Source organism: Cryptotermes secundus, unplaced genomic scaffold (assembly GCF_002891405.2).
Source record: "Cryptotermes secundus unplaced genomic scaffold, Csec_1.0 scaffold181, whole genome shotgun sequence".
NCBI lineage: Eukaryota > Metazoa > Arthropoda > Insecta > Blattodea > Kalotermitidae > Cryptotermes > Cryptotermes secundus.
This window is the reverse complement of record NW_019723906.1, coordinates 1969264-2041352: the sequence shown is the minus strand read 5'-3', so window position 1 is coordinate 2041352 and position 72089 is coordinate 1969264. Positions and strand designations below refer to the sequence as shown.

General features: G+C 41.5%; 1 protein-coding gene across 3 annotated transcripts; it reads left to right on the top strand.

Moving 5' to 3' along the window:
- Positions 1-23977: 23977 nt before the first annotated feature.
- Positions 23978-64540, top strand: LOC111861990 (protein phosphatase 1 regulatory subunit 3B). Of its 3 annotated transcripts, XM_023847001.2 has the most exons (5): positions 23978-24235; positions 24431-24509; positions 48941-49322; positions 50404-51174; positions 60911-64540. In XM_023847001.2, the coding sequence occupies exons 3-4, from the start codon at positions 48963-48965 to the stop codon at positions 51067-51069; spliced, it is 1026 nt and encodes a 341-aa protein (XP_023702769.1). In that variant the 5' UTR covers positions 23978-24235; positions 24431-24509; positions 48941-48962; the 3' UTR covers positions 51070-51174; positions 60911-64540. The 3 variants fall into 3 exon arrangements, with proteins under 3 accessions (XP_023702769.1, XP_023702771.1, XP_023702768.1); XM_023847003.2 differs by lacking the exon at positions 24431-24509 and having other exon boundaries at positions 50404-50981; XM_023847000.2 differs by lacking the exon at positions 24431-24509.
- The last annotated feature ends 7549 nt before the right edge of the window (positions 64541-72089 follow it).

The following is a 72089-nucleotide window of genomic DNA, read 5'->3' as shown; positions in this document are numbered from 1 at the left end:
ACCTCCTGGGATGTGACTCCGTGTTGTCTGATAAATATTTGTGGCGTGTCGGAGGAAGGCGCTTCCCCCATATCCTGGCCCCTGTACTCCTGTTCCCTACTTTCTTATTTATTTCTTCTTTTCTGATCAGCGTATTCAATCCTTAATATTCAGAGAACACTCTCCTTGAAACATCGATAAATGTCTACCTGACTTCTTGAACATCCGATAAAACAGTGATCCTCATCGGTTTTGTTCACTTATTTCATAGACAAATATATATTGCTGGAAACGTACAACAGTACACAGGGTAAACAAAAATATTATGTTCCCTTTATTTACCTAAGCGTTGGTCGTGGTTGTGCCATAGTTCAAGCGGTTAACCGCTGGCTTCCAACCGCGGCGCCCCGGGTTAGATCCCAGGTCAGGTCATGTGGAATTTATGGTGGAGAAAGTAGCACTGGGGCAGGTTTTCTTCTAGTGCTCTGGTTTCCCCTGCCAATCTTCATTCCATCAACTGCTCCACAATCACCCTCACCTATCATCTGGGGCTGGTACAATAGGCCAGAAGTGGCCGCAGTACCAAGTGCACTCAGTCTCACCCCACTAATAATACACATAATAATAATAATAATAATAATAATACCTAAGTGTTCACCTGCCGGTCACGGTAGCCGAGCGGTCTAAGGCATGCACTGTCTTCGCTCGCTCGGAAGCCGGGATCGTGGGTTCGAATCCCACTCAAGGCATTAATGTTTGTGTGCGTTTTTCTGTGTTTGTCTACAGGTAGAGGCCTTGCGACGAGCTGATCACTCGCCCAAGGAGTCCTACCGAATTTGTAAGATCTAGTAAACCGAAGTGAAACGGAGAGTTTCATGGAGGCAGGCCTAGGCCCAAATTGGGGCTGTAGCGTCACAGAAAAAAGTGTTCACCAAGTCGAATTTGCAAGTAGACATCATAGTTTTTAGTAGGATTCATATTTTGTGTTAGAGGGCCCAACCGGGTAAATCATTCATAAATAACAGAAAATATAGCTTTAATAATTTTGCAATACATAAACACACGGCGTTCAGTATTTCGTTCGGATATGTAGTCTTATATTGTACTGAATAGAGGTAAAAAGGGTAAAGTCCCTCTACTTAAGTACTATAATTAAGCACCATAACATGAAGACTTATGGGAGAATAGATATATAGATTCACGTTTTCTTGACCTCGGCACTCTTTGGAGTGGTAAACTTCAGCCCCGGCCGCTTTGCCCCAGGGGAAAGATCCCCCGATACCCATTGGATAGGAAGCTGGGTGGGCCTCAGAGCGGGTCTGGACGACATGGAAAAGAAAAAATTCTTCACCCTACCGGGACCTGAACCCCGACTCTTTGGACTTCCAGCCCGTAGCCATTGGCTCTGCCGACTGCGCCATCTCGACTCCATATATATTGAATTATTATATTAATTAATTATGTAAGCTTATATATTGTGACAGATTGGGCCGTTTCTAGGACACGAATAGGTAAACACTTTGCAAAGCATTGAAGAACAGGCGTCCATTGCTACGCAACAGCTCTAGTACTGTGATCCACTGCACGCAATGTAAATTTAAATGTTAAAACCCGATAACCACAGCAACGAATTCTATGTTGTAGAGTAATGACTTTTTAAAAGAAATATACGCAAAGTGACACCCTTCGGGGCGGTGTCTGTTATCACGGCCGCCTAGCAGTTACGAGTATAACCAGGGACGAGCTGTGGAAGTTATAGTCGTCAGAGAGGATGTTACATATGGGCTCTTACCGGAACAATTCAGTTGGGAAAAAATCTCTGGTTCTGGGCCTCAAGTGGCCTGGCGCCAAGACAACTGATTGGTGGTAAATTGTCAACCGTAAATTAACTTTGACTTTGACGTGGAAGTTATTACCAGAAGTCAGAAGTGAAGTCTTTATTTTATGTGGTGTAGTTACAGTAACCTTTATTGCCATCATTGTTCGTAGTTACGAAGTACCATAATTACAGTAAGAAAGAAAGTGTAGGTCCGCCTGGTGAATGTCAAATAAATCGACTCACTAAGCCAAACCCACGTCTAAAGTCACTAATACATGTGGCACTACATTAATAACTGCTGATTAAGACATCTGTAACTTTAGTAGACGTAATGTAGAAGACTCTCCGTCTTACTGAAACAGATCTGCAATTGAAATTTAGGCCATCAACCAGATCTTCAACATTTCAGTGTAGCAGATACCATTAGCACTAACTTCGCTGACAAGCGACGGTCGCTCAGTCGGTATAGTTCGCTTGAGGACTACAGTCCACGGAGTTTGTTTTTTATACCGGACTGTGGACGATGGTCTTTCTCGTTTGGCCTTGGATGACCTGTAATTTCTCCCGGTAGATAAGAAGAGACGAGATAGCGGGCACGACGACCGAGCTGTCGGAATTCGAGTCCTGGTAGGGTCAAGAATTTTCCGTTGCCCACGTAATCCAGAGCGGCTCTCGGACCCACCTAGCCTCCTATCCAATGAGTACCGGGAGCTCTTCCTCCGGGGATAAAGCGGCCGGGGCGTGAAACTAACCACTCACCTCCAACTAGTGCCGATGTCAAGAAAATGTGGATCTATACATCCACTTTCACATACACCTTCATGGCGTAGTGCTTAATTAGTTAAGCACCTTTTACCTGTAGAGGGGAAGGAACGAAAGCACGAATGTATGGAAGCCGCATTTGTGATCTCTTGTATTTACTGTCATGTTCTTGCTGAACATTCGTTAGAGATTTGTTCGGTTGTACGCAGGTACTCAAAACGCTTTCTCAGGTTCGAAACTAGGTTAGACACTCTCACCATCTCAGACGAAAGAAAACTCTGCTCTTCCCTTAAATTGATAATGTTTTAATTTGTTTTTATATGCGTAATTGTCTTTTCTTTGCATTTTAATTTACAGTGGCCCAATTAATTTCTAAAATCTAAGATTGTTTTAGATATATTTTATATAATGTATTCATTCAGTGACCTTTTCCCCCCTTTTTATAGGAAGCCCGTATTTTTAATAGAGTTTCGAGTTAAACGGTGGTGTAATAGGCCGTTTTAAACCAAACTTGAATTCTCCAGACAAGTTGTAATATATATCCCAGCAGTACCAGATTTCATGAAAACTAGAGATGAAATTCTGTTAGAACATCAGAAACCCAGCCGAAAGTAGACCTAGACACGAAAAATGAGTGGTAGCCGCTGGACCACAACTTTCAGTGTAATAAACCTTACATCAACTTTCAAAAGAAGTTTTACAGAGAAAGTTATGTGAAAGGATCATACACATTCTATGTAGGGAGCACAAGAGAACTCTATGGCACTGAGTTTACTTATATCTCATTCATTGAGCTGAGCCCTTCTTGAGAAGTTGCCAATTGTGCGGCTACTCAAGAACCTACCAACATTCTATGGAACCCGAATGTTCATTAGCGTGTTCACAAGATTCCTCTAAAGGTCCCTATCCTGTGCCATATCAATCCAATCCATACAATTCCATCCTATCTCTCTAAGATCCATTTTTCCAAGTACAAAATCTCATATCCATTTTCTTTCGCTTAAGTTGTTTATCTAAGGAATCCGTCCATGTCCGAGGCTTCTTGTAATCTTTCGTAACAAGCTTATTTTCTATTATGGGGAGTTGTTAGCTCCACGCCCAATCCCCAAGCTGGAGGACCCGCCCCTGTCGGCTGTCCGCGACTGCTTATTCAGTATTTTGGCAGCTGCCTTCCATATCCGGAGGCCGTCTCCTCCATCCACAACCTGAGGCTGCGCCATGCCGTGATGACAAGGGACCTACTTAACATGGTATGTCTGAAGTTAACTATTTAAACTATAGTAGGAAGTTCAGAATGTTAAACATAACTATCATACCAACCACTGGGCCCAATTCTGATGTAATTCGACTACCTCCCCCCCCCTTCCTGTCCTTCCTCCCATAAACAATGACTCCTCAGATTTAAACAGTTCAATGTAAATAGTAATTACTCTACTCCGCGACGGCCTGGGTTTGATTCCAAATCAGATAATATGGAAATTGTGGTGGACAAAATGGCGTTGGGGCAGATTGCCTCCGAATACTTCGATTTCCCCTGCCAATTCTCGTTCCACCGACTGCTCCACGTTCATCCTAATCTCTCATCCGGAGCTGGTACAGGAGGCCAACTAGTGGCCGACGTACCAAGTGGACTCACTCTCACCCCAGCCTAAAAAATAACAAATAAAATGTTCCTGGTATCTCCTTCTGCGTATTAGAAATTGGCGTTTCTCAAAGGTTTCCTAATCAAAATTCTCTTATATTACTCGTCGTTCTATTCCAGGCATATGTGAAATCCATTTTTAGTTTCATTATCCGAACGTTTATAAATCCGTTTGTGGAAACTTACAGTCCTTTTTACTAAATCTTTAATTAAAATCATTATCAGTGCAATATTTCTGAAATGTATGTCTGACGCATGTCCCCGGAAACGGGAATCGTGCTTCAAGGTTGAGCACTAAGCTTTGTGTTGCATGCGGTCGGGGTCTCGGTTGGAAACTTGTAATTTTAAACGAGTAAACCGTTGATCCCAATTAAATCAACACGGCCTCTTTTTCCTACTTGCTCCGCTTGAAAACCGAATACTTGGCCTCCTTTATAAAGGCAGTATTTAAAATTCCTACGCTGTATAGTCTTGATAACAGAACATCTTCAAATAACAAACTAAGAAAATAATATTTTTTAAGACCATATACAAGTAGGCCTACCAGTCATTTATTCATATTTCATCTTGCTCCCTGTATAGCATAGGGCGTCTGTGAAACTCTTCGCTTCACTTCAGCTCCTTAATCCTATTGACAGCCGGTAGAACTCCTTGGATTGGGGATCAGCCCGTCGTAACTTCACGTGTTACTGACTAGACAGGAGTTCTGGATTGGTAATGGGATTTATTGAACACATAAATCATAAAGACAAGTTATTATAACTATCTCAGTAATTCGCGCACTCCACTTCTCATTACAGCACACGCTAAATATTTTATGTTTTCACTAGTCGTTGCCTGGTAACTGATTCTATCACTATCCTCTGGCAACTGTATCGCAAGTAATTAGCTCAACTGTCGACTCTCGGCTAACTCGTGACATCACTAGCCATCCTTAACTATTCACTGGCTCTCACTCTGTCAGCTATCGCATTTGTCTGTATGTCTGTCTGTCTGATAAATTGCTGATGGTCCTCACGAGCACAGTCATTCTCTTCTCAGGTCTCGTCGAGGCTTTTGAATAGGATTTTTTCTCATAGAGATTAAGGTTTTCATTGGCCGTTGCTCGGTAGAGGCTTTCAACGGCGCACATTCCGCTTCCTCTGGGTTCCCGAACTGACCCGGCCTCAGCTGTTAGCTTCTCACAACGCGACTACCTCAGCAGTTCTCTAACTAACTGACTTACTGACTGACTGACTGACTGACTGACTAACTCAGCCACGCAAGGACAAACTCAAATCAACTCAGCTGATTCTACTCCACTGACTCCAGTCGAGTCCAGTAAGTTGCTGCTGGTCCTCGCCAGCACAGTCGTTCTTGATATTGTGCCCCGTCGACACCCATGACGCCCATGACCATATTTTTGTTCTTTCCAGAACTTTTACATGTTTTGAAATGGTGCCTTTTCTTAGAGAAGGGGAGAGGTCTAACTACTGCTTGTCACTCCTCCTGTGCTAGTGAGTGATTCTGTTGGCTCTCACTCTCACTCACGATCTCCCCCCCCCCACTGACTGACTGACTGACTGCTAAATTGATGCTGATCCTCGCCAGCAGAGCGATTCTTTGTTCCGAGTTCCACGGGACTCATTGCCTTTTTTACTGTCTGACGTCTCTGGGAGCCCTCAGACTACCACTGACTGACTGACTGACTGACTGACTGACTGAGCCGTTACCTAGGAAAGGCTCTTGCAGGGTAGCTTATTTCTCGGTCGTTGCCTAGTAACGGGTGTACATGTCACAATATTAATAAATAAAAACGTTAATTTCTTATCGTGAACTCTGTCGGGTCAGTGACTCTCTTTACTGAGGTTTCTTTGCGATTTCATTCAGTCCCTACCAAGCAGATTCCAAGGTAATACCTCAAATTAGGTCACGGCTGCTTCACTTAACATTCTCTCAAATTAATCACGCGCTAATATCTTGCAATTCGATGTTGCATAGTCTGAACTGCTAACAGTATCATTACTCGTAAATAAACCATAAAAATGAGATAGAAAGCTGCCGTAAAAGAAAGGTGTTTAAGTCGTGTTAAATAGATCAGTAAATTGTTGTATATACGTGTAATGTGACACAGAAGATGTACCAGTCCTCGGAGTAACCACCGATGGTTCAACTGGAAAGGCTGCCTTAGGCCTGTGCCTTCAAATTTTGGGCCGTGCCACTACTCAGGTGGCTGGTCGCCGGCTTGCCACCGCGGCAGCCCAGGCTCGATCCCAAGACACTTCATGTGGGATTTGTTGTAAACAATTGACACTGGGACGGACTTTCTCCGGTTACTTCAGTTTCCCCTACCAATTCTCATTCATTAATCATATAATCGGCGCTATACAACCTCAGTACTAACCGAGATGCTAAATAACTTCAAAGGAGTCATAAAATGTTTTAATTTGTAGCTCTCATAATTTCCATACTAGAAATTTGGTTGAGTCTTGACTAATTACATGCCGCTCTTTCGATTGTGGAAGTAATATAACGCCGAATATTATGTTAAAAACATCCCTGGACGGCGGGCCCCATGTCCACCCTTCCTTAGGCCCCAATGAAACGGATGAGACTTGGAAATTCCGGGCGTCAGATACTAAACTGGGTTGCAATATTATCTTTCTTCCAAGGGTCCCACTTACGTCACTGTTTCTGTGTCAATCCTCCCCTTCCCGCGGTAAGGATTTTTAAGTAGGTAGATGCGACATATTTCAAAACATTATCTTGTCATTTACTTGAACATAGAGAGTAAAAAAGGTAAAGCTATCCCTGTAACAGGACGTGAAGGCTCGTAGGTTTGTGAGACTTCGAGGCTCCCACATTTTCTCAGAGCAGAATAACGAAAGGAGTTAATGAGGATAACCCATGACTTGGATGAAGTTCAGTCAGGCATTCCCCAATTACAAGACTTGAGAATTGTTTTCTCAGAGATATGAGATATTGATAACCAGAAATATCCTTGAGAGGACATCATTTTGTATTTCATCAAGAAATTCTATTACCAGAAGGCTACCAGATTAGCACATTTATTTTGAAATATAAATATTATCAATAGTCAATCTGAATAGATTATTTTTTGATCGCACCTTGAACTGTTTACAACTCGTGACATGTTTCTATTCGTCACTGTTATATATCCGTTACTTTTTGCGCCAAAGAAGAAGGTAGTGGGCCTCGAAAACGTCGGGACTTTTTTATTTTTTCGCCAGTATGCACAATACAGAGACTGCAGTGACTATAGAATACTTCAAAAATAATTTGTCATAAAATATTTGTATATATAAGAATTATTTCCATATACTGTTAATTAGATTTATTCCTTCGAATAAACCAAGGGTCTCCAAACTAGGGCCCGCGGGCCATATCCGGCCCGCGATGTGATTTTATCCGGCCCGCGAAAGAATTTTGCAGAAATGCGCCAATTGAACTAATTTTCCAGTGAGTATTGGTCAATGTGATTCCGAGCTTATTGACCTGACATATTATACTGCAGTTCGATGGCTTAGCTGTGGAAAGGTTCTTTCGCGCTTCTTTCAGCTCAGGAATGAAATTGATCTATTTCTTACCGAGAAAAACCACCTCGAACCACTTTTATCAGATACCGAGTGGCTTTGGAAATTAACATTTTTTGCTGATCTGGTGAATCATATGAACCATTTGAATTTAAAGTTGCAGGGTGAAAATAACTTAGTCTGTGATTTATTTGCACTTATCAAGGCATTCAGAGCAAAGTTGATACTTCTGGAAAGCCAAGTGAAAAATTGTAACTTTGTTCATATGCTATACTGTGCAGAGTTGCATAAAAAGGGTGAAGTTGAATTTCGTTCCTCGTGTGCAAATTTAGTCATTTCAGATTTGAAGGAATAATTTCGGAAGTGAATTCCTGATTTGGATTCCAGTGCTCAGGAAATTAGATTGTTTCAAAATCCGTTTGACCGTGATGCTGCAGATGTCCCAAGTCAAATTCAAATGGAAATTATTGAACTTCAGGAAAATTATCATATTAGAGAAAAATACAAGGAAGGAAATTTGATCGAATTTTATAAATTTCTGAACTCTGAGCAATTTCCAAATTTAAAGAAATTTGCTTGTAAATTTATCTCCATTTTTGGGACGACATATCTGTGTGAACAAACTTTTTCCCAGATGAAGTACATCAAGTCGAAATACAGGGCAAATTTATCCGATGAACATTTAAAGTCGCTACTTGTGATTAGCGTTTCAAAATTTGAACCTCAATTTAATCAGATTTTAAGAATGCAAAAAGAGTTCCATCATTCACATTAATTGTTTTATTATAATTTGTGATGAAAATATGAGCATTTGCTGCTACTGCCTGTTGTCATTAATATACGATAATTTATTCTCACGTACTTTGTATTTAGTTTATGAAATTCTGTGCTCTCAGTAAAACTCATTTACCTAGAGTTATTAATTTCTCATTTTATCCGGCCCGTTGAAAGTGCTTAATTACCTAATGTGGCCCGCGGTTCGAAAAGTTTGGAGACCCCTGGAATGAACCAAAAGATATGCTATTCAATATGTTTTTTATTTTCTAACATTTTTATTTCTTAATTATTTATAATTAACTGTTAATTATGTAATGAACTTCGTTGTTTCATATAATTATGCATTGTACCATGTAGCAATTATATTTTTTCCACTTTACCACACGTGACCACTAATCGATCTTTAAGTACCAGTCGATAGAGATCCAAAATATCTCCCATCTTTTTGGATACACGGGGTGCAAAATTAAAATAACAAATATTATACAAATATTGTCCTGGGAGCTTTAAATTTTGCTGTATATATATTTTTGTAGGATCTGAGGTTCTCACAGAGATGGTTAGGATGTGTTATACTTCCTGGGACATTGCGCCATGTATTCCATTCAAAACCAATCATTATCTCAGAGAAACATGTCGCCGCCATTTTCACGTCGAATACTAAGCCAAGCAAGAAACCAGCGAGAAGGAGGGAGCAAGCATGTCTATGTGCTCTTTACTTTCTGCTTCGTGTAACACAAACAAGTATCTATCCTGATGTAGATTGTGGCACAGCTGTGCTTTATACATTGCAGGCTTTTTGTCACTGTGTTCTGTCTGCTCCCGTATGAAGTAACCGGCAGACCAGCGCGAATTTGTCACGTGGCTATCAACCAAGTCCAACAGGATATGCAAATATTAGAAGCACGTAACCTGTCCTCGCCGTTAAGTGCCTTAGTGAGTTCTGTTCACAAACGGACCCTGACTTCAAAACAAGCGGTCAGCGGTCTCTTACTGTGACGCTAGACGGTACGAGTGGGAGAACTCTACCAATTTGCATGTTAGTCCAGCAGTGGGCAACCTTGTTGCTCATGAGACAAATGAAAAGCTAAGAAACCTGCCCGTGAGGTTAACATTGTACCGCGTGTAGACGCGTTGCTAGGTAACGGTCCCGAAACAACGCACGTCTCTAGAGCAGCAGACTCTTTATAAACGGGGTTACGCAATACGTTTCTGCGAAACAGCTAGGTAAACACGTTCTCGCCGCAACGAATACGAATGCAACAATAGAAGAATGGTGTTTTCTGTGAGGTCCACGATGAGAAGTTATAACCAGGACAGTAGCCAATTCAGTTGAGTTCTGCAAGGGAGCCTGAGAAGAGATGGCGCTATAATCGAATTGACAGTTCATTGTGGAGTGTTAAGCAGCGGGCAAGGGTGTGACCGCAGAAGCCGAAGAATCTCCATTGTTAAGGTCCGTTAGCAGGAAGCGACTAGTGAAAGTAGAAGAGGTTTGGATTGCTGAAAGAATTCATTCAGCAATCGAAACCCCTTCTATAGTCACACACACTCATACACGTGACAGTGTTATAATTTGTGTGTTTTAGTGGCTGATTTTCAGGTTACGTTTTCGGTCAACAAATGCATTAGTCTCAAAACAGATGTAAATGTCATCAAAATGTCAAAATTATGATAAGTGATGACAGAGACTACTGTATGTAGTTTCAGCTACCGGAAGAATTAGTTCTTTGTGCAACCAGCGAGTGTAGTGATCTGTCGGCGCACTGTGTTACCATAATATAAAGCAGCATCATTACAGTTTTATTGTACAGAGAGGAATAGGTCAATGGGGAGAATAGCACTGTCGCTTTGCCGATGTATCCTTAATGTCTAGATATATTCTCTATTATTATTTGCCAGCTTTCTTTCCCTACATTAGCCACCATGTCACATTAGAAAGTCTGAGGACCACAAGTTGCTCCCCACTTCGTTATCAGCTATTGTGTAATTTTCTTCAGTTCTTTTCTATTTCATATCTTCTAGAACCAAATGTTTTATCCAGCGCTTTTCCTTTGCTCTCAATTTTTGATCTTTCTTTAGACTGACTGATCAAATTCCAAACACACACATTGAGACACAAGGCACAGTTATGGCATTTGCATTTTCTAATCTTTAACTTTTAAAACAGTACATAGAAAGATAAAATATTGTCAACTAGGAAGTGTTTTCCACATCGAACTCTGCGTTTCGTTTCATCACGAACATAATTTTGATGTAGTGCTGTATTTATCAAATATTTGAACTTAGAATAAATATTCTTATGCGCACAATGCACAGGAATGGCCTACTGATGACGTTCGAGTTCCCCAAATTCATATACACGTACCTGATACAGATCTATTTCATCTTATAGTTAATATATTTTTGAACAAACTATAAATTTGAAGCAAGCCGTCTTTTGGGATGTGGCGCCATGTAGAAATTGTGTTAACCGACGTTTCAGAGGAACGTATCGCTTCCATCTTCAGGGTATAAGACAAGAAGAAAGTTACGAGCGAACCAGCAGAGCAGGTGCAACAGACTGAATCAAGTCGAATAAACACAGCTGTGTAAGACAAGGAGAGAAGGAGTGTGGCTACATAGGGAAATAGTAGTGAGGTGGAGGGGAAGGGTCTGTTGGAATAGCCAGCAGGTAGTGGGCCAGAGCTGGTACAGAGTAGGTGTTAGGGAGAGAGAAAGTTAAATGGAGGGCATTAACCCTGTAGCTCAGGGGCTGCGATGGACCTGAGTGGCCTATAGGATCTGCTATATTTCGGATGTTACTTGAGGGAACAGATGAGAGGCTTCCATGACTTCAGTCTGTAGCATCTGCTCTGCTGGTTCGCTCGCGGATTTCTTCTTGTCTTTTACCCTGAAGATGGAGACGATACGTTCCTCCGAAATGTCGGTTAACACAATTTCTACATGGTGCCACATTCCAGAAGACGGCTTTCTTCATAGTCACCGCCGTGAAAACTTAAAATCTTACAAACTATAAATTTGATTATAACCTATGTTTAATATTCCCTGTCCTGCATGCAAATCTGCCCCATGCTGATATTCTCCGAGATCTTCTTACGAGTGACAATAGATTGTTCAAAGTTTCAAAGAATTTGGCCTTGTGACAGAGCGAGCCTCTGAAAAAACATTTTTCAAGTTTAGATTAATTAGCAGTCTGTTATTCATAACGTTAAATCAGATTTATTAGAAACCGCTTTGCATAACTGGAATTTTAAAGCAAAAGCAATTTCACGAATTCTTACTTGAAATCACAAATAATATTTTCAAGATTATGGGTGACTCTAGACGGGGTTTTGTATTGGAGATTAGATTTATTGACCACTTTAACACGCGACTCGTGAATACAATTAATTATAGCGCCATCCCTGGTCTCTACATTTTACAAAGCACTACAGTACATGCGAAGTCTTTTCAGTCTACTATGGCGTCACCAGTCGTTCCCTGGTAACGGCTTCTAAAAGAGGGAATTCTTTAACTGCACCGACCAAGTCTTCTCTTCACAGAATCCTTTACAACTCTCTCACAACTGACTCTGTTACAACTGACTAACCTCTAAACTCGTCTCCATTATAACATCTCAGCATGGACCGCGTAGAAAACACCGTACATTGTCGTACTCCAACCGTTTCCGTGGGAAAGTGTTTGTTTGCGAAGGCGTTACTTAGTAACGACTGCGCATACTTGCTTAGTAAGAATATGTTACTTAGCAGCGAAGGTTGTTTCGTTGTTTGTTTCAAGGTCGTTGCCCAGTAATGGTTCAACTCGCTACAGTATCTTTCCAACTCCTGCCCAATTTATATACCCAATATGAACGATGCCGATCAGAGCGACCGCGCGGTCTAAGACACGATATGCCTTCTCCCACTCAAGCAGTGGGATCGTGGATTCGAATCCCACGAGAGGAATGAATGTGTCTGTGTTTATGTTGTCCTGCTCAGGTAGCAACCTTGCGACGGGCCGATCCCCCGTCCGTCTGTAAGACCGATCGTTTCAGATTGACTCTGAAATGGGAAGGGCCTGAGAGCCTATTCTTTCAAAAGAAGAAGAAGAAATGGAACAGTATACCGAAGGAATTCATAACTGAGCTGTCAGTAATTGTATGTAGCCATATAGAATTTTGTCGTAGAAAGACATATTGTGACGTGCTGCCTGAAAGCCGGACTATAAGACGTCAATCGCTAGTCAACAGCTAGCAATACCTAGGCAGCGATGCCTAGGAAATCGTTGCCTCGGAGATGGAAGTCAAACAATGGGGTTTCCACCTTTACAAACGAATTGTTTGAGGCAGACACGTATTCCCGCAGCAACATGAGATTCGCTGCATAGCAGCGGGCAAAATTAACCCTTCAGCAATATGTTGCTGTTTGTTTTTGATGATATACTAGCAGATTATAAAAGAAAATATCGTATTAGGAAGCGAACTGTAGGGAGAAAATGGAAATATGAGCCTATTTAATATCTCAGACAAAATATCTTNAGCGGGCAAAATTAACCCTTCAGCAATATGTTGCTGTTTGTTTTTGATGATTACTCGCAGATTATAAAAGAAAATATCGTATTAGGAAGCAAACTGTAGGGGGAAAATGGAAATATGAGCCTATTTAATATCTCAGACAAAATATCTCAGTATCAGATGAAATTATGCTACCACCTGCAAAGAAAGAATGCAAGCATATATGCTGTATAACAGATGCAAAAGATGGGAAGACAGATTCTAATTTGAACTTCAGAATGAGAGGAACCCCACAATTCCCCCCTACAACGAGACGACTACTACGATGTTGATGATTATGATGATGATGTTGGTGGTGGTGGCAACATACTTGCTTCGCACGTTCCTACTTTCCTTGCTGCCAATATCTCCAATTTAACAAAACTTATTACAACCATTTCAAATATGTAAACCGTATGTCATAGAATTCATACCGCAGGATACAACTCGAGCCTGCATTGTGCAATAGGCACGTACTGTGCAATAACAATGGCAGGGTTATATACTGATGTGTTTACAGGTCTATACAAGCTTGCCAGGTCTTGAGACCGCAACAGGTGCAACTAACAATTTAACATAAAACTGCCAGGAGCATTTAGCGTCTGACTGTCGCTAACAGGACGTGTGTACGACAGGAAAACTGTATTAAATTAGCACGCTGTGTTGCTTTGGTTAGTCTGGATGTAAAGTGGTATTTTGTTTTAAAGTAGCCAGCTTATATTTTAAAACTACGACAATATCATCTGAAATATATCGCACAAAATGTTCATTTCTAACAAAGAGTATTCGTTTTAATAGGCCTAATAGCCACAGCCACGTAAATGTGTGATTGTGGCTGAAAGGCGTATGAAAATGAGTGCACACTCATATGACTGTGACTAATACAACTATGGATATTAGTAAACTCTGTTGGGAATTAGCATATATATTGGATAACAGTAAGAAAGGTTAACACAGTTTGAGCTTAGGCTGGAGCCACACGAGAGCATAAAATGCGTCCGTTGTAACGAACGTACTTTATAACGACGTTGCTGAGGACACCACACAGTTGCAGAATGCGGTGCGTAGATTTTTGTCTGCAATGGAGCCAGAAGAAAGCGTAACATTCGCCTCTCTTGTTTATTTCTACAACGGACGTCACGACATTCGTTACAACGGACGCATTTTGTGCGCTCGTGTGGCCTAGTCCCTTGAATGTTTCCATCTGTTAGAAAATAACTAAAATTTGATTGACATTACGATAAGTTATGACATGGATTAATATAAGAAATTAATACGTTTTCGAAATTCAAGATTTGAATTACTTTGTCTAATATTCTATCCCATTGGCGAATCTGGCCCTTCACTTCCAACTAGTGCCGAGGTCAAAAAAAAAAATTGGATCTATACATCCACTTCTCCATACGCCTTGATGACGTAGTGCTTAATTAATTAAGCACAGGGAGAACTATACATTTGTTACACTAAGAGTCCAATTTTTATTCCTAGAAGAAGAATGGGTACCCGTGCTTCTTATTTTCAAAGAACGCTGTTATTTCGAGATATCCACAGTGAAGTGTGGGCCAGTGAAAACACTGATTAACCTCCGGCGGTAGGCCTGTCGTCTAGCTGACATCCGTCCTATTTATATTGAACTGGTTGGCTTAGCGGTGATCATCTTGTGAGATGCTCTCGTCGAATTTCGGCCGGGACACCGTTTGTCATGATTGAAGTCCTTCGTGGATTTCCCTTAGTCCCTTGAAGCAAATTCTGGGATAGCACCTCGATTTCGCCACCACCCTTCCTTTCAAAACCCTCTCAGTTCATCATTCATCATTCACCCTTCTCCCTGCCATTCACTGCTACATAATCTAGATACTAACAGCACCGTAGAACTACCAGAAAGCGAATTATATCACACTGAACCAGCTGATTAACATCGTGTGTAAACCGAACATACGTTTAATATTTCACCGCGAAGAGCTCTTTTGCCCGATCCTCATGTTATTTATAATGTACGAGTAAGCTCCCAAATAGTGTTCATTGTACAAATATTACATTCCTGATCATTACTCCGTCTTGTTTTTATTTAAAAACACAAAATTTCGGAGACTGGATTCTGTCTCCATCTTCCGGAGATATGGACTAAATCTAGCGACTGGGACCAAACGAGTAGGTTTTATCTGAAGACAGAGACATAATCCAGTCTCCGAAACGTTGTGTTTTGAAATGTAAACGGGACGGTGTTTTATGCAAAAACAGGACGATGGATAATGCCCAGAAACATAATACTGTATTTGTATTAATGTACCTTCGTCACAAACTTTTAGATCTTATTAATTTTTCATTGTACCTGCAGGTTACGCTGCGTCAAGTTAATCAGTGCGTTTGAGAGCAGAGAGACTTGGCGTGGTCATATGAACAAAAAGTTCGCGTAGGTGCCCTGCGTGGGGCGTGACCTAGTGAAGGCTGTCAACTTCTAAATATTTCTTCCTCATCGCGCTGTAGTGCGTCCATTGACATTAAGTGGAAGTGCACTTACATTGCGCAATAAGTGACACAAATCTTAGTTTAGTCATACGAGAATTATACTGAAACTGTCCGCGACTAATTAGTTCACTGCTGTTCCTTTAAAATAAAGAATATACAGACTTACTCAAACATACGAGGGTTGGACCTATAATAGTGGTAACACTGCTGTAGAGACGCCATGCAACGGAACCAAATAATGTCGCTTATACCACACGTTGGTTACATACCTGCTTTAGCTCAGAGCAAATGGACTCTCCCTCCCACATCACGCAAATGCGCAGTGACGAGAAGAACAGAGCATCGTGTTAGCTGGCGGTCTAATGAAGTGTTGTCACAATGTTTACGAAACAGGAACAACGGAGCTGGATAAAGATTGAATGTGCCAGAGGCCGTACAGCACGACAGTGTCATCAAGGTCTTCAAGAGGCTTGCGGGGAATCTGCATTGCCTTACAGAACAGTGGCAAGGTGGTAAAAGCCTTCAACGAGGGACGCTAAAATGTGGCAGACATGCGTCGGCCAGGTCGTCCTAGTGTCAGTGAAGAAGAAGTGTATGCTGTTTCCGCGTTACTGGAGAGTGATCGACGCCATACGATTTGTGAGCTGGCCCGAGAGACAGGATTAGAGCATACAACTGTGCTTCACATTCTGAAGGAACGCCTGGGCATGAGAAAAATTGCATCACACAATGCGTTCCGCATGATTTGACGGAAATACAGAAATGGCAAGCTGTGGCTGATTTGTTCGATCGATGGGGTGGGAAGTGCTGTACCATCCACCACACTCCCCGGACTTAAGCCCTTGTGCCTTCGACTTGATTCCTAAGATGAAGGAACCACTTCGTGGCGTTCGCTTCAGAACTGTTCCAGAGATTCTTCGGGCAGACGACCGCTCCATTCTAACTATCAACACAACAGGCGCTACTAAAGGTATCCTACGGCTTCCACATCGCTGGCAACGGGGTGTACACAATACTCCGAAACATGCATTTATTTTATATCAGTTGTAAATAAATAGTTGCCACTATTAAAGTTTCAACCCTTGTATTACCTTTAACTCGACTTGGGGGCCCCAGCTCAACGACTGCAGTCTGCAGCCACCTGCTCATGATGGTTCCTCGTTCGCGGATTTTTCCACCCTAAAGATGGAGGCGATACGTTCCTCCGAAACGTCGGATCACTCAAGATCTTCACGGCGCCACATTCTTTCCTTTTAGAATCTAAAATTTGTTCGGTATTTTTATGCTGATATGGGTCTGGGGTACGAGGCCGCAAATATTCAATTAATTTCTTTAAAACAAACGCAGAAAGAAATGAGGGGCTGAAATCTCCCCCGGGTAGCTGTGGGCATGTCCCCATTTAGTGAATAGCCGTAAATGAAAGGATTCGTGCTTGATCTGATGTTCTCACAGTGGAGACTATGAACAGCAGTGGCCTCTGGGATGTGATGCCGTGTAGTCCAACTTCTCAGGGGAAAGTGCAGTCTCTGCGGTCGACTCTACTTGCAGTCTGATTCTTGCTGCTTTCCTGCTTGGTTTAGGTAGCCCGCACACCGGCATGCGTCGAGACATGTATCAGTCAAGACACGATGTCTGCGACATGACGCAAAGAAAGGAGCACACTTGAAACGAGTGAGAATATGTAAACCGCCGCACACCGGTCTGAGTCATGATGCTGACGTCAGCTTCATGCTGACGAATCACGAATGAAGAAAGACTGCGTCTTTTGTCTCATGTCTTGATGCTTGTCTTGACTCAGTTGGTGTGCGGCCGCCCTTACTCTTCAGCCATGACGATGAAAACATGCGCTCCTCTGAACCATCGGCGAACTTCTATCGGATTACACGGCGTTACACCACCTAAGACAGCACTGTTCTTAAGATAATTATATGTATATTCCTCACACCTCACTTTTTTATTTTTTACAATTGTTCTTACAGTCCATTCAGGGCCCTGGCCTCTTATTCAGTTCCGTAATCCTTTTTCGCAGCGGTAGGCCTCCTAGGGCGAGTGATGAGTCCGCCGCAAGGCGGATAAACACAGGATAAACGCATATGCACACCAAACATCCATGCCTTGAGTAGGATTTGAACCCACGATCCCAGCGTCCAAGCGAACGAAGACAGTTCGTGCCTTAGACCGCCAAGCCTTACTGAAATTCTATTAATAACAATCTTCTTTACAAGGTTTGTTTTGCACGTAAAAAGTTGTGTATTTGAAGTAACCACAGAGCAGATTTTTAACTTTTAAATGCAGCCATGGGAAGTGTTTCTTTAGAGCCACTGACCCCGTCTATACCTTGACCCCCCCCATCAACATGGAAACATGGAAACCATGGATTTATGGTAATGGGCTATTTTAAGCCTACGAGATTATTGCTCTTGACGCTGTCCACCGTGTGGGTAAGAAACAGAAGGAGTACGTATCTGAGGCCTTCTGCGCTTCCGTTCTCAACAGAAATCCTTTATCTCCAGGACATTTCCAGGGATGGCGCCATTAGCGCAAATTTTAGCGCGAGATAATAGCAAGAAATGAAACACGGAAAGTTTATATCATAAGAAGGCCTAATGACGCAACAGAACAGCAGTTTTTCACTTCTCTGTGCCTTCTTGATGACACAGCACGGTCCGTGGTGAATTTGTTAACTCTCCCTTTTACCAGGTTCTGCTGCTCCTACACTTATTTCTGAAAGAAATTTCCCATGTCTTTGTTTTCATTTAAAAAAAAGATAATATTGACTTGAGAGATTAACCTTAAATATTTCGCCTTACACCAAGGACTAATCAAAGTATGAAAACCACTGGCCTTGTATATAATAATAAAGCTCACACCCGATCTAAGTGGTCGGCCGGTGTAAGGCACGAAATGTCTTCCCCCGCTTAAAAACTGGGATGGTGGGTTCGAATCCTACTCGAAGCATGGATATCTGTCTGCATTTATTCTGTGTCTGTATTGTCCTGTGTAAGTAGCGGCCTTTCAACGGGCTGATCCCCCGTCCATGGAGTACTAACAACTGTATAGGAGACTCACAATTTCAGAATTATTTCGTAATGGGGACAGGCCGGGGACCCTGATTCTTCAAGATAGACCAAGGAAAAATTGGAAAATTATTGAGCTGAAGGCAGTGGAAAACCAGCCTGTATATGTGTGTGCTCATTTAAAATATTTCAGATGCGACCTTTGTAGTACGTTCGATGCACTTACAGGTCCTCGTCCGTGAGCATCACTCGCGGAAGTTCAGTACTCAGACGGCAAAATTGTTAAGACCTCGCTGGTACTACGGTTAGGTCAGTCAATGAAAAGCTTCAGAAGGCAATGAAGATTATGTTAGGTTAATTAAACGAAAATTTATTTAAGGAACCACAGAAACCATGTAATTTCTTACATCAAGGGGTTAAATTTTAATGACACTTTATAAGTTAATAATAGTGACCGACGAGGCTTGTGAATGAGTTCCTTTGTATTTGAATTTCATTGCTTTACGAAGCTTCAGACTTTAAATGCTATTTCAGCGCCATTTTCTGGCTGTTATGCTGAGATGTGTGAACTTTCTGATAGTAATTGACAAGTAGCCAAATTGTTCAGTTAAGTAACGTCTGTCCGCGACGTTGAAACGAAGCCAGAGTCTATTATAGACTAACTGCTTCACATTTATCTTATAAGTTCAGGCTGAGAGGAACATTTGATAGACCAGTTTGCTGTAACTTCGCGTGGAGATGTTGTATGTTTTGTTTTAAGGCCAACAACTTTAGAGAGAAGCTCGGGAGACAGCGAAAGGTGTCTTAAATTGAATTCGACGACAAGAAAATCCGGTAAAACCGGTTCTCACGGTCTCTTCGCTTGCGGATTTCTTATATTTTTCTTTCTACCCTGAAGATGGAGGCGATACGTTCCTCCGAAACGTCGGTTAACACCACATATACACGGTGCCAAATCCCAGAAGACTGCTTTCTTAATACCTTTATACTTACAACGTAAGGGAAATTTTAAATTTTTATAATCATTGCACTGAACCTGTACTTAATTTCGAGGGAGAAGCTGACGTTTCGAAAGTTGACGTTGACTGACTGGAAACTGAACTGATTTTTTTATATAGATTACTCCTTAGAAAAAAACAGATATTTATTTTCAGAATTATGTTGATGAGTAAGAATTAAAAGTTTGCTTCCGGAGATTGGGACTAGTTCTATCGACTGGGCCCAACTGAGTAGGTTTCACCTGAAGGAGACAGAATCCAGTGTCCGAAACGTCGTGTTTCGAAAAATAAACAGGACGGTTTTTAGATAAAAACAAGGCGATGGATAATGTCCAGAAACATAATATTTGTACTATGGTGAATGAATATTTTGACATAGATTGTCAAAATTATAGGGATTAAATTAGGTCTTGTAGAAACGTCGATAAACCCCACCGGGCTACACCGTTACACAAACAAGAAGCCACAGTTTTAAACGGGATTGTGTTTAAACATTTGCTGGACACGAAACCAAGTTTTTAATTTGGCAGGTCTGCATGAAATGGATGAACAATGCATGATGTGTGAATGTACTCGTATCTCTTCAGTGACAGTAGAAGTAGTCTGCATATTTTCGTTAACATCAGAATGTAAGTTATCACCTTCGAGTAAATCAGACCGCCACATTCATACGGTCATATTCTCATTAATTTGATACACTTCTGGTCATTAGAACTTTCAAAATTTGTGATAAATACTAGGGCCATTAAGCTGAGGATTCTGAAATTTCATAGGCCTATAACACTGGACCTCTTAAAGTTATAATTTTCTCTGAAAATTCGCAGATCATAGGATGGGAAGCGCAGAAAATAGTCTGATCTGGTGATGAAAATTGTTAAATCATTGTAGGTAACCACGAAAAGAAAAGCGTAGAGGTTACGAATAGGTATACTAAATTTGTATAAATATTCTTTGAGTTACGGAGAGTGAAGGTGATGAAAGGGCGAAGCGTTTTCAAAAAACATTTGATTTATGTTGAAATATGTGACATTGTGTAATTTCATCTGAGTCCTCAACCTGCGATATGAATATACGGACTGGGTTAAACTGGATCAGATTAAGAGACAATGATAGGTCTTTGTAAACGTGGCAATAAAACTTGGGGTTTTCTATAATCAGGAAATGTCTTGACGGTTTATGTAACTGCCAGCTTATCAAGGAAGGTTCTGTGCTAAAAGTTGTTTATGGCGAGCTGCCTAGCGATATGTGTATCTCAAAGGTTCATTATATTTCATTTCAGAATTCATCTAAACAAATAGAGATTTTCCTTATTTGAAATTCCAGAGTTGAATGCTGACTTACCCAGTTCATCACATTGGAATTTTAGGCTATCTGATGCTTGTGGCATTACATCCCTTCCAATATTTGCATACGCCTTTTACGTAAGAAAGCAAGTACTTCCGAGAACCGTGTTTTATCATTCTAATCCCAAGTACACATTAACTTCAGGTGGTGGGTCATCTTAGCTCAGAACCTGGTTATGACCACATTTGCCTACATAAAACTAAAGCAGTCTTTGTGTACCTATCCTCCACTTTCTTAAGATTCTAAAATTGAATATTCTCTTTGCTCTCAATATTTTACTTCTTTTACTCAAGCCTGCTCATAAGTATAGCCTACAACGTGACGACTCCATCTTGGAATCCCACCTTTTTTAGGACGAGCGTAATTACAGTATAAATAAACCTCTCAGTACGAAACTGTCGCTCGTGCTATTAAATTGTGTGACTGACGATTGCTCGAGATGGCGTCGGATACCTTTGAAGTGTGTCATTTGTTTAAAAAATGTTCGCAAACTGCGAATTCTGTTTTTTTTTCTCTCTCTCTCTTTCAAACATACGCGTGTACAAAATTGTCCCTGCCCGTAAGTACAGCCCTCTAGCAGCGTATGTAAGAAAGGCTCCACTCATTTTAAAACCAAACTTTATATTGAGGTTAATGATGAACTTGACACTCAGGACGCTTCACGTCCGGGACAGAAGGCTAGCAGGCTGCTCATCCGGTGTGGACGCGCTGACCTGACAGTGCCGGAAATTTCTTCCTGTGCATTCGGCCCCTACCTTTCACTATTCTGAGTTAACGAGGGTCAAATACTTGCATGGTCAAAATTGTAAGTAAAACTGATGGAAAAATATACGTTTTCATCAAGCAGGAAAATAATGGAGTTTGAAAAAGCACCAGACCCGCTTTGCTTTCAGGCAATGCTTTTAGTGAGGCCAGTACCACGGCCGAGGAGTCGGAATTCGAGTCCCAGTAAGGGCAAGATTTATCTCCTCTTCACTTTCAGACCGGTTCTCGGGCCACCTAGCCTTTTATTCAAAGGCTAACGGGGGCTCTATCCCCGGGAGTAAATCGGCCAATGCGTGAAGCTGACCACTCGTCTGCAGCTAGTCCCGAAGTCAAGAATACATTAAACTATATATCCACTCCCCCATATGTCTTCATGGTGTAGTGCTTAATTAGTTGAGCACAATGACAAATTTACCTTTTTTTTGTTACTAGTGGGGTGAGACTAAGTCCTTTGCACTGCGGCCACTTCTGGCCTATTTTACCAGCCCCAGATGATATGTGAGGGTGATTGTGGAGCAATTGGTGGAATGAAGATTGGCATGGGAAAACCGAAGTACTCGGAGAAAACCTGCTCCAGCGCCACTTTGTCCACCACAAATCCCACTTGACCAGACTCGGGATCGAACCCGGGCCGCCGCGGTGGGAAGCCAGCGACTAACCACTTGAGCTATGGCGTGGCCCCATATTTACCTTACTTTGTACTTTAGTTCCATCAGATTACAAAGTTAGACGGTGCCACTTAACCAGTGCTTAATCTACCTTAACGATGGGGTCAGGTCACAATCCAAGGACCACTGTCTAAAGCATACACAAACCAAAATTTTCGTGATCACATATCAGACCGAAGTCCTGACAAATACCACGAAACCCATTTGTTGTTTGTATTGTGGAGAATGACTGACGCAGACAGGATTCGGAACAGCCATAACCACTGCACCTGAGTTCCTACAAGGGATTTGAACGAGGAATTTGCCAACTACGAGGATACAAGAGCCACAATACAAGTGTCTTGCGCGAGATTTTGGGTTCTCGAATGAAAATTACGGTCTCCTCAGATGTGATGTCATGTTGTCTGGTATATGTTATCGACGTCTCGAAGGAACATACTGCTTCCATCTTCAGAGTACAAAGTAACTTGATTGAATGTTCGAAAAGAAAAAGAATCATGCTGTTTGTGTGCTTTCGTTTATTTTATTATAATCTACCCTTCTACCCTGAAGATGGCGGCAGTTCGCTCCTCCGAAGTGTCTCTTTACTCTTCCACTCTGAAGATGGAGGGAGTACGTTTCTCTGGAACGAAGGTAAGCCACCACCAGACTACACGGTGTCGCGTTCAAAGCATAGACGCCTGCAGGTAGGGCAAAACAGGCATCCTCCACTCTCCCCGGATTTTTGGAGAAAAGTCAAAATTGAAGAAAATAAATTAATATGGCAACTATTGGGTAACGTAAAGTTGTCCCTGTGCGTAATTAATTATGCACTATGCCATGAAGACATGCGGGGTAGTGGAGGTAAAGCTCCACCAGTCTTGACCTCGGCACTACATGAAAGCTGAGTGGTCAGCTTCACGTCCCAGCTTCCTTACTCCGAGGGAAAGAAACCCCGGCACCCATTGGATAGTAGGCTGGGTGGGCCCCAGAGCCGGTGTGGACGCAATGCGGAAGAGACATATTTTGACTCAAATAAACTCCGCGGCCTGTAATCTGCAAACGGACTATACCGACCGAGCAACCGCCGCTTGTCGGCGAAGTTAGTGCCAACTTTTGCGGATAGAGGGTGTCTCGTGGTCAGCGAAACGGATACCCACTCTTGACCCAAATATTAGGTAATAATAAAAATGAAACGTATTTAAAATGTGTCCTGCTCTCCTGTACACTCTAGGATGATCAGTAAAATAGTATTTGCAATTTAAACGTAAGTTTGTATACAAATTTTCTGCTTGACCCCCCCCCCTCCATTGGAAACCTGGCTGCTCCCATCTGGAAAACTGAACCCGACCTGAAGCCGGAAAATGTCCTGGCGCCTATGATTCTTTGAAATGATAATCTTCACAAGGTGTTCTCATAACCGTGTCGAAAGGGCACAAGACCCTATAATTACGCAGACATTATCGCCTTGATCACGTGTTCAGAAGAAAGTTTGGTTCTCCCCGTCTTGCTGCTTACTCCAATTCGTGTTCCAGACTCTGCTAGTCTTGTAGACATTCACGATAGGCCGAATTGTCGAAATCACGAGCCACACCTCTCGTTGTTATTGGTGAATGAGTTTGGAGCACGTGAACACCAACATGTCTAGCTGGCGTTATGCGGAATGGCGCCACATACTCCCCAGGGTTTCAGTGCGGGTTGCAGCATCTGACCCCGCGACAATCCGTAGGAATACACGCGCTCGGAGACAGCCTGATCTGTCAGTCGCTGTAGCTGTACTGTGCGAGTAGGAGGCCATTTGTCAGCGCTGCACGTTGCATGCCGGCAAGCAAAAACGTACGCAGTTATGGTCTGAAAACTTAAGAAATATCATAAAAGTTTATGCCTTTAAATTAAGATCAGTGTATTCATGACAACAATTTAGGAATAACGCGAGGATATGGTTGTCTCCGGTAAGTTTATAATATATCAAACTCGAGTGATATAGTAACGAAAGTGTACTGAAGCGTCTGTGTAAGATTCTGGAGTTTGAGTGTATGTGGGTGTATGAATAAATATTGAAAGCAAAATCTTCAGTGCGAAAGTGTGAGTGAATGAAGATTTTTTTAAGCGTTCAATAATTCTGAGCATAAAATTCTTTTAAACAGTGTCTGAGGATTCAGTTCCAACCTCCAAGAACACACTTCTTCCATATTCAGACGGATAACCGGATGACGTGTTGTTTAGGTAAATAATCGCTGTTTATTGGGAAAACTCATACGGAACACACAAATACACTGCGTGGGCTTAATGAACTTTTTTTTAAACAGGTGGTACATATAATCTTTAAAGAGTTAAGAGGCACGCAGAACACATACTCGCCGTAACTAAACCGAAACAGAGGTAATGTTTCTTATTACATTATGCAGTGAGTACAGGATATGGCCTATTCTATGTCTGCATCTGTTAAACTGGCTTCAAATACTAAATTTATCCATTCAAAATGCAATAGTCCGAGTTATATGCACATAATTTGATTTCCATGTATGATTTAATTGTCATCGATATGTTCATATTTATAAATTAAGCCGGCATGAATCTTGAAGTGAATTTCCGGCATAGTACAGTCATATTCTCATTAAGAGCTGAAGGGTTTCTCTTCGAAACACGTCTAAACCGGCTCTCATAGGCGCATTATCTGGGAGATAACCAAGCGAACCACTCCCATCTGCTGCTTAATGGATCTATATCTGCAGTCCCCGCGATACGTCTACATGTTGTGGTACACAGAAACAACTTTACTGATACAGTATTTTTGAACGCGACAAATCCCCCCCCCCATCACTTTTTTTTTTTAAGTTGTGATGTTTCTCTTACTGTAAGCGAAGTTATCATAATCATTGGCAAAACAGCCCTTTTTGAACCTTAGCCTTCCTTAGAAGACTGCCAGATTTGTCTATTAAATTAGACCATCCCGCTTTCACGACGTTCGTTACAATAGTTGTTTTACACAGCAAGGTCGTCAGCCTTGCATCCAACCCCCAACCTGGAGGACCAGGTCTCTGTATTTATGTCCTCCAATGACAGGGTGGCTCAGTTATACCCCCAGGCACGGGATTCCCTTTTTTTCCGCCTTCTACGATACGTTGGGTCAGGGTGGAGGTATTATACCCCGCCTACACGCGAGGAAGGCGAAGGTATATTTCCAGCAATACTCGAAGCTGGTGGTGGTTGTTTGTAGCCTCAGTGGAACTGGTGTCTTTTATTTTTTCAAGCGTGTTCCATGACCTTTTATTTCTGGAACGTGGAAGGACACAGCGGTTCGGGAACAAATGTGTGGCATCTTTGAATTAAATTTCAAGTCACGTATTGGCGACAACTTTCAGTCGTTGGACGTGTAAAAGACATTTAGGGTCCCAGGTTTGTACTTACATACAGAAAAGAGCTGCGCTATAGCTCAAGGGGCTAGTCGCTGGCTTCCCACCGCGGCGGCCCGGGTTCGATCCCGTCTCTGGTCAAGTGGGATTTGTGGTGGACAAAGTGGCGCTGGGGCAGGTTTCCTTCGAGTACTTCGTTTCCCCCTGCCAATCTTCATTCCACCAACTGCTCCACAATCACCCTCACCTATCATCTGGGGCTGGTACAATAGGCCAGAAGTGGCTGCAATACAAGGGACTTAGTCCCACCCCACTAGCATTACATGCAGAAAGATGGAGACAGGATGGAAATATAGTATTAATAAAATTACGATTATTTTTATCTAATTCACGAATCGATTATCGATATAATATGGAAACATCTTACAGACTTCGCACATAAACATATTATGTATAGGTTATCGGTATGTTTACTGAGATTTGTCTTTTTGTAGATATTCAGAGTCACAGGCTTCTAACTCACAGAGTCCTTCATGAGAAGCTTATAGTCGCTAAACTGGTCAAGCAAATCTCCGACTTTTATAAAACCGGAATATCCTCCTATTCTAAATCACATGGATAAGGCTCACACCATATCACCCCTGTTCATTACGATTTATTTTAACATTATTGTAACAACTCCTATGTCTAAAAGCCGGTATAGCGACAGACTAGAGGCTGGACGGTCGAGGTTCGATTCCCGACAGGAGCAAAAATTTTCCTTTGCTTCACAGCGTTCAGACCAGCTCTGGGGCACACCCAGCCTCCACATCCAATTGGCACCTGGCGCTTTATCTCCCGGGGGTAAAGCTGCAGGGACGTGGAGCTGACCGCTCACCTCCATCTAATGCCGAAGTCAAGAATGATGGAGTTACACCTTCACCCCTTTATGCGTCTTAATGGTTTGGTGCTTGGCCAACTTTCCTTACCTTTGCTCCTAGGTGTTTCCGGTATTGTTTCCTTCAGGTTTTTCAGTCAAAATTTCGTAGGCATTTCTCGTCTATTTCATGTCTGTTACATACCCCAACTTTCCCATCCCTCATTTGATCATGCGAATGTTTGGTGGAGAGTACAAATTATGAAGTTCCTCATTGTGTAATTTTCTCCAGCCTCTTGTTACTTGCGACCTCCTCTGTGGTCTAGTGGTGGGAGTTCCTGGTTACAGATCCTGAGGTCTCGGGTTCGATTCCCGGCGTTACCAGATTTTCTGAGAAGTAGTGTGTCTCGAATGGGGATAACTCAGCCTCGTGAGGATAATTGAGAAGCCATTTCAAGAAAACAGCGGCTCCGGTTTAGAAAACCGAAATTAACGGCTGTGGGGATTCGTTGCGCTGACCACGCGATATCCTCTATCCGCTAAATTTGGCACTAAACTCACCGACAAGCGGCGGCCGCTCGGTCGGTATAGTTCGCCTGCGGACTCAAGCCACTTCGTTTGTTTTTCTTGTACGTGTACTTGCTCGTAGGAGTATTGTAAGTATACTGAAAACATTTTTGATTCCTGAAGTAATCTGATTGTAGCTTTTGTTGAAATAGCTTTATTTATGTTATGAAACATTGTCAGCTCGTCCGAACTTTGTGATGTCTGGGATGTATTCCTGTATATTGTAATGATTTTAATTTTCTTTAAAGCCTTTTGCACAGACAGTGCCCGTTTGTGTGTTGGCTTATAGCCAGATATCGAGACGCCAAACTGGCGGCGTAAAGTGAATACGAATCTCCCAATTACTCCGGCCCAAATGTATTTCAGGTTTCATTTTCTTGGCGATACTTGAATGCAACAAATAGAAAAGCAGTGCGTGCTTGTGCTTCCGTTCTTTTTAAATCCAATCTATTAACAAAGGACTAAGTACCTTTTATTTTTATTCTGGCACATGTTTATTTTTCCTCCTTCCGGCAATACGAGAGACTTGCGTTTATCCCCCCTTCCATTCTCTTTGAAGCATCTTCCTTCCTCACAGACGACAAGGTGTTCCCCTTGTTCGCGGCGGTCTTCTCCGGAGAATGTTAGCAGGAACTGGAGGAGTTGCATTTGGTGACATTCCTCTGTTTATTTTAGGAGCTCGTTCTGACTGACAGCTCAAGACAAACCCTTCAAACGTTCTTCCCTCATAAGCGTTTTTATATTGGTTTTATTCTATTTTAAACTCCTGCATTCATCGTGAGGTTCAGATGCTCTCCACGTCTGCAACAGCCCAGGCACGAAATGCTGAGACTTTACACCCGAGTCAAGGGATACAGAGTGTGATAGTGAGACTGCAAGTTCTGAGGGCTGTAACCAGGGGCACGGCGTAGCGTAGTTAGTTGAGGCGCTATACTACAAGCCGGAAGGTCGCGGATTCAAATACCGATGAGATCATTGGATTTTTCAATTTACCTAATCCTGAAAGCAGCACTATGGCCCTGGGGTTGAATCAGCCTCTACCAGAAATGAGTACCAGGAATCCTCCTGGGGGTCAAAGGGCAGCTGGCGGGTAAGGCTGACTATCTCACCGCAATCTGTGAGCCGACTGTCTAGAAAATGTAGTAGCCACGACGTCTCACAACCCTATGGGACTCCTCGGCCTGTTACAGGAAAAGTTTTACCTTTCTTTTTTCTACCTGAGGATGTTAACTACATAAATCACTGCCTTCTGTGACTTGATGCCGTGTAGTCTGACGGATCTTATATAAGAAAGCCCTGCATCTAAGTAGGAACAACCAGCAACAGAGTAGTTTGACTTTATATGAGATTTAACATTCCCACGGACGTGATTGTGAACATTGCTATCTTCTTGGATCTGACGCCGTGTAGTCTAGTAGATCTTTACCGAAGATCTACAAGACTACACTGCGCCGCATTCCAGAAGACAGTAATTGTAAGTGAATTTCTTAGTGTTCATGACAGTTTGGAAGTAAACCCATTGTAAGAAGTGTAGACTACCATCCAAACTTTTGCCTGAAGAGGAATTTGCATGCTAAAACTCGGAAAATGACCTTGGGGACATAAACATGAATGAATCATCGTCTGATCGGCACGGCTGGAGAATGAATGATGGCCTGATAAGCATGTCTGGTGCTGTGCCTAACGTTTGTCAGTCGCCAGCTGTTAAGCGTTTGCTGTTTCCTCTGTATTACTTCATATCAACGGAAGAAATGGCTGAATAAGCTATGTATAGGAATCTACTAAATTGCTTACGATGCGGTAAAGAAGTACTTGAGGTTACTGATACTGAGTAATCCGGTCACTCCACATACCCTGCAGCAGTGTTCCTCTATCGCCGGTTTGCGGAAAATTTTTACCCGTCCGAAAAAAGTAACCAAAGAAAATAAACCGAATAGACTCTTCGAACTCAAACAGATTGAAATGAAATGCCAAAGTAGTTCTTTTAAAAAAAAATGTGTTATTTTTTCAGTTGAAAAAACACTTTTGAACCAGCCGTATTTAGTTTCCTTTCGAATTTAATATACACGATGAGCATAATATAACTTCACACTGAAAATAATACAGAAAATAATGCAAGGTACAATTTCTCCTAGGAAATCTTGTACCAGCCATAAAGGGAGACTTGGCTGAGCGGTTGAACGCCGAAATATGTGAAATGCACATTGAACATTTATCATGGAGTCTGGGTTGGCTAAATACAGTACAGACCTATTCTTCTGCTGTGAGTAGCCGATTTTTCTCGAAACTAGTGTAATCTAGCGGGAGTGCGCAACAGCAATAACCCGGGCATTTTGAAACAAAACTTCGAGAGAACCTCTATCGATTGATGTAGCTGTGAATTCCCTAGTTCGCTGCATTTCTTAATAAGATGGGATGTTATGGATTGGATTGATCTGGCTCAGGATATGGACCAGTGGAAGGCACTTGTGAACACGATAGTGAACCTTCGGGTTCCATAAAATCCTGGGAAATTCTTGAATAGCTGCAGAATTGGCGGCTTCTCCAGAAGGGCTCAGCTCCATGAGTAAGTAAGTGCGCTATATTTCTTATATTTTCAGTCCACCCACGAGATTATACGTTCTCATAACCGAGAAACACAATCCGAATGCAGGACGTTTTGAAAAAGTGACCTCCACTTGACTCCATTTTACACTCTTAGATATTTATGTCTGAAATGATGAATTAACACGAGGCAAACGTTTTAGTAATTGGAACATTTTCAAAGCGTTGTTTATGGTAATGGCATAAGTTATTAGGTTCCCACCCATTGGCGCGCGAGGACACCACCACCCAGTACAGACCGGTTCACATTGAGTCTCTAGATCTGATCCCCGTTCGTGTAAAACTACCTTATTTTGCCGCCTTAGCAGTCTCCACTTAATGGAATTCCTCTGAACCTGTCGTCCTAAAATATTGTAACGTATTTTATCAACACGTTGCCAGGCAACAGCTCTGTAAACACGGTCCAACACGCAACAATAGATGAGGCTGTGTTTTTATGTCGTCCGCGCCACGCCCAGTGCTGGTAATGGACCAATGAACTCGTAGTGTGACACGTGACACGTGTTCTCTGTGTGGTCTGGGCCATGCGACAATAGAGGAACTGTGTTTTCTGCGTTTTCCATGCCGCGGCTACGTAACACGAGTCCACTTACGGCCAAGAAGCGTCTAGGAGAGTTTTTAGTTAAGTTCCGAGGTGATTGAACAAGAAATGGCAAAAAGACTTCTTAGTGGTTTCAAATGCTAGTTTCAGTGTTGAGATCCGTTGCTAGGAGACGACTAGTGGAAACTGAGAATCCTAGTGCGTGTACAACGGTGAACTGTAAATTGTCTAAATCACCGTTGACGTTGTATTAATTGTAATTAAGAGAGATTGCAACCGAAGTGCCAGGAAATGCAATTATCCGATCTAGAGCCCGTAATTTTCATCACGCGTACCCCCCATACACGTGAATATGGTTCTACGTTGAATTCATTATAAATAATTGGCTACTTTCTGTCCTTTATGTTTCTATCAAGTAAGCTTCTAGTTGCCACCACAGTTTACTCATACAACTCTGTTTAAGTCATGTCATAAGACCATCTGTCCAAGAAAGGTGCATGTTTTGTTTCAACTGATTTTAATTCCCCATGTTGTTCTTAGGTTACTTTTAAACGAGGCAGTGTCATAGCTCAGGAGGTTAGTCGCCGGCTTCCCATTGCAACATCCCGGGTTCGATCCAAGGTCAAATAATGTGGGATTTGTGGTGGACTAAATGACATTGTAGCAGGTTTTATCGAGTACTTCAGATTCCTCTACCAATTCTTATTCCACCAAATGCTCCATACTTATCTAGCATCCGACACTGGTTCAGTGGGTCAATTAGTGACCGATGTACCAAGGGGGCTGAGTCTCACCCCCCCCACACTATTATTATTATAAAGTACAATTTCTTTATTAAAACCGTCACAACACAACTATATTAAGGTCAGTGTCAAGTGAGTCGTTGTTTACATTCCCTACAAAACGGACAGTACTTTGTAAGATGAGGCACCGACTAAATAATTAACATTAATATTACTACATTTACATCACGAGCCTCCAAAACGGTTTATTATATATACACAAAAAATACAGAATACACCAAATTGTGCGTGGGAACACAAAAACACCGCAAAAACCAAGAGCTGACTCGATGATGTAAAGCATCACTCGAAGAATTTTATTCTTGTTTTATACTATAACTTTCGTTTTATATAGTCTAATTTATTGTACTTTTACGCCAAGTATTTTAATGTAATTAATATTATTATATCCAGTTTTATTAGTATTGCAGTTCAGTGGTGTATATATACATGTTGGCCATGTATTTGCCTGATGATGGCTTTTAGTAGCCGAAATATGTAGCAGAGCCAAACTAGGCACTGACCTTAATATTGTTGTGCTGTGACGGTTTTAATAAAGAAATTATATATTATAACACAACAGGATGCATGAAATGAAAATTAGAAAATAACGTACATTTAAACGAACTTCAGTAGCTCCAAAAAATTTTGTATGTGCTCTTACCCCTCAGTGACGTTAGACCAGAGCTGTCGTCGGTAAATTTTTCAGTTTCCTTAATTCGTCTTACCAACCCCCTCCACCCTGACGTTTCTATTAACTAAGCTTCCAGTTTCCACCAGATGGCACTGATACCACTTTGATAAAAAAAATGTTAACCTTTTTATAAGAACAGGTCTTGTTACGTGTCAGTTTGATTTACTTTCAAATTACGAGTAGCTCATTTTATATCTGAATCTCTGATTTGGTTTCACCCTTAACAGACAAGAAAATGAGGTTGTTTGCAGCAAACCTCTCGGTTTACTTCTCGGTTGAACCATCCGAGAGTACGTCACTGTATTTGCTCTCCTTGAGAGCTCAATTACTCGTATGTTAGTTTTCGTTGTCCTTGTTCATTACTGATTTCAGGTTTTCACTGTGCAGACGGCCCTTCGTAAAGTTCTCAGTTCACTGTTCCCTACCGGCCCGGACAAGGCACCAATCCCCTTTCTAGTCAATTCCTTCATTGCTTTTCTGGTAAATTGCTGCTGGTCCTCGCCAGCACAATCATTATTGGTTCAGAGTTCCACGGGACTCACAACCATATTTTACTATCTCACGACTCTCCCGTTGCTTTTCAAAACATAATTCTGTATATAAACAGATTCGCCAACGTACACGTACATTCGTACGAAACGTCGGCAGTATCCCCCATATGTGCACCGTGTAACAACCCAAGAAATGCAGTAGCGTAGTTGGTTGAGGCACTATGCTACAAGCCGGAAGGTCGCTGGTTTTAGTCCCGATGAGGTCTTAGAATTTTTTTCAATCGACCTAATCCTTCCGGCCGCACTATGGCCCTGAGGTCGACTCAGCCTCTAACAGAAATGAGTACCAGGAATTAATTAAATAATTTTCCTAGGGAGTAAAGGGCAGCCGGCGCGACCGCCATCTTTGAGCCGATTGTCTACATAATGTGGGACCCTCAACGTCTCACAACCCTATGGGCCTTCACGGCCTAATACAGGGATAGCTTTACTTTTTACTTTACAACAATATCTTATTGATCTAATTGTGAAACATCTGTCTTTGCGGGCAGAAGATGCATGTCACCTACCGAAACCGGCCGGCGAACCCTCGGCTGTTGTGAAGTCCGTGAGAAAATTACAGGAATGTGATTCATCCGCGACTTCTGGGTTTCTGTAAGCTGATAAGAAGCGCAGTGCGTGGCGTGGCAAGGCGAATGCGTGGCAGTCAAGGCCCGTCACTTTCTTCCCGGTTGTCACGTGGTCGGAGAGTGATTAATGGCATCATACCCGCTTACCTTCTCTGTTCGACTTAAGTTCCAACAAGGTCGGTGTGCTAAGTTGCAATGCCCTCCAACTGTTGACGGACAGATCATTATGCGCCTTATGTATTAGACCTCATAAGATAGGGCAGTCGAATGTCTGAAATGACGTTTTGCTGTCCATGATGCAATATGAAAATGGCTTTCTTCATCGATCTAAATCGCGTGTTTCAGCTCCGTAAGTAATGAACGAGGCTTCGACTTTACTCGACTGACAGTTCTCGAATCATTTATCACTCCTTCGTTCTCTACTACCCCGATGAAGGAGGTAATGTGTTCTTCCAAAGTTTTGGTAAGAACCTAACGTACTACAAAGTATAATAACTCAGAAGACCACAAAATGAATCATTCATTCATTTGAACTTCGGGCCTTACGTCATTCTCTCGTTTCATAATGACGTGTTACTTTTACGAGTGAAGTAATCGGCCATCAACCCCAAACCTGTTCGTCAAGTGTTTTTGTTTCGAAATTCTTCACAATAAGGTAGGCTCTCTTCTACTCTTTCTACTCTACCCGTAGACCACATTGTGGTCGATTCTTTTTCTTATTCGGGACGCCCCGGCTTCAAATCTCGGTCCCGAAATCGACCGTCCTCTGCCTAAGGTCCATAGTAATTCTGTCTCTTCACAAAAATACCGGGATACGGCCTCAAATTTGGCCACAAAAACAAACTCCGTGGCCTGTAGTCCACAAGCGAACTATACCGACCGAGCGACCGCCGCTTGTCGGTCTAATTAGTGCCAACTTTTACGGATAGGAGGTAACACGTGGTCAGCACAACGGTTCCCCACGGCCGTTAATCTCGGTTTTCTAGACCAGAGCCGCTATTTCCTTGATATAGCTCCTCAATTATCCTCACGAGGCTGAGTGGACCCCGTTCCAGACCTACTACTTGTAATTTGGCTACAATCACTTCCGTTTACACCTTCTGCAATTTATTATTCATTGCTGATCCCACCGTTCGGCGCTACGTAATCTCACGTATTGAAAATGTTAAATAAATAGCATTTCTTATCAATGGTTTATTCATTATACTGTGGCATGACCCGTTGCTGGACAACGACCGCCAGCTAAACAAATATACAACAGCCGTTACTGAGTAAATCGAGGGGCTTGGCGCCAAGACGAACTGATTGGCGGTAAACCTCGAGTCGCAAAGTAACTTTGAGAGTCGACAGTTGGAGCAATGAGTTAGTTGTGGGACAGTCGCCAGTCGGTAAGAACGTGAGTACGGAAGCAGAGGACCTGTCACCAGGCAACGACTGGTGAACACATGGCAGACTGAGAACACTTTATGTGTGCTTTATTTACAGTTATCCTTAAAGCGTGTAAGTCAGTGAGACTGTCGTAGATGTTTGTAGTTAGGTTCTGTAAATGTTCAATAAATCCAAACCCCGTCTATAATCACTCTAAACTCTTCACAGTACTAATAGTGCATTGCCCATTGTCTGGGGCATAGGTAGGCTTATTTTATTGCTTATAGGCCTACACGACGTTTCGGTATGTGGGTATGCTCCGCGCATCAGGTGGTTGGTTGTCAGAATATTGGCAGGTTGTTGTTGGCACTAATTTCGCCGACAAGCGGCGGTCGCTCGGTCGGTATAGTTTGCTTGCGGACTAAAACCACGGAGTTTTGTTTGTTGTTGGATTTAAGGTTCCCACAGCGGTGACTGTGAAGAGTTCTGTCTTTTGGGATATAACGCCGTGTAGTCCGGTGAAAGTTAACGGTCATTTCGGATGAACTTCACGTCCCGTAGGCAGCATGCAGAGGTTTGGCTCATGAATCAGCCATTCAGTTATCTTACCTCTCAGCCGGTTCATGACAATCCCATCTCTCATTTGAAATATAATAACCTTTATAGTTGGAAGAGTCTTGTTAAATAAACAAACAGAGAGGACGCAAGGCCTTGCAACGGGAATGAGTCTCACACAAACGCTGTGTTGTAAGCCATATAATTTGTACTACAGTAGAATAATATTTAACATGGCAAACAACCGAAAGGTTCAACACCGCCGAGAGCAAAGCCCGCCGTTAGGAACGGTCCTAAAACGGATAAGTCCCTTACCTCCGGGACCTGTTTCTCTAACACTCGTCTTCTCTCCGCAGTGTTACAGTTGGTTCCGTTACAGAATGAGTTGACTAGACCTCCCAGTGTGCCCCAAATGTAGGTGTGTGTGATCTAGTGGTAAGAGTTCCTGGCTAGAGATCCAGAGGTTCCGGGTTCGATTTCCGGCGCTACCAGATTTTCTTAGAAGTAGCGGGTCTGAAACGGGATCCACTCAGCCTCGTAAAGATAATTGAGGAACTATTTCAAGGAAATGGCGGCTCCGGTCCAGAAAACCGAAATTACGGCCGTGAGGATCTGTTCCGCTGACCACCCGACACTCTCTATCCGCAAAAGCTAGCCTTAACTTCGATGACAAGCGGCGATCGCTCGGTCGGTATAGTTCGCTTGCGAACTACAGGCCACGGAGTTAATATATATATATAATGCCTCTACATGTTTCGGTCAATTAATGACCATCTTCAGAAAGGCAAATAACAGCATGCTGAGGAAATTACTATTACATAAATCATAGTTTTCTTTTATTGCTAGTGGGGTGGGACTAAGTCCCTTGTACTGCGGCCACTTCTGGCCTATTGTACCAGCCCCAGATGATAGGTGAGAGTGATTGTGGAGCAATTGGTGGAATGAAGAGTGGCAGGGGAAACCTAAGTACTTGGAGAAAACCTGCCCCAGCGCCACTTTGTCCACCACAAATCCCATTTGACCAGACCCGGGATCGAACCCGGGCCGCCGCGATGGGAAGCCAGCAACTAACCGCTTGTGCTATGGTGCGGCCTTAAATCATAGTACATCAAGTTCAAAGTTCTCAAATGTTTTATATAACAATTTTTATTAAGAAACATGTGAAAGCATCATATATATATATATATATATATACATATATTTGAGTCACACTGGACGGTGTCGTCAAATCATTCTGTAGTACTGACTAGTGTGACGTACCAGAATGAAGTTAAACTTACAATTACACGTACGTCCTTTCAAAAATGTTTCCATAACACAATTCTGTATATATTTCTACTTCGCATGGCCGATGTGTTCAGTGTTTCTTAACTCCCATGATTTCACTATCCTTACTGTAGCAGGAGCATCATAACTTATCCACGTACTATCTGATTCAGACATACTTTCATGATAACGTTGTTTTCAGAGAGTTGTAATTTCTGTTGGATTTCGGGTACTCAGAGATATGACTGTGGACAGTAATATTTTCTGTGGAAATGACGCCGTGTATTTCGGTAGAAGTTAAACCACACGGCGTTACATGCCAGAAGATAGTCAATTCTAATATATATTCTTTCCTTTAATGAAGAACTGGCTGAATTATTGGTATGTACAATATACAGTATATACACGTATGTATATATGAGCCAGGATAGCTCAGTCGGTATAACGACGGGCTAAGCGGCAGCGATTCGATTCCCGTCAAGGAAAGAAATTTTTCTCTACTCCACAGCTTCCAGACAGGGTCTGGGGCCCAGCAGGCCTCGAATCCACTGGGTAATGGGCTCTTTCCCTGAGGCTGCGGTGCGTTAATCTGACCACTCACCTTCATCTAGTCGCGAGGTCAATATATCTTCATTGCGTGGTGCTTAATTAAGCCTAGGGACAGCATTTTTACCTATTCTTCAGTGTTATGCAGAATAGTGTGTATGTTAACATTTGAAACCAGAAATTGATAACGTTCCATATATTTCTTATCTTAATTTCGCTCTGACACTTGTGTATCTCGACTCTCTCATAATCTGCACGATATCTTTAGTCCCGCAAGAAAATAAATGCCGTCATTGCAGCAAACAGCGGCTAGTCACGTCCCCACATATCCTTTTCAAGCCAGGACCACATCCTACATACATTTAAGGGATCACTGTCATGGATGTCTCCAGCGTAGCCCTGTTCTCCCCACAATAATACGTGAATACGAGGAATGTTACCTGGCGGGATTTTTTTCTGATGATTGCAGCATGGAGGGGTGCCGACCTCAAACAAGGGTTGCTGCAGTCAGGGAAGGGGAAAGAGGCTGTGATGATTTGGATTCTTGTCTTCTGAGTTAAGATACCGTCAACCGACGTTTCGGTAAAACATTCTTTAAATTTCAACGGACTACACGGTGTAAAATCGCGGTAGAGCCTCTTCATAGTCACCTTCGTGAGAAACTGAAGTCCTACAGAAATTGTATAGTTCCTCACTGCGCGCTTTCGTCCAGCCTCCTGAGCTACTTCCTCATAAACCCAAAGGCAAAGTTACCCCTGTGCGCAAGGACCACGCCAGGAAGGATTACGGGGAATGGAAATGAATTTCGAAGCCCTCGCGCTGGATGGATCTGAGCAATCATCTTCACGCTCCAGCCATTTTAACTCCAAGAACTGAAGATTTCCATTAGAAAAAAGTTTTGGTGGCCACAAATCCGGTCTTGAACATGGCGGGGAGAAGAAAATTTCAACCTGCTCAGGAACGCAGATTCTGTTCCATCGGGTATATAATTTAGTGGCTGACCCATCCCGGCTGTCATGTAATTCAGAAAGATTCCTTGCTTATTAAATTAACTGAGAAAGAAGCCAGCAACAACAAAATTTTGCTTTGCTTCTTGTAGTTTATCTTGATCCTGAGAGCAAGACATGCATTCAGCTTCAAACTGATATGTAATTCCGCTCTGAGTCAGTGAACCATTTTTAAAACATAGACATTTCAGTTCTCTTCAAAAGCCTGCGTATTTTTAGACATCCACTGTCATTAAAGGGTCACAGCGATCATGGGACCGGTTCGTGGGCGCGCTGTTACCTGCCAGAACATCCTCCACCAACAGCACTGAAACATATTTCAGCAGCAGCGGAAAGAGTTATTTATGGAATATACATTTTTTGCAGATATTTTATTTACTCTTTCAAATTCCCCAGTCTCAATGTTTTGTATATTGACTTCGACATCTCTACGAAACTAATCGTATTATCACCCTACACGGTTATAAATTATGATCGTTGAAAATTCAGTGGGAAATTTTGGCATCTCCGATATGTAACATTGGTTTCCGCAGACAAATTTTCCATTGAGCCACTATCCTGCAGTACGTTACAGCTCTGAGGGGCGCTTTGAAATTAATACGCATGCTATGTAATGGTCTCGGCAAGGGTAGAACCTGCAATACCGATTCAAGCATAGAAACCTCACCTTTTGCTTATGTCCCTATGGATGATTATATGCGTAATACAGATAGGTCCATGTGTAGTCTGCTATAAACCGTATCCTGTTATAAGTAATTTTCCCCGTATCTCATTGGTAAGTTTAACTGAATGAAGTGGTAGCGCTTTTGTTCTTTATTGGGAAGGTGCTTGGTTCGAATCTCGGCCGGAACACTCACTTTCCTTAATTTTCACTTTTATTGTTCTGTGCTTTGGGTTATAGGTATTTTCCTCTGATCTCAAGCATGTGCTAATTACATTGCAAGGAAGGACCGAAGAAAATCACAAAATTCGTGAGTCCCTCCAGGAAAATGCTAGTATCTCGAAATAGGCCACTATCGCTTTCTTACCATACTTCCCTAATCGTCCAGTGATTGAGATTTGCTCTTTCTAAGGGGCCCAACTGAGTAGGTGTCTTCCTTTCTCACCTGAAGACGGAAACAAATCCAGTTTTCGAAACGTCGTGTCCTCTATTACCTAGATTTCAGGACGATGGAAAAAGTCCAGAAACCCAGTAATTCTGTATGTCATCCACCAACGTCAGAACCCTATAGAATCTAATTATTTTTTCTCTTTCATTCGACCCTACACACCTATAGTGTGAATTACTGATAACGTATTAATGAATTACAAATTAATGAATAAATTCCTTGCAATCCGACGGTCAACTGACGTACTATGGAAAAGGGATAGACGACGAGCTTTCGATTCTACCCAAGGGCAATGAATTTTTCTCTACTCCATAGAGTCCAGACCGATTCTGGGGCCCACCCAATCTCCTCCCCAAGAGTACTGGAGGCTCTTTCCCCTGGAAGAAAGCGGCCGGGACGTGAAGTTGACCAGTCACCTCCATCTAGAACCGAGTTCAAGGGTGAAGGTGTACCCTCTCAGATGTCCTCATGGCATTATGCACAGGGCAAGTTCACAGTTCTTACTGATCTGTACGGCGAAACAATGGAACGCTGAAGCGTGAGAGGGGGTAGGATTAGTGACGTGGCTGTCCCTCTGACTGCAAGCAACAGGGAGAAAGAACGGCAGTCTGCTAGACGATTTGTTTTCCACGGAGCCGGGCACCAAACTGAACTGCTTCACCTCCCTGCGCGTCCTTTGATCAAGTGGACTCTCCCATTTTCGTGACTCCGCCCCAGAGAACGGAATGTCGTTTCCGAGTGCATATCATCTCACACCACACAGAAATAACCGCTGTATTAATTATAAAATTGACACATAGTCTGTGCAGAAGTTCCACACGAGTTAAGTCTGCATCTGTTAAGTAGGCTGTTTCGGCGTTCATACTGTCGCATTTTATAGTCATCACAATGGGTGAAGTCACACGAACAGGCAGTCGTCAAAGAGCCCTTAATATATGCCTATGGGTTAAATATCCATCATAACCTAAATGTATTACAGTCATCTGTGAACCGATTGTCTAGAGCAGTGTTTCTCAACCTTTTTAGCCCAAACTCCATGATTTTAGTCCGCAAGCATACTATACCGACCGAGGGACCGCCGCTTGTCGGCGAAACTAGTGCCAACTTCAGCGGATAGAGGGTGTCGCGTGGTCAGCGCAACGAATCCCCACGGCCGTTAATTTCGGTTTTCTAGACCGGTGCCGCTATTTCCTTGCAATAGCTTCTCAGTTATCCTCACGAGGCTGAGTGTACCCCGTTCCATACCCACTACTTCTCAGAAAAAATCTGGTAGCGCCGGGAATCGAACCCGGACCCCTGGATCTGTAGCCAGGGACAAAATGTCTGAAAAATTCTACGGACCACTAAGTTAAGTAGGCCTATTTTTTTTAAACCTATGTCTTATTACCAACATTTGGGACATACTGTGCCATTTATAACATAATAAATCTAGAAGCATGTGTTGAATACATACGGAAACATAATTAATTAAATTGGAAGTGAACTATTAAAAGTGAATCATCATTGAACAAAGTTTATTAAGGTTTTCTCCGAGTACTTCGGTTTCCCCTGCCAATCTTCATTCCACCAATTGCTCAGCAATCACCCTCACCTATCATCTGGGGCTGGTACAATAGGCCAGAAGTGACCGCAGTACAAGGGACTTAGTCCCACCCCATTAGCATTACTTTACATTAAGCTTTATTAAACAAAGAAAGAATATGATGTGTTCGGAACCCAGAAGAGAGACTTCCATGGAAACGGTAGAATAGACCGTTGCATAGTAAATAACAATAGCGGTAGTTCTAACAGGAGTCTCAACAGTTACAACAGAAGGTTCAATGCATAACAACCGTCGAGGTTATAAAAGCCCAGCTTCCACAAGAGTTAGTGGAAATATAGTAGCCGCCGAAAGATAGTCTAGAATTAGTCGCCGAAGGAGATAGTCTGGAATTAACCGCCGAAGGAGACGGTCAGGAAATAGCCTTCATAGAACACATGAGATCTAGTCACCATACAAGACGGTTGGAAGGTAGCCGCCGCGGAATAGAGGTAAGGTGACAATTGTACGGTAAGTGTGAGTGTCCGAGACCCACGTGAAGTTATTTATTGCGTGGCACACCCAACACGTGACAATATAATTAAGTTTTACTTTCATATTTAATTTTAATTTATTTTCGTTGGATAATTTTTAGTTTAATTTAATTTAAGTCTGCTTGAGGACCACCTGTCCCATCATCGCTGACCACAGGTTGGTCTAGAGGAAATGTGGGAGCCTCGACGTCTCACAACCCTATGGACCTTCAGGGCCTCTTACATGGATAGCTTCACCTTTTACTTTACCTCTTTACCTAAATATATTACAAATAAAATTTGTAAGTCTGATTAATTTAAGCTGTGTATGCTCTTTTTTGTGTGAAATTAACCGTTTCTGAGATATCTGATAATGTTTAACTTGGGGTTCATGTTAAGTGGGAGTTAGATTGTCCATAATAATATCAATTAATTTTAAGGCAACAAATTTTAGCCTGGGTCTTCTAGTAAAAAAGTAAATGGAAATACAGTATCGAAGATAAATTGTGCGGACATATATGACCGGTTTATATCACATTAATTTTAGGCACTTCGGATGTGCCGGGATAGCTCAGTTGGTATAGCTACGGGCTCGACGGCAGGGAACAAGACTTTTTCTCTACTCCACAGTGTCCATACCGGCTGTGGGGTCCACCCGTGAGGTAAAGCGGCAGTAGCTTGAAGCTGACCACTCACCTCCTTCTACTGCCGAGGTCAAGAATGTTGGAGCTGTACCTCCACTCCCCCATACTTCTTCATGGCATATTGCGTAGTTAAGTACACGGACAACTACCTTCATACATTTTGTGCGAAGCTGCCACAAACTCGAACGGAATGTACATAATCTTTCACGTGAGCAAACACGTGATCGCATAAATATATCTGCCCTTTCAGGCTGACGATGAAATGACCTGCAGTCAGCAAGGGGATATTTCTATATGCTTATCTAGTTTATATGATTTCTCTTTTGTCACTTTTTTTTTTAAAAGAAGTGTATATTCTGCGCTGCATTTCCTGAAACTCCTAGCTCTTCTAGAACAGCTTTCGTTACCCACACAAACTTCTGTCCGAAGGGTACCGAGAAGCTGGTTACTGACCTTCACCTATAACAAGGTTAAGAATGCCTGGAGCTTATCCTCCTTAAGTCTTCATGGCATGGTCCGTACTTCATTAAAAACAGGGACAATGTTCCCTTTCTTTTGCTTTATCCGTTATATGATATGATATATATATTGTCACTTGTTGAGTATGTCACGTGACAAATAACTTCACGCCGTCTTGGATATAGCGAATTTATTCCACTCGCCCTTACGTTTACACAATTTACAATCTGACAACTACTGCCATCTGCAGTATCACAAATACTTCTCCTGTAGGCATTTCCATTCACTCCATGCAACTCAATAACAATGGACTTCAACTCACTCCGGCGAATTCTAGACTGAAACTGACTGGTTACTCCCTCTCACTGACGAATACTCCTGTTATGTAGCTTCCGCACTAACAACACAGAAAACAGTTACATGATAGCTTTCACTGTTGCCTGACGTCGTGTTTACCGATTACCTAGCAACAGTCGCTGCACGGGCTCCCCTGTTACGTGACTCCGTGTTTGCAAAGGCGTTGCAGGGCAATGCTGCGTAGTAACCAGCACGCTTCGGCTCAGTTCGGCTCGGCACGGACAAACACCGCTTTCCTTACTGTTACGTAACCTCGTTTCCACTGTTGCGTAACTTGGCAACCGATCGTTTATCAAGGGTCTGTCCTCGTGGTAACTCGTTCCACCTCCCGTTGCCCAGCAACGGTAAGACATGTCACAATAACAATATATATATATATATAAACTATGTGTAAGTGTAGGTGTTATATTTTATTGAGTTGATAGTGTGACATGTTGCGCAACGAAGGACCCCTATCTCCCCAGCGGTACGTGGCGGTAACGTAGCGCTCGCATTACTATGGTAATAGGCGAGTCATCACCCCGCCACTCTCCGCCAGCGGTGACGTGCCGAGCGGAGCCGAAGTGAGCCGATTCGAAGCACACTGGTCGCTATGCAAAGCGAGTAAACAGCGGTTGCTAAGCAAAGCGAGTAAACAGTGGTTGCTCGAGAAGTCGGTAACAAACAGCGCGGTACCTTTTACGTAACACCTATAAACACGGCGACTAGGCAACAAGGAAGCGAGGCGTTTCCCGTTGTCCGGCTGAGGGTTTATAAGAGAACTACACTGTCTATGAAGTCAGTTAAAGTGTAGCAGCCTACGAAGCGAGTCAAAAAGTGTAACAGCCGCCGAAGTGAATTTTCAAGGCAGCCGCCAAGGAGTGAGTTGCAGTTTAGCGATCTTATTTTACTTTCATTTTACTTGAAAATGTATTTTTTGTTTCAATTTGTGTTACAGGTAGGTATGACTTGTAGTTTTGTTGCAGTTTATGTTGCAAAGTCTGTATATATGTTAGTTTTGTTCGAGTGTTAGTGTTATTTTTAGTTTTATTTTAATTAATTTATTTACATGACGAAGTTCAAATACTTGGGAACGACAATAAAAATTTAAAACTTGATTCAAGAGGAAATTAAGAGAAGTGTGGGAACTACCCACATTCAAGCAAACGTTAACAGTGACCGCTTAGCAACGGCGAGTAAGCAGTCGTTGCTGGCGGTTTACCGCCAATCAGTTCGTCTTGGTGTCAGGCCCCTTGCGGACCACGACCAGAGATTCTTTTTCCACTGAACTCTTACGTTAATAGTCCTTATGTAACATCCTCTCTGACGAGAAGATGGGGTTGTCTCTTATGAATACACTTGACCTTTCGTCAAGTGTATATTTCCCACATATAACATGTTATCGAAATTCTTCTTTTTGCACTACACACAAGTCCTCTCTTAGTACAGGCTTTACGGAGCAGATCATGCCTAACTTACATATCTTATGATACAACGACAACTTAGTCATTTGAACGGTCATACGCTTGACCACTGCCAAGTTTAAGCCTCTTTATGTGGAGTCTCCACGCAGTCCTCTTATTGAAGATTGCGCCCAGGCATTTTACATGACTGACGATGGGGATATTCTCTCCATCCAGTGTAAGATGGGTCTGAGGGGGGCCAAAGTCTATGAGAGAAGTAGGTTGCCTCAGCTTTCACTTCATTGACTTCTATGTTCCAGCGCTCACACCACGTGTCAATAGCACTGAGACCTCGCTGCAGCTTTCTGAGAACATAACCGTCTTTGCGGTCTGTTGCATATATACACGTGTCGTCAGCATAGAGACCTGTATAGACACCTGGTGTTTGGCGCGTATCGTTTATATATAGACGGTACAGTGTGGGGGAGAGAACAGAACCTTGTGGTACTCCTGCTCTACACCCTTGGTGTAGACATTTCACCTTCGACTGAAACTCTGAATTTTCTCTGAGAAAGGAAAGAGCTAATAAGCTTGATTAAACTTATCGAAAATTGTAATGTAGATAATTTATATAGCAAGTCAGTGTGCCATGTTGTATCAAAGGCTTTTTCAATATCCAAGGATACAGCAGCTGTTGACATGTTATTTTTAAAATTAAGGTTACGTGGTCCGTAAGCCTCATACATTGAAGTGTCCTGCTATGACGGGCACGGAAACCAAACTGGCTTGCATTAACCAGGCCTTTTTCTTCAATGTGCCTTTGGAGTATTTTCGGAATAACTTTCGAATATCTTGCCTGTTGTAGGGAAGAGGCTAATCGGGCATAGATTTTGAGGAAATTTTGGGTCCTTACCGGGTTTCGGTAACGTTATGACCTTTGCTTCCTTTTTAAAATGGGACAGCCGAAGGCAGTGATTAAATAAATGTGTCAGATGTACCAGTGATCTTCTTGGAAGATGCCTAAGGCATTCGTTTGGATCACCAATTGTCCTGCATATAACATCGCGGTACGGACCGCACCGAAAACACAGTTCCTTTGTTTCTGTTCAATTGTTGCGTAGCGGACCGCAAAGAAAACATCGTTCCTCTGTTGCTGTTCATTGAAGCATATTAGGAATCTGTTGCCTGGCAGCGGGAGTTGTTTACAGAGTTGTTACTTAGCAACGGGTCCACATGCTACAGTATTAAAACATATTTTAGAGAATTAGGGTGGGGTGATATTGACTGTATCAGGCTCAAGATGAAGACCAGTGGAAGGCTCTTATGAATACAGTAATGAACCTTTGGTTTAGGAAATTCTTGAATAGCTGAGCGACTGTTTATTTCTCAAGAAGGACTCGTCTCCATGGATTTAGTTAGTTGGTTAGTTAGGTACAGTATTTAACGACGCTGTAAATAGCTCAGTATATAGCGCTGACTGTTGCAAATTTTCTGTTAAACTGAATTTTGTTGTTCTTAACTCACAGTCTAATCAGTCCTGTTGTTGATGTTGCTGCTGCTGCAGAATTCGTATTTATAATTACCGTCGCTGTAAATACAGCGAGTACTGAAAAAGCCCGAGCACAAACATGTTCTGTCGCCAGCAAATTAATGCGAAAAAATCGGCCAATTCAAGCGAGGACACACTGATGACATTCAGTTTTCTTCCTAAGGACTTCCGTATGTTATTTGACCCCACTTTTAAGATAACTGTTCCCGCTAATGAAGAGATTTTTACGGTTTGTCTTGATAATACAGTATACACGGGCCGGTGGGGTTATCTATTCCACAAATGACCTTCTGTATTTCTCATCAACCCTATATTTGAAGACTATTTTTTAGTTCTCATTTTACAGTAAATATTATGTTGTTGACAACTAAGGGCCTTCGTCTTGATTAATTCTGCATTATTTTGTCTAAAATTTAAGCTAACACGAGGCATTAAGATTGCACTGATTATTAATTAAATTGCGCTTCTTGCAAAAACTTCACGGAGTTAGTATATGACTGATCAATGTTCGTCAGGCCGGTCACGGTAGCCGAGCGGTCTAAGGCACGTACTGTCTTCGCTCGCTTGGAAACCGGGATCGTGGGTTCGAATCCCACTCAGGGCATGGATGTTTAGTTTGTGTGTGCGCGTTTTTCTGTGTTTGTGTACAGGTAGAGGCTTTGCGACGAGCTCATCACCCGCCCAAGGAGTCCTACCGAATGTGTATAGATTAAGAAACTGAAAATGCCGCCAAGGTCCACAGGGGCTGTAGAGCCATAGATAGTAGATAAGAGTCACTATGAATTTGGAATACAGATCCCTGAACGCATCATTCTCTGGAGGAAACCGTTGTAATAACAAATGCTTTGTCGAGGTATCATTCTTGTCTTGTGTGCATGGTTACATTTATTTTTTCGTGTATCGTGATTGGACACATAATTCTCCCAAAAGGGGCATAGGCATCGCTAAGACTATTTCCGGGGGAGGGAGCAGGAAGATTCCACCCCCGGAGAGGGAATCATGTCTGGTTTACTTCCCCTGCTGGCGCCCATGAGAAGTATGGGCTGCACTTCAAGGGTAAGTATGTCGTGCGTGTGCAGATAAACCACAGACATGGAATTGTCGAAGCAGATTAGACATGTCTGGCAGGGTACTGGAGTAGCACATCTGCTTCTCTCTCTGTCGATATGTACTGCGAAGTGTCGGCTTGACGTCAGCCTCTTGACTGGAGCGCTGTATTTCTGTCTGCCGCGTACACGCCATATAATTCTCTGGCAACACAGATTACACATAAAACTGGCATTTCCTTTCTGTCGGTAATTTTTCTTGGCAAAGGTTGGACAAAGATGCCTGTATACCATGAAAGCGCCAGTGTGGGCGTATGCAGCAACTCGTTACCCACGTATGTCTCTATATAAAGCGCCTCGCAATATTGCTAAGCAAAAATAGATCAGTCACTCTACAGAATAATTCTGCACTAAGAGATGTTACTAACGTCAGAGTGTTCTACATTTTATGAAGGATGAGTCTTACATCTGCCATCGGCAAATGATGATGCAGCAAGACGACGTTTCGGGTGTATCTTATCTATGCCATTAGGCCTCTGCAGACGATGTTCGTTCCTTCTTATAGAACTGTTCTTCTGAATTTGTTTTGTCACGGTTGTAAAGGTGCCCTCCTTCATGCCGGTCTCTTGCTTGACCTACTCTTGGACCTTGACGAGAGAGGCGGTATGTTTCTCTAAAATGTCTGTTGAATTTCGTTGAACAACGCGTCGTTATAGCCAAGAAAACAGAACGCTTCATAGTCACCGCTGTGAGAACCTCAAGTTCCAAAAGTGGACAGGGTTACAGTACTTATCTGTCCACGTTCTTCCCTCTCAAGACATGTAAACCCCTTTCAGATAGGTCACAGAAAAAACCGTAACAGTGTGCAGACATGAGGGACTGCCGCATATATGCCCGATTGTATTTTATTGCCCTCAGAAGGCTTTGGGGTGATTTGGGGTGTTGTGAGGGAAGTTATGAGAAAACTGTATTTTTGATAATGTCTTAATGCGAGAACACAAAGTGTAAAACTACCCATAAACTTATTAAATATTCATATTTCAATTTACATCTTTTTTAGTGCCTTCTGTGAAGTACAGGATTCGTCTTGTTCCTTGTCTATCAAAAAAAGTTTGGCGACCCCTGACCTTCATTATTTATTTATTATCGCATTTGTGGGATCTGAGGTTCTGGTGGCGGTGAACAAGAAGAGTTCTGTCATCTGGAATGTGACGCCGTATAGTCTGGTAGAATGTCACAGAATTTTTGGGCGAATGTGTTGCCTCTATCTTCAGTGAAGTAAAGTTAGCCGGATGGTAGAAGCAGTGTACAGATATAAGGAAGTGACGAAAGAAACTGGGTTGCACCGAGGGGAGCGTCGGCAAGGAACAGTGGGTCTTGATGATGTTCTTCCAGACTACATAGCGCCATATCCCAGAAGAGAGTAATCCTACTCAATCTTTGTTTTACAGAAGGAGAGGCTCTTAAGTGAACCTGAGTGCATTGTGTCGGAAACAATGAGTAATTAGTAGTAACCCCCTTGATGAAATCAAAAGAGCAACGAGGGACCGAGTGCTATAATTGGCGCTCAAATAGCAAGACTATTGTTTCCCCGAACAAACGAACCAATGGCATTCTCTTATCCTTCTCTCTAGGAAATCTGCTGATGACTGTCATTGAAAGCAGCGATGATCTGTCGTTGAGTGCAAATCACGACCGAAGTTTGTAGACTTCGCATTCGCACGCTCTATTTGTGCTACACAGTGTGTCCAGGTTCTGTTAGGACTATGTTCATTAAAAATAAAAGACGTCAATTATTTTTAAAATTTCACCCTTTTTATTCAAAATAGTCTCCTTCTGAATCAATACATAGCTGGAATCGATTGAAAAGCTTTCGAAAACAGTCAATGTACTCCTTTTCTGGAATCGCATTTAAAACTGCGGTACACTCCCTTAAGATGTCCTGGATCGTGTCGTGACGGTCAAAAAATCGCGCGCGATCTTCGATTTGTGTGTGGAGGGGGGACATTGTCATGGAGGAGCGACCAGGAACCTTACTCTCGATATTCAGGTCGAATTCGAAGAATTCTCGCCCACAAACGTATAACCTGCTAGCAAACTGACCGTATGAAACGTTAAGGAACAAAGTTTTGCTACTCTGTTTACAACTATTTCCTGTCTGGTCAACATATATTGAAGAGTTCTGTTTTCTTGGATATAACGCCGTGTAGTCAATTGAAAGGCTGATGTTTCAGAGGAATATGTCGCCTCCATGGTCAGTGTTAAAGAATAAGTCAAGCAAGAGCCAAACATGAAACAGGAAGTAAGGAGATCTCTACTTGGCCTACCCTTCAAGAGTTCAGTGGGGGAAAAAAAACTCTGGTCGTGGGTCTCAATGGACCTGACGGCAAGACGAACTGATTGGCGGTAAACCGCCAGTCGTAAAGTGACTCTGACTTTGACTCTGACTCTGGCTCTGGCTCTGGCTCTGGTAAGAGGTAAATATCTGGTCACTGGGCTCTACACCAAGATTGACTGACTGACTGACCGTCAGTCGCAATGTGACTTAGACTTTGACTATTAAGAGGAGAGAGTACAGTAGTGTGGGTTTTGCAAGAAATAATGTTGTTGGTACTGTACTACATATTAGTTTCCAATTCTTCAGACCGAAGTGAGTCTGTGTACTGTGCAACTATAATAAATATTTACGGAACAATTCAACAAGTGGGTGTCTCTTCATACATCGACATCCCACACCTTATTCTGTTCACATTCATTTAAATGAAGGTCTCTTGAGCTGTTTGTGTCCTTGTTGCAGGTAGTCACTGTGTGCCTTAGTAATGCCAGCTGACTATGAAATGCTAGTGGCACGCAGTCCTCCGGTCTCTGCAGACTTCCTGTCAAACTATTCGAGCTGCAGGCTGAAGTACGAAGCTCCAGCCTGTTCCTGTATCCGTCCTCGACAGTTCAGCCCGCAGCTACCAGCACAGCGTACCTCCCCAGTCCATCTGCCAATTCATTCTCATACTGATACCCAGCTTAAATCCGTAAAAATGCCAGTAGCAGTTCCGAGGCGACCGTGCCTCGTAGTGAGGCCCGAGGATACCTCCGGTTCTTCAGATGAGAATGATCTTCCAAGCCCAACTCGTCTGAAGAAGAAGGTCGTGTTTGCCGATGACAAGGGCCTTTCACTAACACAGGTAGGTTTCTTCCTTTTCTTTGTAAACACAAGATCTTCCTAAGCAAGTTAACAGCAGACTTGAATAACTAGCATGTACTGTTTGCAGAGGTAATCTGGGACTAGTCCCAGACAGTACTTTGGCTTTGTGGTTAAGTGGGAGGAAGTGGCAAAAGACATGAGAAATTTACATACTGGGGAACGTCATAATCGGTATCTTTTCGCCGGATATTTTAGGGTGATAAATTCACGCATATGAGAGATGAGAACTGGATATAAATTTTAGTCAGAAACCCCCGCGAGAAGAGACCAGCTAGGAAACTTAGGTGTAGATGAAGTGATAATATTATAGCGAATCTTACAAAAATAGTGTGGAGACTGGACGTATATGCCTCAGGCTAAGGTCCAGTGGCTGGCGCTTGTGACCATAGTAAAGACCGTCAGGTTCCGTAAAAAGCTGGGTATTTCTTGACCAGTTGACTGACTGTTAGCAACTCAAGGACTGCGCCTTGAAGTTAGAAAAGAAATGTGGATTTTTAATATTTAGTTAATCAGAATAGCTGGTTTGCTAATAGCAAATTATTTGTCCTCCAAATTGTACTTTCCTGCGGTAGTCTCACTTGAAGTCCTATTTGCTTGTTTTCAATTTTAAAATATTACATTTACGTATACAATAAAGAGGGTAAAGCTATCCCTGTAACGGGCCCTGAAGGCCCATAGGATTGTGAAACGTCGAGGCTCCCACATTTTCTCTAGACAGTCGGCCCACAGATGGCGCTAAGGTTGTCAGCCTTACGCGCCGGCCGCCCTTTATCCTCCAGGAACATTCCTGGTACTCATTTCTGTTAGATGCTGACTCGACCCCAGGGCCATATTGCGGCTGGAAGGATTAGGCAAATCTGAAATCCACCTCATCGGGACTCGAACCCGACCTTCCGGTTTGTAGGATAGTGTCTCAACCAACTACGCTACCGCGTACCCCACCTGTAGAATAAAGCTCATGTTAATATAAGTATATAGCTGGCTTCGGAAAATGATGAAATACTGTTCCGGTAGAAAAGGCTGAGACTTTTCTGACGTTCCTGGTGTTTGCTTGTCCATAGGTTCGCGTGATGACTGAACCGTCGAATGTTCCACCAATGTTCAGCTTTCAGTTCCTTGCCCAAGTAACAAAAGGCATCTCAGCTGAAGTAGTGCCCGAACCCTGGGAGGTGACATTCCAGCAACCTGCATCGGATTACCTGGACTTCCGCAAGCGTCTGGACACAGGGAATGTCTCACTGGAGAATGTTATCGTCCGCGAGTCAGAGGACATTGTAGTGGGCACAGTGAAAGTGCGAAATATCGCTTACCACAAAGAAGTGTTTGTCCGCACATCATCAGATGACTGGATGACACATGAAGATGCCTACTGTACATTTGTCAACAGTAACACAACTACCCCTGAAACTGCAGCCTTTGTTCTGTACGATACCTTCTCATTTCGGCTTACCCTCCCACCCCGTTCCCACCGTTTAGAGTTCTGTGTGTGTTTCCGGTGTCAAGGAGCTGAATACTGGGACAGTAACTCTGGCAAGAACTATGTCCTTCTAAAAAAGTCTTCAAGCAAAGAAGAAGAGTTTCTGTTGCACAAACTGCGGCGTAGTAACAGTGACAACTCGCCCATCCAAAATAAGATAAGGTGTGCAGACGCCGTTCACGCCAAACTAGATTCTTGGTCAGAATTTGCGAGTTGGAACCATCTGGACAATAGCAGTCCATACTGGTGACTTGCCTCATTCAGTTCATTCGTTTGGTGCGAAGTAACAGCGGAACTCTCTGTTCCCCTGGATCTTGCCAGGGCTCTATCACGTCCAGAGTGAGCCATTCGAAAGGTAGGAACTGCGGTTTATGCCGCCTGTTTTCTTTCTTTGGCTGTTCACTGTCTTCCTGTATTGGTGGCTGGGTTTCGTGTTTGGCTTTGAATTGTAGATGTGATGGTGTGCTGTAAGATAATGCCTTATTTGAAGTGAGATAATCAATATTTGATAGTTTGCATCACATCTTCATAAATGCAATATTGCTGCTTGCTCACTCTGTACGTCTAAATGCTAGCCAACACCAATTTCATCTTTATAAGTGTGAAGTACTAGGCTCACTGTTCTCAGCCATATCTTTTCATATTGTGTGTAGTTTGCTTTGAGTGACCAGTAACTCACAGGTTCTGACAAGAATAAAACCAGTCGAAGTTCAGCGTGAAATATATTTAAAACATTCATGAATGCCACACATTCATTGTGCTAGAGTTTAAGTATATGCAGCAGGTTTCTAAAAGGGATCTGATGAAGTTGTATATTCTATATCAGATCAGTTTGGTAGTTTTACGTTTGCATAACGCCTCTGTTCACTGCATGTTTGCTGCCCAGTCTGATGTCACTAAAAACTATTCCATTGAAGTCTTTGAGCATTGCAACAGTTGTCATCTGTTGTGTAACCAGCAGAATAATGACCTTCATTATTACATAATGGGACTGACCCTATGCCGCATCTTGTTCCTTATGCAGCAAGGCTCTATATTGTAATTTACTAGATTTCTATTATTTTAAAGTTTGTGTTAAGATTTTTAAAATATATAATCAGTACAAAATCGACAAAAATCAGTACCAAAAATTACAGGGTGTTTGTGTCATAGTGGTTTATTTAATATTTTGTTATAGGGTATAAAGCAGGTCCTAACTTACAATGCCTGTTAAATTGCTGTAGGTGTTGTCTTCTTGTTTTATCTGACGCGATGTACCAGAATCAGTGGGGTGGTAAGTAACACTTGTAAGGACCTCTCTATTGATGGACTTTGGTGACAAAACACTAAATCATACTTAAAATACCTGAGGACGATTCATTCAGGGAGTCACCGATTTCTTCTGATCCAAAAAGGAACGATTAACGTGGCTGCACTCACCAGCAAGATAATGAGGCCAAGTTATGAAATTTTAAAAAAATAGACAAACGTAAATAGGCGTTAGAGAACAGGATACTGAAGTGTTGGCTGAAGGCTCCCAGACCCGTCAGAGAGTAAAATATGGCCATGAGACCCGTGGGACTGGAAACCAAGAATCGCTGTGCTGGCGAGGGCCAGCAGCAATTTAGCAGTCCATCAGGGTACTAAGAAGAATATGTGGATTTAAGAGGCAATAACGGGGCTAGAGAAAATTACGTAATGAACTATTATTTTCTTTCGCTGTACACGGACGAGAAAATTTTGACACTTAAATTATTTCATGCTTCATTATTTATAGTTGTGGAAGGTCAGTGAGATTGGTTACGACGTCTGCTCAATTTTGCCGGGATAGCATAGTCGGTATAGCGACTGGCTAGAGCTGGACGACTTGAGGGGTCGGAGTTCGAGTTCCGATGCCTTCAAGAATTGTCTCTTCTCCACGTTGTCCGGACCGGTTCTGGGGTCCACCCAATCTCCAATCCGATGGGTACCAGGGGCGCTTTCCCCGGAGCTGAAGCCGCCGGGGCGTGAAAATGACTACTCACTTCCAGCTAGTGCCGAGGTCAATAAAATGTGGATCTATACATCCACTCCCCCATATGCCTTCATTGGGTAGTGCTTAATTAGTTAAGCACAGGAACAACTTTACCTTTTATAAAGCGTTAGTTTTATATTGTAATTCATTTTCATCTAGACATTTGCTTGGATAGTACCACGATTAGGACACGACGACTTCCTTCCAAATCCTTCCCAAATCATCATTCACTTATGATCCGTTTATTTTAACGCTATACAGTCTAGCTACTGAAAACGTCGTTCCAAAACCCATATATATATATATATATATATATATATATATAATGCATTTAACGTACAAAGAAAATACGTTTGTAGCCTGTATTTACTGTGCGAGGCAGGCAGGTTACGGGTCAATGTAAACATCACTGCTGTTTTACCACAACCTGAGTTAGAAAACGTTTGATAAAAGCTGGTTTAATGGCTACAAATTCTGTTTCGCATGAAGAAGGAACCCAGTTGGAATCTCGGTCCACATGTTCGCAGTGTTGACCGAAATTCGTGTATTTTCCTACAGCCCTTTAGGGAGACTGTTGGCAGACCCACACATGCTACAAGACCAGCCTATCTAATCATCCTTGATTTAGTCATACAGTATTTGGTAAAGAATGTAAACGTTGAATCCCTTTTGACGGTTTCTCCATCGTAACACTGTACATCCCATCTAAATTATATTTTAAATTTCAGTATCTGCCTCCAATAAAACACATTGCGTCTTCATTACAAATGCACATTGGTCAAATCTTGAAAAAATACTGCTCGTTCTGAGAACCATAAGAAGACCGTAATAAATTCACTCCGCAGGCAAAGCGCAGTTTTTTAATGTTAGAGCAGGTAGTAGGTATAGTCATCATTGTTCTGTAAAGAGGTGAACACTTAGTAAGATTTGGTTCAGAAAGTGCGGGTTTCTAAAATAAAATATGCAAATTTCGTAGAAGAAAAGTATAGTCGGAAGTGAGGAAATAGATGAATGTACTTAATCATAGTTTCGTAAGAATAAAGGGGTTATTTAGTTCATTTTCATTTATTTCATTCATTCTTAAATTAAGTTATATGAAACTTTCAGCAAATATGTATTTAAAAATTCTGTCATAAATTGCATAGAAGTTACTGTGAACAACCTAACAAAACACTTTTTAATTACTCACCCTTTACTAAATTTCAGTACCCTTCGCCAAGAATATTAGAAAGACCAAGTCAAGGAGGATGAGATTCGCAGGGCGTGTAGCACGCATTGGGAAGAAATAGACCACTAGGAAGACCTAGATATATGTGGAAGGATAATATGAAAATGCATCTTAGAATAATAGTATGGAGCGGCATTGACAGCATTTATCTGCCTCAGGATATGGACCAAGGATTGTCCTTGTGAACACGGTAATGAACTTTCGGGTTTCATAAAATAGTGAGAAGTTTTTGAGTAGCCGAGCAATTGGCAGCTTATCAAGAAGGAATCAGCTTCATGGAGTTAGTTGGAGTTGGCTGGTTGATGGGTTAGTTAGAATGGATTTTCTGGTGCGTGACGTTGTGTAGTCTGGGAGAGCATTACCAACGTTCCAGAAGAACTCTTCTACCCCGAAAATTGAGGCGGCACATTCATCCGAAACCTTGGTAACGATCTACCAATCTATACACCGTCATATCCCGAAGTTACTGATCTTCACAAATATCTACTTCATATATTCAGGGAGAAATCGTCGCTATTGTATGAAAATCAGTTTCACTTCCAGTTTGAAAGTACCCGGTTATGTTCTGGCAAAGAGCTGAACTCTTGGTCACGACCTACTTCAATTAGAACTCGTCAATTTATTAAAAACTCGTTTAGTCTTGTGTCGTAACTAATACAGTACTAGCTCTCAGACTGCCGGCGCCATCTGTAACCGCGAGATCAACTGATCTGAGTGAAGGCAGTCCAACTTTAGAATACACTGAGAGACAATACCGGTAGTTGGTTCCAAATGTTACGTCACCTGTGTTCTGAATAGCAATTGTTCTAATGATGACTTCTTCAAGGCCTGCGCATGCTTGTTTTTATGTCAAGACCATGTAAATGATCTGAGGATAACACGTTATTGTACACACACACACAGACACACAGCCCTAAACCATATAGCTTTCTGTACATACAAAAATTTTGTAAGCGTGAAAATTATCATTATCACTAAGCTACTTCAGTTTGCCATAGCAACAAATTGTCGAGCGTTAACACTTTGCATGAATGCAAGGTGTGCAGTAGGTCACGAACGAACAGCAGACTTGTTTCAATGTATCGTGTCTATTCTGTGAGTACTGATAATATTTTTATATGGATATGTGAAATGTAGTATACATATAAAGGGGGGGGGGCAGTTTACTATTGACTATTTATGGGTATTATTCATTGGAAGCAGCGTTAAACCTCAGCCTCAACGCATTATGTGATAACATGTAGTACGTGAAAGGAATATGGTGGAAAAAGGGGGAAGTTAGTAGTACGAAAGCTTGCATAACAGAGGACAAGAGTTCGCGTTGAATCCTCAGCGGTTGTGGTACTGCTGCTCTTATAAATCAGACATTGAACTGGTTCACACCAATTCATTTAGTATACGAAGTAGCAAAGTTCAACTATTTGGGAACGACAGTACAAAAATAGAAACTATAGTCACGGAGAGAAAGAGAGCCGCCATTCTTCAGCTGAAATACGTAAATGCTATTATAGACTTTGTGAAACTAAATTTAACCCGTTGTTTTGTATTGGTGTGAAACTCGACATCTCGCCTCATATGACGAATCGAGGATCATTAAGAACAGAATACTAAGGAGACTGCGAACCTAGGAATAGAGAAATTCCATAATAAGGAGTTTCATAACTTGTACTCTTGACCACATATTGTTAGAATATTGAGGTCAACGAGGATGTGATGGCCAAAACATGCAGCACGCGTGTGTCAGATAAAAAGTGCACGTATTTTGGTCGAAAAACATGAAGGAAGAAGACCACTTTCTAATCCTGGGCATAGATGGGGGTGATAATATTAAAAATAAATCTTAAAGGATTGGAGTGTGAATTGTTGAATTGGATTCATCTCACTCAGAAGAGAATCTAATGGCGGACTCTTGCCGATACGGTAATGGTCCTTCTGGGTCCGTAAATGGTAAGGAATTTCTTGACGGTAGCAGCTGCTGCAGTTTCTGAAGGACTCTACTGCATGGTTGGTTAATTAGTTGGGAAGATATTGTGACGTGTATACACATTGCTAGACAACGGATCGGTAAACATATTCCCGCGACAGTGGAAGGACATCCATTGCTAGGTAATGGACCAGTAAGCACACATACTTGACAATAGAAGACGGTGTTTTCCGTGGGATCCATGCCGAGCAGTTACAAGAGGGCCCAGCAAGAAGACGAGACGGAGTATACAGTAACAGAAGCAGAGTAGCAGGGAGTAACCGCCTCTGTGGTCTAGTGATCAGAGTTCCTGGCTGCAGATCCAGAGGTCCGGTTTCGAATTCCGGCGCTACCAGATTTCTGAGAAGTAGTGGGTCTGGAACGGGGTCCACTCAGCCTCGTGAGGATAATTGAGGAGCTAATTCAAGGAAATAGCGGCTCCGGTCTAGCAAACCGAAATTAACAGCCGTGGGGATTTGTTGCGCTGACCACGCAACACCCTCTACCCGCTAAAGTTGGCACTAACTTCGCCAACACACGGCGGTCGCTCGGTCAATATAGTTCGCTTGCGGACTACAAGCCACGGAGTTGTTTTTTTAGCAGGGGTAAAGAACAGTAGTCGGAAGGGAATTGGGCCGAGCTCTGGAGATGGCAGTCCAAGATGAATGAAAACAAATGGCAAGAAACGAATTAGGCGGCGAAAAGAAGGTTCATGTGTGATTTGAAGTGGCAGTGAGACTGTGATGAATCCATTGCCAGAATACGACTAGTGAAAACTGAGAATCCTAGTGCTTGTGGAACGGTGAACTGAAAAATGTGTAGAATGGCGATAGCGCTGTATTGCCTGTAGTCCCGAGTTGTGCGAATGTATAAGGTGCAAAAAATCCAATCCAAAACTCGTCTTATAAGTCACCTATACTCGTGACAATATTTTATTTTCTCCATAATGTCCAGAGGTCTGGGACCTACTCACCTACCTACGATGTGCATCGGGGACTGTTTCCCCTAGGGATAAAGCGGCTGGGACGTGATGCTGGCAACTCACCTCCGTCTAGCTTCGAGGTTAACAACGGTGAAGCTATACCGCCACAACCCCCCCCCTCCATAATCTTTAAGTCAGGGTTCTTAGTTAAGCGTAGGGGACGAATTTACCTTTATACATTTTATTGGTCTGGACGAGGCGTAGAAGAGATTCTAGCTTATTTAACCGCTCCCTTCCAACGAAATTGTTAAGTAATTTCGTGTGGTAAGAAGATGCTGATGCTAGAAAGGAAACGGAAAGAAGCGGTCCTCATTTGATACACTAAAGGTGTACGGGCATTTGTCTAGAGCAGCCGTGTCAAACATGCGGCCCCCATAACCACAAAGTGCGGCCCCTCAACTTTTAGAGCTAATTGATATTAAAATCAATATTAAAATTTTAGTAGAAATATTTTTTGTAAAGACAGTTTTCCAACATACCAGAAGACAAGAAGTCTCATGCAGACATAAATTAGCAGGCTGCAGGAAATTCAATGATTTGCTATTTCTAACATAATTTCTTGTGTAATCTCTCTTTTTACATATTGAAAAGCTGTTTGATACTTGTCAAAAAATGGCATTCTCTTGCTTTTTAAAACTCTAAGATATGTGACCTTAGGTAATTATATTGAAATTATTCCTAAATAATAAATAGAATTAAATTTCCTTGTATCAAAATTTAATGTATATTTCTATTTTGAAGTGCGGCCCTGGACTATAATTTATAGGGCTGAGGTGGCCCTCTGTACAAGTTGAGTTTGACATGCCTGGTCTAGAGAGACTGAAACTGCGAATTTCCTTACTACCTATGCAACCAGCCAAATGCCGGGTCACAGACTGAGGATGTGATTATGTGCTGCCTGGTCAGGGGCACAGCTCCAAAAGCTTGTATGTAAGATTATGAAGAAATAGTGAAATGTTAACGGGCAAGGGAGAACCTGAGAAACTCGGAGAATAATCTGCCCCAGTGCCACTTCGTTCACCACAAATTCCACATTAATTCACCCCAGATTGTACCCTACCGCTGTCATTAAAAACCATCTACTGACTCCCTGAATTATATCATAGCCACAGAGACTGAAGAATACCACGTAAAATTCAGGTAAGATAGGCGATTTGCGAGCCGTTATTCAGCCTCACACCTCCTGAATATGAATCGGATATCAACCAATATACCGCGACATTTGGTCTTGTAAAAGAGAGTTGAGATGCAACTCCGTTCGTCCAGTCCCTAGTCTGATTTAGTCTCAACTGCAGACGTACATTTGATTTCTCCTCTCTTAGACTCGCTGTAGAGGAGACCGAGTTTCAGATTTCAGGTTTGCTCTGTTTCTGAAAATGAACTTCAATGCTTCAATATGAACTTTTTAGGGATCAAGGTATGTGTGAGTAACAATAGGGACAATTTCCGGCATTGTCTATGATCTGGATGGGTTTCAGCTACGATGTTTTGGCGCATGGCGCATGTCGATTGCACTGCGGGTCAGGTCACGCGCGAAAAAATTGTGCTCAAGGATCGTGTGTGTCTACCGCTGGAATGACCGAGAGTTTTATGGCAGGCCCGTAGTTGGGAATTCCAGTGATTCAGTATTGAGGGGGTGGGTTTCCCCATGCACCGCGACTGATAGTCTATTGTACATCCCCCTTTTAATTTCTACCGTCTCCATCCCCTACCGATACTGGTGCTCGCTATCAGCCCCTTTCTGCCAGCGAGGTTTCTACCCTCTACTTGGCAGTGGTATCTAATAGTTAGTCCCTTTCTGTCAGCGAGTTAGTCCCTCCTCTGGCAGTGGTACCTAATACTTCCCCATCTATCGGAGGCATTGGAAACTATTTGGGCGGGAAACTTTTTGGCCTAATTTAGCTCAGAGGCATCCTAGAGGCATGATGTTCTTTTACGTGCCGTAAATCTACGACACGGGACCCACGGCTTAAAGTCCCTCCCGGAGGACTTGTTCCCTGAAATTTTCCGCCCTTAAAAATTCCACGATCTCCGCCGGGTTTGAACCCGCGTACCTTGAGTGTAGTTGAGAATACTTGTAGTACTGGCAGAATGATACTTGGCAGGGGAAAACCAAAGTGCTTGGAAAGAATGCTGTCCAGTCCCAATTTATTTTCAATAATCTCGCATCGATTGCATTGGAATGAAACCTGGGATCCTACAGTGGGAAAATGGCGAATAACGCGTCATCTCTAGCAAAGATTAGCCCATGTAAAAAATTAGCTTCAACTTGTTAAGTCTTAGGTTACTGCATTTGACCAGTCAAGAAACTGATGACAAGAACATTGAAGGGAATACACAGGTCTCATAAGTACATTATTACGACATTCTATAGGATCATTTCTGTTCATTTCCTTACAGCGATTAGTTGGCCTCTGAGTTTGATCCCCTGACCTTTTGACTAAGAAGCAGTCACGTTTATGTCACATGAATGTAAAACCTGCCCTTACCAGTAAGATTTTATTTGACCTCTGGCAGATCAAAGATTACAAGGTTCTTTGGCACTCATAGTGGTCAAACATGACAGTAGTGTTTTTCGTAGAGTGATCCAATGTGGAAATATGAACATCACCTGCCAGCACACAAACTTAAGTGCTTACTTTACTGCATTTCCATGACACTCCATATCACGCGGCATTCACTTCAAATTGAGTTGCATCTTCGAGATACATCATCTTATTTTGTGCCTGTTGGATCATAATGCGCTTGTGTCTGTATCCACATCCCCATGTACCGGTCTTCCCTAAGAAAATTGTAATCATTTGTCTGATTTCCATGGATCTTTGCATGGACACTATGTCGTTATAGTTAGTACCTCATTTGTGACTAGTATTATACAATGTTCTATAACATGAGTAACACTGACATAATGATCTCATAAATTACTCTAATGCCAATTAATGTAAAAAAAAGAAAGGTTAAAGCTATCCATATAACAGGCCTTAGAGGCCCATAGAGTTGTGAGACGTCGAGGCTCCCACGTTTTCTAGACAGTTGCCTCATAGATGGCGGTGAAGTTATCAGCCTTAAGTGGCGGCCGCCCTTTACCCCCAGGAAGATTCCTAGTACTCATTTCTGTTAGAGACTGTGTCAACCCAAGGGCCATAATGCGTCTGGAAGAATTAAGTCAATTGAAACATCCAGTGGCCTTATCAGGAATCGAACCTTCGACATTCTGGCTTGTAGCATAGTGCTTCAACCAACTATGCTACGGTGTGTCCCTCTCCGTCATTAATGTAATGTCTTTAATTATTTTTTTGATAAGAGTTTTCATCCTGTTGTTACTTCCACTCTCTTACTTCCAAATGTTCTCCTCATCACACTGTTCTCAAAGCACATTTACATCTTTTCTTCAAGTTGGGAGACCAAGTTTCATGCCCATGCAAAGCAAAAGGTATAATTACATTTTAGACAGAAGATGGGAAGAGAAAAGTTGTGAAAAATAATGAACTTATTGGTAGGAAGCATTCCCCAGTCTAAATCTGTTCATAATTTGCTCATGAAATTAATTTTGATCTTTCACTGTCAATCCCAGTTATCTGAATTTTACCACAGTTTATGATTCTGCCCTGAATTTTGGTGCTGAGACCTGAATATATTCTTAAGACATAATTATTTGTAATATGATATAATAATAGATTTACTTGCTTTTTGGACATTTAGACAGAATGCTAGATAATGTTTAAAAAGTCAGAAATTGTACTATATTATTAATTTTCCATTTAGAATCTCCTTACCACTGTCTAGTACAGTGAATTTGAGGCTGTCACTGCAGTGACTAGAGTAGAGGCTACTGGATTGTAACATTGTGATTCAACATTCTATACAGTGTCTTATAGATTTATGCATTCCTCTGTTTCTGAAACATATTCTTCTGTCTTTGCAGAATGCAGTTTGAAGATTGTGGCAGCAGTCTCTTTTGCGCTCGTAGGTTCTGTACCTAAGACATACTAATCCCCATGTCAATGGAATTGATGCTCCAAATAAATATGGATCTAGTTCAGCAGCAGCATATCTGATGGTACAGGAAGTTGGCTGCAGCTTCAGGACAACAGGAGGACTCAAGAAGTGTTTCAGAAAATGAACTGATTACAGGCATGACATAAGAGGCAGTCTGCATTAACCACTTGAAACAACTGAAATGTCTGATGGCACTACCTCCCTGGCTTGATTTATTGTCGCATGACTTCTTGTTCCTTATATTGTAAATCTACTCTTATTTCAGTCACTAGCCACTTTCTTTATGAGACATTCTGAAAGTCATATATGGGAAAGATTTGTAAAGTTTCAGATTATAAGTGAATTGTCAATTCAAATATTCCCCAGTCTTTTCATCTTTTGCAAGAGAGTTTCAGGAATAGAATCTCGTTAATTGACTTCGACCAAAATCATTTCCTTTCCCGCTTTTTTTTCTGTAAACTAAGTCATATATGATATACATTGTGAATTTCATGACTAATTCATAGTAAAATTATGTCATCATTAACTGGAAATTTTAGTATTTTGAAATATTGATAAAATAGTTCCTTTGCTCAAGATTATTACTGATGTAGGGTGATGTGTGAAAACTAGTCAAATCAGGGTTAGTGCCATGAAAAAAAAATGTTCCTTTTAGATATTTCATAGTTAGGTCTCAGAGGGCTAGAGTTGTAAAAAACAACTAAGATAAAAGCGAACTGGTGTGCAGAGGACATATGATTACTAGCAAGAAAAATTATAAAATATTTGGCTTCTAAGAGGAAGCAGCACTCTGCATAAATGGAGTATAGAAATGCAAGCGTATGTTAACGTCAATATTGTAATTGCATTTTTTTTAGATATTTCGTGCAGTGAAGTGTTGAAGGATGTAGAGAAAGTATAATGAAACTGTAAAAAATGTGCAGCCTTGAATGGAAAGGATGTGGTATGTTTAATTTATTTACCTGGATGTTGAGTAAGTGAACTGTTTAATTTAGGCCTGTGATAATATGTGATGAATGTTTTGGGACAGGATGGTGAGTACAAGTATATACAATTCACAACGCCCACAGAAGACTCAACATGAAATGTGTGTCTGTGTAAAGAGTGACTTTAAATGAATGCTGTGTTTGAGAAAACAAAGACTGAAAGTAATAAATAGAAAGTGAAGGTATCAATCCCATTTGCCACAATCCTCATTGTACATATTTTTTATATTAACCTTTTATTATGATGTAATTTTATGAGCTGAGAATTCTTTCTTTGAAAACCACAATAATCCTCTTTTTGTAAAAGTAAAAAACTATTAAGAGGTTATGATTGGTATAACACTCAAGCAGTCTTGACTGATTGTTATTTGTAATGTGTAGGTTTTTTTTATTGAAGAATGTGTACCTTCCAGTGTGTCATGTAGCATAATATGATTGAGCAGTAATTCCAGTACATACTTATTTGGGAAGCTAATAAAATATTATTGCTTATGACACCATGGGTACTTAACATAAAGCAGAATTGGCAGGATCTTTACTTCAGAAATTTGCGTGAATTATGGTATGGTTATATACTTGTCTTTTTTGTGTGTGTTTTTACAATATTTAAGAAATATGTTATGAATGTAGTGTGGGTGCCAATATATGCTACATCACTGCAATATATATCTCTTTTACATGCATTTCTTTCAATGAAAGATGGCCACTTTATAACAATAGGCTTGTTTTTACTAGGGGATATATTTTTCATATTGAAGTTGGCCCCATGTTTAGCTAGCCTTGTATCTGAATTTTGAAGACTCTTTTATTCATTCTTAATAAACTGAAGCTGTATTGGATGTGAGTAATTACACTTACATAATATTTGCTCAGTTTAAAGTATGTTTGTATACACAGCAGCTCATATATATAATATATAAATCTAATTATAGCAACAAAATATATTAGTGATGACCAGTTATAGTGTGCTATGTGTTGTATTCTGGGATGAAAAGAAAAATATCTGATAAATTTACATTATGACTTATTAATGAGGTCATATTATTTTCTGTCATTTTCTAGTCAAAGCTTAGCCACTCTTCTCCTTAAACTCTTAGCTCTGTAAGCATTACTCATTAAGCATTCAAAACTAAATGACCAACAATCATAATGCGTGAAACCAAGAGACTGATTAGTTGTTATATGGGATGCTTAAGCATCGTTCTGACTAATTAGAAATATTGGTTCCTATACACACAGACACACACACACACCATCGTTTCATAAGTTTAGTATTTTGTACAATTTGTGTATGGAGTCATGCCACTTATTAATATTGAGATGAAATATGTTAATAAAAATGCTTTGAATTTGAAGTTAAATATCAATTATTGAGAGAATAACTTTAAAGAACTTGTGGACCATACTGAGATAGTTCTAAAAATTATTTTTGGAGGTCTAAATTATAATAGAAGAAGGTAGGTGGTGTATAAAAAAGATGAAGTTTGAAGCAGAAGCAATTGAACCCTAGCATTTTAAGCAATGGTACTGATGAATGTACTCTTGGCAATAAGCTGCGCGAACCAAGATTTGTCATGTCACAGGGATAATTATGAATATGTGTAAGAAAAAGAAAAATGTTGCTTCTGTATGTCATGCAATCAAGCAATGTCTGTAGGTGTATCTGATTTATGAAACTGGATAGATGTGTTATGTGTATAATCAGCATTACTTCGTTTTCCTTAAAAACTTTTCCTATTGTTTTTGTCTCAAGTGGGAACATAGTTATATGGCATGTAGAAAAACCCTCAAGCATCACTTTTCCCTATCATTGCCATGTACACATAGATACTGTATGTCCTAACATGCACATATCCTATTTTGCATGATGAAGTTACGCTTCATTCATTAGTAACCTACAAGTGCCCTTGTAACAGGCTGGTGCTAATGTTTAGAATGTTTGGAATGTGAAGTTATTTGGAAGGAAAATGTAAATAAAGATACTTTCTTTCAGAGGAGAATGAGGACATGTAAGAATAACAAATAGTGCCAGTTAAAATTCATTTATAAGGGAAGGGGAAATGTTAGTTTTGTTTACATTGCTTGAACCATCTTCTGGTCATTGTTTTGTAAATATAGTGTCTCATTTCACATACTAGTTATAAGAAATGCAAGAGTTGTGGATTACAAAATCCAGAGCAGAGCACATATATACATAAGGTTGAAATAAATTATTTAAAGTTACAGATGATATTTTCGGTTGTTAATTTTTGTCAGGAGCACACCGACAGAAAAATGTATGTAAATATTTTTGTTAGATTTTTAATATCAGCTGATGCTCAGTTTAGCTTGGTCTGCAGAATGCTTAGATACAATAAATAAAAAATGATGTTATTAAGAAGCAATATTTCAATTTAATGAGTTATGTTATTGTAAATATATTTTTATAAAATATCCTAACATGACAAATACTTCAGTAATATAGAGAGCTATTGAAAATGGTTTGTGAATTATATGATTAGTTTATATATACTTCTAATGCTCACTTCAAGGTAAATTGTATGAATTAAAGTAAATGAAGGTGGAATTTTTGTGACATAATTCGTTCAAGTCCCTTTTCTCTGTGTGCTTCAGTCCATCTTCTTCCTCTTTTTTCCATAATCTGAAGTGTTGTATTGTGCTTGAAGTGCTGTTATAATAGAATCTGATAATTTTTTAAACTGATATGAAACAGGTTTACAGTAGTTATATGTTAGACTTCAGCCACCAACAACAAGAATCGTCATCAAATATCTGCACATATTCACTTATGTAAGTAATTCTTTTGTAATAACAGAACCAAAGCTTCTGTTATCATCTTCAGCCACTGACTATTGAACTTGTATCCTTCATAAGATAAATTTTAAATCAAGCATTTCTTTTATGAGGAAAAATGGAGCAAATGCCAAAAGCAGCATACATTCTCTTTACTCCTCCTGTACATTGCCTGCATTCTTTCCACTGTGTTGTATTCTGATCTAGGAAGCTTTTCATTCTAGGTGATTTCCCTATGGAAATATGTTTACCTTGCTTGTTTCTCCATGCTTGTTAGATGCTGAGCTTAATCTCAGCATTTTTTATTTTAGAATAAAAGAATAAATGAGTAAAGCCATAACACTTCTCTGTTCAGATCTCATCAGCATTATTTTTAGGCACCATTAATCTCTTCTTCACTGCGTTAGATACACCTGGAATGACACACTTACAGCAAGTGACAAACAGTTACGTCTCTCAGCATCTCAATATTTAGTTCTGAGAAAGAAAATAACAAATGTTATGAAATAAACAATAGCAAAATATATCTGTTTTAATATTAAATTAATCAAAGTCACATATCTAGTTCCCTTATGTATTTCAAAAATGCATTAGTGTGTGTGCATAAATGTAATAGGGAAAATGAATTATGGATCGTGCTCTGGGGATTAAGCACTGGTTTCTCAACGTGGAACCTCTGCTTTAATCCAGGGTTACTTTATGTGAAATTCTTGGTGGACAATGCAACACTGGAGCAGATTGCTCTCCCACTTTCTTCAGTTATTCCCAGCTAATCGCCATCCCACCATTGCTCCATACTGATCTATCACCGTCCTTCTGAAGTGTATATTAGCTCTAACCAAGGAGCACATTTTCACGTCTTCGGCTTTTAATTCTGAGGCTTCGTCTCTGATCAGACACTTTGCTGATTATATAGTATGGACGTCATAACAATACCGCAATTTAAAGATCTCTAGCCTCACCTGCATGGGATGCGTAACATCCAAGCTTCCAGTCGCAAGCTCGCAGCTGTCAGAATACAGGCAAGAATGTAAAGGTAAAGGTATCACTGTAACAGGCCTTGGAGGCCCATACAGGTGTGAGACGTCGAGGCTCCCTCACAAAGCAGAGAGTCCTCTCACTTGTATTAATAAGAATATGGGACACTTCTGTTATATATAGTGCATGCCATAGATTGCAGTGATGCATTGCGTCTCTAGGAGGAAAATTCGTTTCAGCTAGCATCACAGTCGCTTGGTCTAAATGACCGGGTAATTGTACAGGATACTGTAGTACGATTCATAATTACCCACCTTTGGAAAAAATCATGATTTGTCAAAGTTTTCGCAAAATACGTATTTTACGAAATCGTATCTTAAGCTATCCACTCCACACCCACTTATATTATCTCTCTAAGGTCCATTTTCATATTATCTGTCCATCTACGATTACATTTCCGAAGTTATCTTTATCACGAAGATTACCTGTCCTAGATTATGTACTCATTTCCCGCGATACCCATGTATGTTCGATATATCGTTCACTTTAACGTTCTTAATTTAGCCGCTCTTAAGAATATCGCATGAAGATTGCAAATTAGTATTCATCGACTTAACAACAGACTAATCGATTATTAACGGTCGACACTAATTACTCTATAATCGATATATGATCGAACTGTAAGAGTAACATTGATGTGAGAACCATTGCAATAGCATGTATTCTTATCCTTATTAATTATTACGTGCTTAATAAGATCACAGGTTTATATTGTAAGATAATTTGTACCTAAACTTGTGTTCACAACAGAAAATCACCGAAAGTTGGACATACTTTTCATATCACCAAAGATCGGTAAGTTACAGAACATGGCATATGCTGCCAATATTAATATCTTTGTGTGAACTTCTTTACATATAGTTAGAACCGTTTAATAACAATTCTTTGCAAAATGAGTGATTTAGTGATTTGTACAATTTTATGTTTTGGGTAATTTTCAGGTTTAATCTCAATTTTCTCTTCCAAAATCGTCTGGGGGTGAATGACTTCTCCAACTTCTGACATTCAGAGTGTCTTCGTCCTAGTAGTTTGTATTCCATTGCCTACTTCGATATTTCGTTTATTTTTAATCTTTATTTGCCTATGTTTTTTTTCTTCTAGTTAGGTTAATATTTCTCAATTTCGTCGATAATTTTTTGAACATTGAATTGTTCTCTGACATCTATTTTCCTTTGTTCATCTTATTCGTTTTTTATGTTTTATTTATTTCAACTTCCTGAATTACCACCAGTGCCAGAAATAATGACAGAAATAAGGAAAACAATATCAGGAAAACCACCAAAAGCCTTTGTCAGGGTAGTCGATATTTCGAATAATATTTTAACACGCACTCCCCAAAGACAAGTCGAGGGCTTTGCGCCCAACCAGCTCGGTTTCAGTTAAATAGTAACCTAGCAATGCGATGTTAAACAACAGAAGACAAAAAATATGTCGCAATAAAATACCGGCTTATTTATTCCAGCCTGGTGGCTATTCTTGCAATTAAAATAAGTATTGATAAACGATGTCAGTGACACTAGAAAGAAAATTAAGAAACTGATTTATGTAAGCCTACGCAGTACCCACTGAGATATTATCTGAAAGTCATGATGAATGCAATTTTCGCACTTCTGAAGTAGGACACATTTACATGTTGTACCATTTTAACCTGCATACAGCTACTGCTCTGAGGTAAGCTGCTCTACTCAGTATTACACTGAAGACGCTCGCCTTGGTCTCATAAGACTTCAGTGTGCTGTTGAAGGGTGAAGGGTGGAGGGTTCTCCTTCTTCTTGAGAACAGCGAAATTTCTGCTATTATGTCATAAATGCTGTGCTACCAGAGATAATACTGCCGAAGCATGAAGCTGTCCTGTAACTATCTGACTCCATGGGGCTTGGTCCTTCTTGAGAAGCCGCCAATCGCTCAGCCACTCAAGAATTTCCCAACATTTTATGGAACCAGGCGGTTCGTCACCGTGTTTATAGAAATACCCCACTGGACCCAGTCTTAAGCCGGATCAATCCAGCCCATTTTCATATTACCCGTCTACCTCCATTCTAGGCCTTACCAGTGATCTCTTTCCTTCTGGCTTTCCCGCTGAAGTCCTATATGCAATCCTCTTATCAACCATTTGTGATACATGCCCTGCCCATTTCATCCTCCTTGACTTGATCATTCTAATTATAGTATTTGCGAAAAATACAATTTATGAAGCTCCTCATTATGCAGTTTTCTCTAGTCTCCTGTCACTTTATCTCTGTTTGGTTCAAACATTCTCCTTAGCACGCTGTTCACAAACACCCTCAGAGACCAAGTTTTACACCCATACAGGACTAGAGGCAAAATTATAATTTAGGTATTCTAATTTTTTAATTTTTATGCAGCACATGAGACGACAAAAGGCACTTCACTAAATAGTAGCGAGCATTACCCGAATTTAATCTCCACTTAATTTCTTCATGAATAAAATTCTAATCGTTTTTTTAATTCGCTTATTGGGGGGTTGGAGTCCAACTGGGTCCACTCGGCACAGCGGCCACTGATTGGCCTATTGTAGTCTGCCCCGGGTGATTACGACGATGGAGAATTTGGTGGAATGAAGATTGGCAAGGGAGACCGAAATACTCGGAGAAAACCCGCCCCAGCGCCACTTTGTCCACCACAAATCCCACTTGACCAGACCCGGAATCGAACCCGGGCCGCCGCGGTGGGAAGCCAGCGACTAACCGCTTGAGCTATGGCGCGGCCTTAATTCTAATCACTTGCCGTCTTTCTTAAATATTTCAACTGTCCCACTTGTTGAAAGGATCTATTAACTCTTCTTATAATATGATTTTGCCCTGATGAAGCTGGCTACTAACATCCAGAAACTGTACTCTTCCAGACAACTTCATGACGTGATAGAAATTAAAGGAAAATGAAATCACTGTAGCATCCCTACGTTAGTTTTAATGAGAGAGTCTTGCGTCTGTCTGTTAAAACGCCTTCTCTTAATAACCTTTGAAACAGCTGAGGGATCTGCATGAAACTTTTTACGAACATCATGGAACTAGAGATCATGCCCCCTTCAAATCCTAATTTCATACCATTAATAATGCAAACACAGTGGTCGTGAAAACGTCTGAGGTTGGCAAGATGTTGGTAATATGTAGGAAGACAGTGAAATATTGTATAGCATTTGTTAAGACAGTCTTCTATATAATGAAATATAATATGGCGGCTGTGCTACATCTCTAAGCCTATTTACTATTGGCTCGTGTGTAACATGAGATTCAGCAAGCTGCATTGGTCTGTATGGCGCTGGTAGCAGTCTACTAGAAATAAGAAAAAATAAAAAATCTTATGTTGAATCGTTACTTTATAAAACGAGACGACATGTCACTGCAACTTTCTAAGCGATCTTGTCTAACTTGAGGGCACGTCTAAGGAGCATTCGATACAACCCGAATGTTTGCTAAGCGAGTTCGTTGTCCGACGGAAAAAGCTCATGTCAATATACGAACAGCCTCGTCACTGCTCACAGAAATTTTAATATAAACTGTTATGAATTCTTCCCTTTAACACCTCTGTTCAGTTCTTAGAAAGAAATTTGTGGGCTTGCTTGTCCTCTTGTAAGCTTACCATTTTAGTGGTATGACGAGAAAATAATAAATCCTCTAAAACACGGCATGAAAATATACAGGGAAATGAAAGCAAAACTTTGTGTAATCATAACCTTGGAACAGAATGAATGCGATTTGTCATCTCGTTCTCAGGCAACTGTACTGCCTTATAATTACATTAAGTCTATTTAGTGCTATCTGGGACCGCCTCTGTCGTCTAATAGTCAGAGTTCCTGATTACAGATCCAGAGGTCCCGGGTTCGATTTCAGGCGCTACCAGGTTTTCTGAGAAGTAGTTGGTCTGAAACTGGGTCCACTCAGCCTCGTGAGGATAATTGAGGAGCTACTTGATGGAAAATTAGCCGCTCCGTTCTAGAAAACCGAAATTAATGGCCGTGGGTATTCGTTGCGCTGATCCGCTAAATTTGGCACTAACTTCGCCGACATGCGGCAGTCGCTCGGTCGGTATAGTACACTTGCGGAATAAAGCCACGGAGTTTAATGTTATCTGATTGATCACAATCTGACAGCGGATCCAAAATGCAGTATATTTGTCCTCTGTGAATAATAATCTGTCTATCTCTGAAGTAAAAACTGAACACATTTGTGATGGAACATTTTATGTTGTGTTTACTAATCAGAAAGGCGGATGAGGTGGACAGGGTGTGTAGCATGTATGGGGAGAAGAATACGTATAGGTTCATATGGAATAGAGAGAAGCTAAGAGACCACTAGAAAGAATTAGACATGAATGGGAGGATAATTTTGTGACATGATGTTCATTGTTAGGCAAGGGCTCGGTAAACAGGTTCCCGTGGAAATGAACACGAACGCAACAGTAGAAGAACTGCTGTTTCTATGCAACGACGAGGTAAATACATGTTTATAATAGTGGAAGAATTGCAAGAAAACGGTGTTTTCTGCTGGACCACCATGAGGCTATATAACGAAGGTAACTGAGGGACCCTATTTGAGATGGCAGTCGAAGATGATTGAGAAGAAATTGCTACGAGTCAGTTGAGTTTTGAGACTCTAGCTTGCCAGAATATGGGTTTGGGAGTAAGGGAGTTGAACTGAAAAATTGAGGCTTGAGAATTATTGAGTGCAGTTCTGTGGAGTTGAAAGTCTGTCTGTGAAGAGAAGATCTTATGTGTGCTGTGTTAAAATCCGTTGCCAGGAAAAGGATAGTGGAGACTGAAATATACTCAGGACATTCGTGGGTATAATAGTGAATTGTAAATTGTGGAGATAAGCGGTAGCGCCTTAATTTGCCCATAGTTGCTAGTTGTGTATATATGGTGTCAATAAATCCAATCATTCAATCCATACCCCGTCTAGTAGTCACTAAATCATAACAATATTAAGATAGGACAGGGACCAGTATAAGACTCCTATGAAGACGCTACCAAACATAAAAATTAGAATATACAAAACTATAATTTTGCCTGTGGTTCTGTATGGGTGTGAAACTTGGTCTCTGACATTAAGGGAGGAACATAGACTGAGGGTATTTGAGAACAGGGTGTTGAGGAGTATATTTGGACCGAAGAGAGATGAAGTGACAGGAGGTTGGAGAAAACTGCATAATGAGGAGCTTCATAACTTGTACTCTTCTCCAAGTATAATTAGAATGATCAAGTCAAGGAGGATGAGGTGGGCAGGTCATATAGCACGAATGGGGGAGACGAGGAATGCGTATAGGATATTGGTGGGAAAGCCAGAATGAAAGAGACCACAGGGAAGACCAAGGCGTAGGTGGGTGGACAATATTAGAATGGATCTTAGAGAGATAGGATGGGATAGTATGGGTTGGATAGATCTGGCTCAGGATAGGGACCAGTGGAAGGCTCTTGTGAACACGGTAATGAACCTTCGGGTTCCATAAAATGCTGGGAATTTCTTGAGTAGCTGCAGAATTGGCGGCTTTTCAAGAAGGGCTCAGCTCCATGAGTAAGTAAGTAAGTAAACGAAGACGCTTCCATATGGTGATGGTAAATTTTGAGTACTTGAGCGATGTATTTAGTTCTTTGGTTATTTAGTTTACTAATCAGATTTATGATGTCGACCAACCCACAATCACTACTTTAATTCTGTATTCGTACAACTTTCCCTCACTGCGTTAGTCTCAAATACTCGTACACTGTAGCTGACATGGAGAACCATGGAAAGGCTGTCTGCTAGGTAAAAAGGAATAGAAAAATATGAACTTGTGCAAGTACCAATTACTCATTTTGATATATGAGATCTACGAACCAAAAATCATATACTGTATCAATCTATTTCATGCAAATTATTTATGCCTTGGCCTATACGCTTTAATTGCGAAACAATCTGTAGTATGAATACCTGTTTCAGCATTTTTTAGAGTTTATGCTATACATTGTAACTAACATTGCACTGATAGAATACGAAATCTGACGTAACAGTAATATAAACAACTTGAACTGTTCATGCCATAACTCATGCGATTAGTCGATGGTTGCCTAAAGCGAGGCCAGAGTTTGACACCAAGTCAGGGAATGCTGGATTTGTGGTGGACGAAGTGGTACTGGGGCGGGTTTTTTCCCAAGCACTTAGGTTTCCCCTGCCAATTTTCATTCCACCAATTCTCTCTTTCTCTTTCTTTCTTTCTTTTTATCTCTCTCTCTCTCTCTCTTTCCTGTTGCTCCCACTTTGGAGCATAGGGCAGTCGTGAAACGCTTTG

Coding starts and splice junctions, on each gene's coding strand:
- LOC111861990 (XM_023847000.2), top strand. CDS start 48,963: ATGCCAGCTGACTATGAAATGCTAGTGGCACGCAGTCCTCCGGTCTCT. Junction 49,323..50,403: donor AGGGCCTTTCACTAACACAG/GTAGGTTTCTTC, acceptor GCTTGTCCATAG/GTTCGCGTGATGACTGAACC.